Raw genomic sequence first — 50,975 nt, 5'->3', positions numbered from 1 at the left:
TTTGTTTTGTGGACTCATCTTTTTCACCTGCGGCTGGCTCCCCAGTTGGAATATTCAAAAATCCTTCCTTAGTACACATCTACAGTGTGACCCATTTTTAATGGAAACACCCCCCTAAAATTTGAAGTTGTGAATCGATTTTAATAATTTTTTTTTGAAATGTCAAATACTCAAAAGGTCTACCTTGGGACAAAATTTGAAATGTTTATTAAAGTTTCAGAGCATACTACGATATTTTTTCTTAGTCGAAAATCGGGATTTTTTATTAGTGATTTTTTTTATTGAAAAAATCACTACGCCACTGGATTCAGAGTGTCTCTAAACAAGTATGACCAACATTTCATGAAAAAATATTCATTATTAACAAAGTTATGACAACTCAAAAATTCGAAAACTCACACAGCTAACAGTCACAAAAAACACCCTATATCGACAGATATAGCCATGAGAATATTTTTTAATGATTTCAACAATAAATTGCCGCCAGATGAAAAAAAAACAAATAGCGTAAATATTTTTAATGAAAATAACGGAATTACATTCAAGTTTTCACGCAAATTAACTAAAACTAAGACCTAATATTTCAATTTAAATCTTAGTTGTCATGGAAATGATATTACAGTTCGACACTTGTGAAAGATTTAAGTATACTATTGTCAACAATATTCACCTTACAGTTCTTCGAATTATTTTGTGTCATGGCTGCAAGATTGAGCGTAAGAGAGAAAATTGAAATTGTACGCCTTTCGGGAGATGACGTTCGGGAGATGACGTTAGAAATGCTAGAGAGGTTTGTAGAGTATTCAATGAGAGACATCCAGATCGTCCTCGTATTAGCTGCGGTACGGTAAATAAAATATTCAATGAAACTGGTGCAGTATCAAAAAATATGTTAAAACGTAATCCTGTACAAAGACGAAACAGGAATGACAGGAATGATCAAATCATTTTATCTTATTTCGAAAATAATCCTAATGCCAGTATAAGGAATGTCACTTTAGATTTGATTATTCCACGAGAAACTATTCGGAGATGTCTCAAGGCGACGAATATTAAACCTTTCAAGCCAAAATTTGTACACACACTTCAAGAAGGCGACGAAGCAAGACGCCTGGAATATAGTTTATGGGCCCAGGGGGAATATTTAAACAATAGAAATTTCCTAAAAAATATTTTATATACCGACGAAGCCACTTTCACTACAAATGGAGTAGTGTCATCACAGAATTGTCACTATTGGGCAGCGGATAATCCTAACTGGGTAATAAACTGTAAAAGCCAGTATTCCCAAAAAATCAACGTCTGGTGTGGGATATTGACCGAACGAATTATTGGTCCTTTCTTTTTTGAGGAAACATTAATGCGCAGAGGTTTCTAGAATTTTCAAACACAGAGTTTTGGGATGCTATTCACGAGCTGCCAATCAATGAACGATCAAATTTAATTGTCCAGTTAGATGGGTGTTCAGTTCATTATGATAGAGCTGTGAGGCAATGCCTTAACGAACATTTTCCAAACCGATGGATAGGCCGTAGTAGTCCGTTTAAAGAGTGGCCACCCAGATCTCCAGACCTCACAGTTTTGGAATTTTATCTCTGGGGACTTCTCACACAAAAGGTTCACAAAAACCGCTCAAGAGATAGAAATGAACTTGGTGCAAGAATTCGACAGGTATGTGCAGATATTAGCCCTCAAGAACTAAGGAACGTAATCAGAAACATTCGTAAGCGCTACGACACATGTATCGAAATACGTGGTGGATTAGTAGAGGCTACTAGAATATGAGTTAGAATTAATTGTTGCACTGAATCGAAACATTTCAATAATTAGTTATTAGTTACGTTTATTAAAATTTTTTGCTTCATTGTTAGTTGAATTGTGTGAATGTAATTCCGTTATTTTCATTAAAAATATTTACGCTATTTGTTTTTTTTTTTTCATTTGGCGGCCCTTTATTGTTGAAATCATAAAAAAATGATATATTGTGACTGTTAGCTGTGTGAGTTTTCGAATTTTTGAGTTGTCATAACTTTGTTAATGATGAATATTTTCTCATGAAATTTTGGTCACACCTGTTTAGAGGCACTCTGAATCCAGTGGTGTAGTGATTTTTTCAATAAAAAAATCGCTAATAAATAAACCCGATTTTCGACTAAGAAAAAATATCGTAGTATGCCCTGAAACTTTAATGAACATTTCAAATTTTGTCCCAAGGTAGACCTTTTAGTACTTGACATTTGAAAAAAAAATTATTGAAATCGATTTGCAACTCCAAATTTTAGGGGGGTGTTTCCATTAAAAATGGGTCACACTGTAGGACCTAAGAAGCACTTATATACCGAATTTTAGCCTCCTAGGACTCACCTCCTAGTCCTAGGACTCACCTCCTAGTCCTAAGTGACTGTAGCTTCGTCAGAAAAAAAATTCCTAGTCTTCTAGTTTTCTTTGGATAAGAAAACAAAGTTCTAGCCGTCCGTCGTTGAAAATACATTTGAGAAACTTTGCATTGTTATTGTAGATAATAAGATCAATAATGATTTTTTCTTGTAATTGCACATTTCATCGTAGTTTTTGGTTTCCATCAACTTTTCCCATTAACAATTTTCGGCAATAATAAAAAAACTCTGTATGGTGCGGACTTGAGCAGACACGCTGTATATATTATGTTTTTCTTGAGGTTCATGAAACCGAAAACATTTTCGGATAAAATGATGACTATCACGACAACAACAAAAGAGGCCGGGAAAGTTCAAATTCCATAAATCGAAAAGAAATCCTTCTTTTCATCTTCATAACTTACTTCCGATTTAATGCATAAAATATATAGCTGAACTTGCTCTCAACTACATTTTTTTTTAAATCACTAAATTTTTTCATTTACTATATTGTGAATTATAAATCCACTTTCGTGTTTGTTAAATGCGCTATTATATTTTTCTTGTTTTGACTTATTTCTCAGTATTATGTATGTATACAAGTACACATTAATACATTACCTACATTCATAAGTTAAAAAAATATTCATGGCAAGTCATACCATATATATCACAGCTCTTCGATTTTCCAATCCTATTGAACCATATTTTCATTTCACAATCAATAGGTAAGTAGGTATCACATATTTTTTTTAAACCGATGACACCGAATGATATAAAATTGAAGAATAAATTATTAATTCGTGAGATCCTATAAAAAACAATCGTTTGAAAATTACCGTTTTCATTCAATTGAAATACATAATACTTTTTTTATCACTCACTCATTATTATATGGAATTTTCATATATTTCTATTCGAAACTGTCCGATTTTGTTGAGTCAACATTTCAACATATTCATTATACTGTTTTTAAATTCCAAAAATACAGTTTTGTGGTAATTATTACTGAGGTGCAATAAATAATTTAAAAATTCGTCAAAAAATAAGTAAGTCCATAAAAAAGTCAGGACCGGAGTGGCCCTTTCTGCATCCATTCTCATACCTCTGAAAAATATAAATTGAAAATAAAAATTTACTTTTTTGTATCACTTTGGAATGAAATATTTCCCAACAGTACAATAGCGTAAAAAGACATGAAAATTCTGTCATTGAGAAATCAAACATTTCGAAATATTCAAATAGATAGCTGAAAAATCAGATTAACCATATCCGTACTCACTGTTGGACGACAATTAATAATGAACTGAAAAGAATGTCACATTATTCTCAATCCATTATCAATAATATATATTGGGTTAACAGATTGTGGGTGAATTCATCACCCTCTCTGTCTTAGTCCTTTGTATCGTAGGCGTGTCAGGATGTAAACAAGTCCTAATGCCTCGTCATAACATAAGAAAAGGATATAAGGATAATGAATTGATCCTTGAAGTCATTATACCTCGTCAAAACATAAGCTATGGATATAAGGATAATGAATTGATCCTTGAAGTCGTTATGCGTCGTCATAACATGAGCAAAGGAAATAAGGATAATGAACTGATCCTTGAAGCTACCTGATACTACCTTTGCTAAGTGTGAAGTATAAGGACTCAAAAAGATGATCATTTGCGAGTTAAATAAGGTTTTTATTTCTGAATAATGCCTTTAATGACCTTTCAACAATGGGATTTTTGTATAATTCAATGTTCATATGAAAGTAGTCTTGATTTTTTTTTCGTGTAATTCAAAGTTTATATGAGAGTACCTAGTTGCTTCAAAAGGGCTTTTTCATTCAATTTGTGCCTGAAAGTTATTTCTTAGCACGATCAACAAATCTTTGTGAAAAGTTTCTTTTGGAATCAATTGCTTTTTCTTACCAATTACCATATTTTTGTATATTTGGAAGGCTTCAACGTCTTGAGCGATCATCAATATGGCTTGCAGAGACAAAGATAAATAGGCCACATATATTTGGAATAAGGCAATCGAGAAACATAGAGAATCAAGAGCTGTTGGGCTTGATATTTCTAAGGCCTCTGACCGTGTGAGGTCAAAGGCCTGAGGGTTTGCTGGCCAAACTTCAATGCTATGGCTCTCTAGCTTCCTAAAAGAACGTTTTCTGCAAGTGGCCGTCAATGGATGTGTAGTAGTAGTATTAAGATTTATTTTCTTTTTGACAAATTCACAATTTGTATAAGAATAGTCATACAAATAATAAACTCACAGTTGTTACATTAACTGTTAACTGTTAGAGTATTCATCGTAAAACTCAGCTAGTGAGTAAAAGCACTTTTCTAATAGAATACCTATTCACCAGAGTTTTTTTGAATTTGACTGTGTAGACTGTCTTGTGTTTTATATCACAGGGAAGTTTATTAAAAAGTTTCAGGCCTAGGTGTGAAGGAGCTTTAGATGTCACTTTGTATTTACAAACAGGCTCCTAGTGTTCATTTGTTTGCCTAGTTTTTTGTGAGTGTATATCTCTGATTTTCATGAAAGTATTCTTGTTATTGAATATGTACAAACATGATTCCAAAATAAGTAGACATGGCAGCTAATTCTTTGAAAATTGGTCTGCATGATACATTTTTTTTCTTTCCAGCATCTTGAATACATCATTGAACATTGTTGAGTTGCCCCACAAACATATATCATATCTCATAGTGGAAGCTGCCAAGCTGTGATAACACATTAATATTTGAGTACTTTTTAGTACTGGTTTTAGAGACCTGAACATATATCCAAGAGGGAGTTCCGTGGTGGCCGTGGTAGTGGACGGACGTGCTGATAACGTCCGTCCACAAAGAAGGTACGCGGATGCCATGTGCTATCGTGGGGCTCCGTTTTGTGTTGTGTTGTATCAAAATTGAAATGTGGAGTGTCTAGAAAAGTGATGAATAAGTGGCCCCCTTTATTCACGCCGGTATCCAGCCCAGGGTGGTTCGGATAACCACGTAAAGGTTATGTGAAAAATTATCCCAAGTAGGAGGCGACTTCAAAAAATCAAATTGCTCTTATGTTAAACAAAACTAGTGTTTTTTATTATATAAGGTTAGAAAAAAAATGGGTGGCAGCATTGCTTTGTGCAAGACCACTGCGCCCCTCGACGAAGCTCCTGTTAACCAACAGGAGGAGCATTGGTCGTATGCGCCTGAAGATAGGAAGCAACGACCATCTGAAATAGAGAGAGAGAGATATATATCTAAGAGAATTCATTTTGGTTATGATGCTTTGACAGTGACTCCTCCAGTCGAGGTTCTCAACTATAATTATTCCAAGGAACTTCGTCTTTTCACTGTTTTTGACAAGAGAGTCATCAACTTGTATCTCAATTCGCGAGCAAATTTTTTGCCGATGATGGAAACGAATTAATTGTGTTTTCTCATGATTGAAGAACAGATCATTGGACCCACACCAACCTGATATGTCTTCCACAACATTGGCACATTTTGAGGTGTGAAAATAATCGTTCTTTTCAGAAATCAACAAGGATGTGTCATCAGCGTAAGTAACAAAAAATGCTTCATCAGTTACTTTATCGATTTCATTGATATATAATATAAATAAAACTGGAACCAACACCCCTGTGCTACGCCAGTGAGGCAGTTCAATGGATCCGAATTGATATTATTTATTTTACCGTTCCCTTCAAATCGAATGCTCACATATTGTTGCCTAATTTTCATGAATGTCGAAATCCAGTCATAAGCTTTGCTTCGAACTCCATAGTTGTAAATCTTTTGTAGTAGTTTTTCATGATCGACACAATCTCTGGAATACTTTCACCATCAACGCTGGTGTTCCCCAGGGATCCATATTGTCTCCAATCCTCTTTTTATTGTATATCAACGACTTATTGGGAATAACCAATAATCCAATACACGGGGTGTAACTAAATGAGTGTAAAACATTCAAGGAGATGATTCCTCATCGACAAAAAGATAGCATCTTTCATATAAAGAAATTACATTGGAGCATCCCTTGTTAAGATACAGCCCCTTAAAGGGGGTACATAAAATTTGTATAAAAAATTTTTTCACAAGCACTAAGAAAGTTACAATATTGAAATTAACCTGACGTTTTGTACTACCAAAAAGACACCAGAAATTTATTTGGTTTACCCTATGGTTGTAAGGGGTGGAAAACGCAACCCCTTAAATTTATTTCCAATGTAACTTTTCGTATTATTATTTGTTTACCATTTGAAAATCTATTTCCGATAGCCTGTTTTATTCTAAACAAAAAATGTCTCTTGGGTTTTTTGCCCAAAATAAACCAGTTCGCAGCAAAAAATTATTTTTCGTACAACTACAGAGAAAAAGTTTCTCGATTTCTATTCATCCTCAATTAATTTTCGAAAATATTTTGGCCCTTATTTTTTCGTCCGCAACTGGAAATTGTTGAAAAAAATATCAGATTCTAATATTGCCATAGAATTAGCAAATAATTTTCAACAATATTTCACTAAAACAAATTCCACTCACACTTTTTTCGAATATGCATCATAGGTATTCTAGAGTAACAGTGATTATTTTTCATATATTAAACTCGTGACTTCGTGTTTTCAGATAATATAATAACAACTTTTGCTTCAGAAATGGGAAAATCATTTTCTTTTTTTTTCTTTGCCTTGATTCAACTTTTGAAAATATCAATTCTTCATATAATTCTCCATTCCATCATTGACAAAAATAACAGGTACTATACTATCTAATTACCATACATTTAGAAATTTATGAATGAAATTTCGGGTTTTTCAAAAATACTATTTCATTCATAAAAGTTTGTAGTAACTCTTTTCCCTCATTTAAAAGTTAATTACTCTGCCAATAGATAATCCCTTTCAACCTCTGAAGTTAATACCTCATCGAAAATAATTTATATACCTGGAAACTGTAATAATTTCTTTTCTTCAACAAAACCCGATTATATACACAATTCAGTGAAGTAATATCTTCAAAAATAGTTGAAAATTGGATTGATTGATGTACCAATATGGACAGATTTTGCATTTTATTCTGCAGATGCTGAAATTTTGGATGATAATGCTGCCGAAAATCACTTTGACAGAAAGATTATCCCTCATACCGGGTGTTTCTGAACTTATCCCCAAAATATTTATAATTCACTTTAACCCGTTTAGACAAACACGTTGGGGGATTTTATATTTACCCACTGACGATAAATGATTCACTTTCATGTTTCATAATTTTATTAATACAAGTTGATTAAAAAAATTCTTTTTCATACTAAGTATATCAGTATAGAATTTCTGTGTTTTCAATATTCATATTTGGACGTAGTTGTTTAGGAAAGTTTGTATCTGCTTCTTTCTCATGGAAGAAGCAGAAATATGAATAGGTCCTTTCCCCAAGATTATTCTTTGAAATATTACATCAATTTATTTCTCACTCTGTTTAATATTCCTTCTGTTCAGAACTATTATGAAATGAAGAGAGACATACACTAAGAAAAAGAAATTCAACCCTTCAATATCTCAGCTGAATAATGAAACAAAATTTCCGACAGTACAAATTACATGATAATTCCAGGAACCATATTTCCTGTAAGAAGTATAATTTGATGAAGAAAGCTGATAATTCAGTCGCTTAGCCCTTAATATCCTTAAGAAGGAAACCAAGACGTTAAACCTACCTAATGTAAATTCTGGAATGATTCTAAACATGAGGACCGGACTCTAGAAATTACTAGAATGTCAAAGTATGAAAACTCATCGAAATAAGTATTTGAACTACGATGCTATTGCAAAAAATCATCAGCACTAACCGTACCGTTACAAAAGGTTCCCAACTGAACAGATCTGAACCCTATCAACATTTTGGCAGAATAAAACACCAGGATGGAAATTGAGAAACTGTTGGAGGAACGAAAAGAGTTCTGCCGTCATCATATGCCTCTTGAATGATCCAAGTGATTTCTTGAAACAGTATTCTTTGTCCAACAGTTGAATCAAAGATTGGTTGCACTCAACTTGTAGCAAATCTCAAACTTATTCTGGGTCGATTTTGAGATTTCTTCTTTCTGGAATACGACACAGAAAGATGACTACCGATTAGATCGTCACTGTGTTGAGGACAATGTACCAAGTAGAAATTGAAATTCTGGTAACACAACACATGTAATTGACTACGTCAAGAAGCTAAAACATATTTCATTGACTCTAAGCCACAACTTCCAACGGAATACAGTATAAAGTCGAATAGATCCAATCACTTTGGACCTACCCTTCCCTACCTCACTATATTTCTAGCCCTATTCCACAAAATATAAGAGCCATCTACCCAAAAAGGTAGAATTAGTCTTTTGATGATCCAGGAAAACTAGTGTCTTTGTTTTCGGTGCATTATTCAATTTTCAGTGGAACTTCCATAAATCGTATTCAAATTTAATCCCTTTTTGTCAAAAAATAATTCCATTAAGAATATGTGAAGTACCAACGGGGCTTATTTGATATTTCTGGGGGATTTTTTCTTCCAGTTCATGTAAGGAAACTACGGTGAAAACAATAGCAATAATAAGGCCGTGGACTTTTGAGTTTGGAGTGTCTACATGGCATAATGGTACTGGATATAGCCTGTAAAGTCGTCAGGAGTTCGGATTCCCTTTTCTGCATAGTCCGTGACCATGAGAGAGCAGGAATTGGAGCATTTTTCCTTAGGGCAGCTGCCCGAGCAGCTAATTATATTTCTCGTTCACACAAAAGGGTTTTTAAAAACTTTTTATTTGAACAGAGTAACAACTAATAACTATGAAATATAAGTACTGGCTATTACAAATCAATTGAACCTATTTATACATAAATTATTGCCGACTTTGCAGATATCAGCAAAATAATTGATGTCGTCTTCGGGTCATCGAACAATATCCTGCTGATGTAAGAGGTTATCGAACTGTAACTTCTCCATCCCCTGGGGAAGTCTTGTAAGGGACGAACAAGACTGAAGATGATGCTTCGTGTTCGGGAACTGGTGGATCATCATTGGATGGTTCTTTCTTCGTTTGCCTTTTCAATCTGTAAATTACGTATAGAATGAAGATGGTGATTGAAATGTAAATGGGAGTCATCCAGAAATGGCTATTATCAGATTCTCTGGTTTCTTCTGGGATGAGTTGTAACCTCTCTTCTTCTAGGGTCAGATGTTGTAGTTTATCCAGGGGAATCTTATCTAATTTCAATGGTTTGAATTTCAGCGAGGAATTGATGTGAGCTGTCTTGATATTTGGTAAAGTGAGGGGTTCGTCTAATATGACACTTTTGGAGTTTATGAAGGCTTCGTTGTTGGTTTTGAATTCACAACCTGGTGGAAGTTTTATCAGATGCACTCCTTCTAGAACCATAACTTTCGTACTGGAACAATGTGTAGATATCTTCGTGGATGGGTTGAAGATCGTAGTAGTGGATGAAGTCGTGGGTACTAGTCTTGATCTTTGCTTGTCCCATCTTGAGGGGAGGTAGTCCCGGATTTGTCTTGAGGTTCTGGATTTCGATCTCCTGTCCTCTCGTCGGATGAAGGCTGTACAGGGGCGAAGAATTTAGTTATCTTATTAGGCAAATGTCTTATATTTTTCTTATGGACGTTTGCATTTTCTGTCTCGACAGTTACTGTTTGGTCTTTTTGGATGGATTTTGGAAAGAAGGGTGGTAGCAGTTTGTTTCTTTTCACTGTTTTTCTTGTGTACACCTTGGTGCAGGGTTTGTAGGTAATAGGAGTTTCTCTTTTCTTGTTTCTCTTCTCTATGATATCTGTTTTCTGTTTCTGTAAATCTTCGTTGATTTTCCTATATATTTCCTTCGTTTTTTCCCTGTGTTGTTGGACGTAGTTGTTAATCAAGGCTCGTCTTATGTCGATGTCGAATGGGTCTTGACTATTGAGATGTCCGTTCAGAATATCCATAGGTTTCTGTCTTGTTGCCGAATGGATAGAGTTGTTGTATCCTAGGATGGCATAGAGCATCTGTTCTTTGATGTCTCTTTTCTTATGCGTATCTCTCAATATTCTCAAGTGCTCGATCAATGTGGAATGGAATCTTTCGACTATCCCGTTTGACTGAGGGTTTTCTGGAGTGGTATAGTGAATGTTGACTTTATGTGTGTCAACAAATTCTTGGATCAGTCCATTTTTGAATTCCGTTCCATTATCAGTGACGATCATATGTGGTATTCCATGATGGTTGATGAATACTAAGAGAGCATTGAGAGTGTTGATAGCATTACATCCCTCTATTGGATATGCCTGGCCATATTTTGAAAATGCATCCACAATCGTCAGGAATTTTTGTCCACTAGCCTGAAAGGTATCCATGTGTATTATTTCAAGAGGCTTCGTTGGGGTAGGTGTCAGCATGAACTTTGGCTTCTCTGGTCTTCGATCATACTTGTTGATTTGACAAGTTTCGCATAAGTTGATAGCTTCTTCGATATCCTTTTTTATATTGGGCCAATAATACAATCTTTTGATCCGAGTTTCCGTTTCGGTGATTCCTCTATGGTTTGTTTTTCCTTCATGATGCTGCTTGATTATTTCTTTTTGTCTAGCTGAGCAACTGACATCTTCCAAAAGGCGGTTGCATTTTATGAGATCGAAAGAGGAATTCTTGAATGTCTCTCTCAAGATTCTGCACATGCTGGGGTAGAGTTCTTCATCTTCGAACATCAAAGCGTATTTCTTTCCCGGGCTGATATATTCTTTGAAAAAGTTAAAAACATTTTCGTCCATATTGTCGTTTCCCAATTGAGCATGGTATCTTCTTTTATTCGGGAATATTTCTTTTATCACCGTTCTTGCTGGGTTATAGCTTACTTGTTTGAAGATGACTTGGTTATTGAAGACATTGAGAGGTTTCTCTGATATTGGTATTTCTAATATTGGACTTTCTCTGGCTGTATGGTTGGTGATGCCACTAGTATCTTCGTCTGGGGTAATTTCCGGGTTCAGGTTCACGCATTCCTTGTCTCCTTCGGTTGTGGGTTCATTCTGAATTTCTTGTTCTTGCGGTATGGGGTCCTTATCTTCAGGAAAATGTTGATGAAAGCAATCTTTAAACAGATCGTTGATGATGTCATCTGCAGACTCAGGAACTTCTGATGGAGGATGGTTGAATAGAGATGCCTTGTCGTCGTCGTAGTTTGCTTCATGGAGCTCCTTTGTATGTATCTCTATTCTGGAGAGCGCATCGGCGTTGGTATTGCTTGTGCCTTTTTTGTAGACCACTTCGTAGTCATACTCTTCTAGCTTCAGGCGCCATCGGACCAGTTTTGAGTTTGGATCCTTCAAGGAGAAGAGCCACTGGAGGGGACGGTGATCTGACAGAATTTTGAATTTTCTGCCGAAAAGATATGGTCGGAAATATTTGGTGGCCCAAACTATTGCTAGCATTTCCTTTTCGATGGTAGAGTACTTCATTTCAGTTTCGTTCAGGGTCCTGGATGCATAAGCTATTGGCTTGTCTTTTCCTATGGGTCCTTGGGACAGAACGGCTCCTATGGCGAAATTGCTGGCATCTGTGGTCAGATTAAAGGGCTTTGTGAAGTCCGGATACTGTAGTAGTGGTTCATTGGTAAGCAGGTTTTTACAAGTTTGAACACATTTTAAGAATTCTGGCGTATGCTCTATATGGGCATCTTTCTTGAGACAGGAGGTTAACGGTTTGGTAGTCTTGGCGAAGTCCTTGATGAACTTCCTGTAGTACCCTAGAAGTCCTAGGAATCCTCTGATTTCTTTGACAGTTCGAGGTACAGGATAATCCATGATTGCTTTGACTTTTGCTGGGTTTGGTTTTATCCCATTTGGAGTGACAATGTGTCCTAAAAAGCTGACTTCTTTTTTCAGGAATTCGCACTTGTCTACTTGTATTTTGAAACCAGTTTCTCGTAGACGTTGGAAAACTTTTGTGAGGTTGACCATATGCTCCTGCAGAGATGTAGAGAAGATGATTATGTCATCCATATAAACCAAGCAGATAGTCCCTTGTAGACCCTTTAGGACATTGTCCATAACCCTTTGAAAGGTCGCTGGAGCATTTTTCAGTCCAAACGGCATACGTAGGTACTCGTAGTGTCCGTTTTCGACATTGAATGCGGTCTTAGGGATGTCCTCCTCTGCCATCTCTATTTGGTGAAATCCGCTTGCCAAATCCAGGGTAGTGAAATATTGACACCTTCCCAGTTTGTCGAGGATGTCAGAAATGTTCGGAATAGGGTAGCGGTCGTCGATTGTCTTCTCGTTGACTTTGCGGAAATCCACAACGATACGCCATTTTGCTTTTCCAGAGGCGTCCAGTTTTTTTGGAACGACCCAAATTGGTGAGGACCAGGGAGATTGGCTAGGTCTGATGATTCCTTGGTCCAATAACGAAGTTATTTGCTTCTTGACTTCTTCCTTGTGTACATACGGATATCGGTATGATTTTGTGTAGACTGGGATTTCGTCTCTGGTTTTTATATGGTGTTTGACCTGATTGGTGAATGTGAGTGAGGAATCTGGATGGTGAAAAATATCAGCATATCTTCTGCATAATTTTCTGATATGCATCTCCTCTTCTGGATTCAGGTGGTCTGTTCTGATTAGATCATCCATGTTGTTGATTGGGTCTCTGTTTCCTGATGGGATTATGTCAGCAGAATAGATATGATGCTCTTGAAGATTTATTGGGCTGCTGCATACTGGTTCGGCTAGAACGATTTGGAGTTTATCTGGACTGAAGTTGACAATTTCCGTCCAGGCTAGATGATCACGGGCATCAGTGAGAGCTTCACGGATGTAAGCGCCTTGCAGTTTCTGTCTTGGTATCATGATAGTTCCATTCTTCTCCTTCACCGGTAGTCGTACTTGGGTCACGCTGTCTGGCTCCAATTGAATAGAGTAGAACTGGGTCTTATTGGTTTCGTAGTACTGGATTGGAAGAGAGGAGTATTCGGTTAAAAGGGAGGATTCAGGAAAATTCAGTTCAGCTTTGAGAAATTTCAGGTTGTCGAGTCCAATGAGGCCATCAAAAGTTTTGTGGAATTTGAAGAGGTAGAATTTCAGAATGCCGTTTGAGTTAAACTCAGGAAATATGGGGATTTCTGCACTGTAATCTTGAGAATAGTTTTGGAAAATGGAAGTGACGACGAAGGGATCTTTTTTGATGCAATCCTTGTAATATTGGAAAGCTAATTCAGGATTGAGAAAGGATTTTGTTGATCCGGTGTCAATGAGGAGTTTGAGGGGAGGATTTGCAATGGTTATATAAGGAAGTTCTCTCTTATCGTCAAATGTATGCAGTTCCACTATGTTTCTTGGTTTTGTCCTGGATCCAATGGAAAATTTACATCTGGTTCCTGTTGGTCTTCTTGAACCTGGAATTCTTCAGTTGGTTCTTGATTGGGATGAAAGTAGGTTTCTTCAATGTAATAGGGGTTCGCTTCATATGCAAAGTCTTCGTCATGTTGCTCAATGTTGAACATGGGAGCTGGATTGAAATTTGGTCTTGCCTGAGGTTGGGTTCTCATGCTCCTCGTTGGTGCTCCATAAGTATTTCTGGTACTGATGCTCATTGGTGTTGGTTCTTGTCCGTTCTGCCTGTTTGGTTGATTCTGTCCAAAACGTGGTGGTTGGACTGAAGGCCACATCTGTCTCTGTTGAGTATTTGGCTGCCAATGTGGTCTGAAGGTCGGTTGTTGAAATTGTGGTTGGAGTCCCATTGCCTGATGAGGTTGTTGTTGTCCGGGTCGTTGAAAGTGTTGCATGGGTTGGTACATCCGCTGTGGTATTGATTGTTGGGCATATTGGTGATTTGCAGTTTTTTGCTGGGTCTGGAGTGGTTTCTTGGGGACTTGTGGGGGTCCAAATGTCCTTTGTAGATAACGAATATTGTTTTCTTCTTGGATGTACTGCATTGCTGTTGCCAAGTCTATTGGTTTCATTGCTCTTATGGTGGATCCCATGGGCTCTCGTAGTCCGGCTAGGAATGTTGTTAGAGCTTGTTGTTGGAAAAAGCTTTTCTTGCTGATCTTTATCGTTTCATCGGCGGTGTGTAATTCGATATAGTTTGATATTGTGTTTAAAAGCCCCATGACTTTTTCGTAGAAACGTTGTGGTGTTTCGTTCTGGTCTTGTCGCAGGTTTACCAAATCTCTTGTTAAGGAATTTTCATTCCGTTGGTCGGCGAAGTTTTGGATTAGAGTTCCTTTGATGCTGTTCCAGTCACTACATCCATAAACTGAGATGACGTCTTTGGCTCTGCCTCGTAGCTTGTTGAGTAGTCCTTGTATCAATATATGGTTCTGAAAACAACCGGGGTCTTCAGTATTCCAATATTCGTTCAGAATCATTGTTGATACGTTGATGAACTGGTATAATTCATTTGGGCTTCCATCGTATTCGGGTACAATCCAAAAATTCTTCAGGTCGAATGGTTTTGCCATGTTGATGGGATTTAAAGGTTGGTCAATTGTTTGAGGAATAATGGATGGGCGAGAATTGATACTTGAAGGTGAATTTGGTAAAACTAAGGTAGGGGGACGTAAAATAGTATTTGCAATTGATGAAGTTGAGTTCATTTATGCTTACAGGATGACGATGATGGCTCGTTGCATATTCTGTCACCAAAAACTTATTACTATGTAGATATTCCTTGACGGACGATAGTGAAGAGGTATTCTTGTCTACGGCCGGAATTCTTCCTGGAGTACTTGCTTCTCGGTGGAACTTGGTTCGGGAGAATAGTGGATAAACGTTTGAGAACGACGAGGATCTTCTAAGGACTCTTCCACTATCCTAGCGACTGCGCCAATTATATTTCTCGTTCACACAAAAGGGTTTTTAAAAACTTTTTATTTGAACAGAGTAACAACTAATAACTATGAAATATAAGTACTGGCTATTACAAATCAATTGAACCTATTTATACATAAATTATTGCCGACTTTGCAGATATCAGCAAAATAATTGATGTCGTCTTCGGGTCATCGAACAATATCCTGCTGATGTAAGAGGTTATCGAACTGTAACTAGCTGATGAACTCGGTATAGTTTTCGACACTGAACGAGGTGACCACAACTCTGTCACCGAGTTGGAACCTGTTCAGCAAAAAGCTCATATGAAAGCCGCAGAGATCACCTCAGTTCTACGGAAACAAAACTGTAAGCCAATGCCAAGGTCTCCAATAACATTGGAGACCTTGGCATTGGCAAGATCAGAAAAGGTTTGGTAAAGAGATTCATAGTTATGAAAGTTTTAGAGCAAGTTCACTAATCCAAAATTGTGGCAATGTTCATAAGTTGTTTGGACTTGCCAATTATTGAAATATAAACTAAAATGACAATACGAATTGATAACTGTATTGCGATTATTCTATTCCATATGACCTTAATGAAATGGAAAGTTCATTTAAGTAATAATCAGAAGCACATGGTTCTTTTATTTTCTAGAAGGAAAATCATTAATTTCATCGTTTGCTTGAAGGTGGTTGACAATGTTTCTTGGTGAGTTTCGTGTTGAAAAACTGTGGAGTAGTTGAGAAATTGAGGTGATAATCCATGACACAAGATTGACAAAAGGCTTTCAGTTTTGAGTACAACATATCAAGTAAAAAGGTACAGAAAATGTTCGAAATTTTATATGGCAGCTAAATATTGTTAGATATAGAAACTACTTGGGTAGTAAATGGTATTCTTTCAACCACATAGTATCCATTTCAGCAATATTTGTGCAAGGTGTTTAGAATGTTGACGTAGTTGTTTTGATTTTTCAATAAAATAAACAGGAACGAGGGTAATATTATTGTACAGCAGATAGACTTTATTTTCTTTTGATGAGTTCACAAAAAGATCGTAACCAACAAGGTCCATTGGAGAATTTGAAATTTGAATACGTCTCTGGAATTTTTGTCATTACCTGTAATTTATACCTGACAAAGTAATCCGTGGAACATTTTCCAGTTGAATCAAATGTACCTTATAACAAGAAACTGAGAATGGTATACCTTCGATGAGTAGACTTGATAAGATTTCAGCATCGAAGATTTCTTGCCTTCGAAGAAATAAGATCAATTTGGAACACTTTATTATTTGGCACATATCTTTTACCTAGATTTTGACTCATGATTTTTCCCAATTTCGGAAATGTTTTTCATATTTATAAATTGAAAAAATACAGTTGATTAATGATTCACCTGGATGCTGTTTATCATATCACATATCAAGTCTCACGCTTTTTGACATTTTGTTTTACAAGAAAGCATACTTTCTTTTGTCGTATAAGGATATCAGCTTCCTGGATAGGAAACTCCTGAATTCTATGATCATAAAGGAATATGTAGAGTCATAGAGACGGGTGAGTTGAAAAAGGTAACAATATAATTGAAATGAATCAGTGGGTGGGTCGAATAATACATGACACATCAATAAAAATAACAACCGCAAAAATGAGAAATACAGAGAATTCATAGAAAAAAAACAAAAATAGGAAAACTATTTCGAACTAAGCTGAATAAGTAAGAGAGGTTTTGACTTTCTACTCCTACATCATTATACAGAAAAATGTGGAAATCTCCCAAAAGAAGGAAGAAAACAAATAATTCCAGAGTAAACTATTTGAAAAGATCATAAATGTAGTTGTTTCAAGAGAGTTTTCTTTCAGATTGGTCTGGAAGTTACTTCTTTGCATGATCTCTCCTGAAAATATATCCCTTTCAATTCAAGCTAAATGTTTATTGGCATTTCAATTGTTATAATTATGATCTTCAGTGTGGTGCTGCAGGTTTTTCCGGGTTTTCCCGCAGCTGAAACAGCAAATGCGCCACTGGAATCAATGAAGTGCCCCGGAGCGCCAAATAATTTTTGTTGTTGTTTTACAATTTCATGATTTGTATTTTGATAAAATGTTGGGTTTTAGTGTATCATCTACATCAATGAAAATTGAAATTATGTACCATTGAAAAAAAATATGGCCTTATTTAAATTGAAGGGGTTATATTTTTAGGAGAGATTAATTTTTGGGAAAGAAAGTTTTTGGGTCTCTACTACTCCATTTTGATACAAAAAAAATGATGAGGGAATCTTCCAAAGAAATAGAGTTACTTATTTTCAAATTTGATTACTTCCTTTCTTTGGAAGATTCCTTCATCCTTTTTTTTTGTATCAAGATGGAGTAGTAGAAAGCCAAAAACTTTCTTTCCCAAAAGACCTTATTTACATTTTCATTTGACTGATTTTCACACCAAGAAAGCCAGTTTACAAAGTTTGGCGGAGTTGGTAAAGCATAGTGACAAGTTTTGAAGACTGACGTGACCATTTCAAACATAAAATAATTGCTATAATGTTAATAATAATAATTTATTCTCCATTCAACAATTATAAAATAATATATGAAATTTACGAAAACGTTACTACAATAGGTTGGTGGATGTATTCATTAATACGTAGTAGAAAATCATGATGATAAATTAGAGTTTAAAAACATGGGAAATTTCAATTCTCATTTAACGTAACAATAACTAGTAGCTGAACAAATATACATGAATGATAAATTGATCGAATATGTAAAAATTCCCCTGAAGAATAATTTTTGAAATAAATTATTTTGAAATTAAATCGTTCTACATTCTTTATTCCTTCAGGTAATGAATTACAGAATCGCAGAGCCATGGCTTCACAGATATCGAAATGTATTACTGAGTGAAATAATTTTTTTCAAAGACAAAACACAAGCAGTACAGGAAAATCCTCAATTGAATCGCTGGAGATCAAATTCATTTGGAAAAACGTTCTCAGAAAGTTTATTTCACATAAAAGCAGTTCTCCAAATGGAAGAATTCTGAAACATGAAGTACGAGGTATACTGAGTTGAACCTCAAAACAATGAGCAGCCACAGTCCGTCGCCTATTTCTGATATGTACCGCTCTTGGTGGAATCAAATGTGCCAAGTCACTCCAATCAGATGGATGGATCTTTTCAGGATGGAATTTAGCAACTTCAGGATATGTTTGGGGACGAAACTCCATACATGAGAACAATACTCCAAAGAAGTTCTGATCTGAGCTTTATACAACAGAAAAAGTTGCTGAGGTGTGTATAGTTTTCTGGTTTTAAACAGTGTTCCAAGCTTTTGAGAAGCAGCCTTTGCAGTTCCAGTGACATGATTGTGCCAAGACATATTGATGTCCATCTCAACCCCCAACAAACTTATCGAAGCAAAAAGCAGGATTGTTTGTCCTGACATTATTATATTCAGTTCGGAGACATTTATCTTTTTGGAGAAAACCGATGCCTGGGTTTTCGTCGCTTGAACCTTGTTACTTCCACCCCATTCGAAATTACCTCTAGATCCTCATCAATATATGCAACCTCCTGCTGCTCATGAAGATGAGCATCCGCAATCGATGTCCAGGAATCCAAATGGAATGACCAGACAAGCGTGAAATCGTCAGCGAAGCAATATATTTGATCCTTAGTTTTCCAATAAGTCGTTGATATGCAATAAAAGAGGGTTGGAGACAATGTGGATCCCTGGAGAACACCGGCGTTGATGGTGTTCCCTAGAGTTTGCTATATAAGTTGGTATAAAATTGTGTGGGACTTTAAATAGAACTATGGACCACGTATCTTACTTTATATACCCCTACCAATGGCCCCTTTCAGAAAAACAACGCTTTTGATGGTTCATAATGGTCCAGAACATTTCACATAATTCGCTGAATTGAACAGCAATATGTTTCGAGTTAATTGAATGACAATAATTTGAATATTGAAAACGAAGTTAAAAATTTTCCACTAACATAAACAACGAGTAAATATCAATAAATATATTTCCAATAATATAATTAACTACAACATATTACATAGGTTTTTTAATTCAGCAGAATAGGGTGATCATCATATTCGAACATATCAGAATACAATAAATATCAACAGATCTGTAGATTCAGTAAAGTAAAATATATTAATTGAACTTTTGCGTCACTTGGTGACCATAAAAGCGGGCAGAGACATTCAAAGAATGCTCTGTAATGTCACAGTCCGATTTGCAATTTCACTATGTCGTCATAGTCAGCTTCCACAGCACCGTTTCTCGTTCTATGAGTTTCATTCACCAAAGAAGGATGTCGAATTTAGCTGCACCAGTTGAAAAAGAATGTATGAACTGCCCCGAAGATCAGAGAAATCCATCACGAAAGGTCAGAGCACAAAACATCTCACCGGCTTTATTACACTTTAATGAAATCTGCCCACAGTTTACAAATTGGCGAGGCACGTTTACAGCAACTTGGGCTTCATTAATACCTCCTGCATCCAGTGAGAGCACCTGAAGCTGCGGGAGATAGCTGCAAGGGAGGGGGGAATTTAGGACAGAAACTAGCCCACCTTTCTTCAGGAACAGCGGAGTTGGAGAGGCTGAAAAGGGGAACACCCCCCGCTAGTACATACTGGGAATACAAGTTGTGGAAATTTGGAACTGTGTGAGCCCAGGGGCATCCCCCAGATGGAAGGAACATTGGTGCAAATGACAAAGAGGGCCAAGAGTGGCAATTAGCCATCGAGTGTAAGTTCACTGCCGGGATTTGCTGTCCATGGTCTATCAGGCGATGATCGCCAGGGTTAACGTAGGAGGCCGTTTCTCTTTCCGCTGCCTTCTCGCATTTTCTCCATTTGGCGCGGCGGTTCTGAAACCAAACCTAAAAACAAAAAAAGGAGACGATTACCACGGTGTTCCGAAAATAAGGTGTCATAATAGTTATAAATGTATCTGAAGCTTAACGAAGAATTTTTTTCGAAAGCAGTGAGTGATAACATTGAGTGTATTGCCCATCAAAATACAAGATTATAACAAAAAACAAAATATAAGAGAGTGTTTTTAAAAATAAAAACACTTTGTATTTGATTGCAAATTGCTTTTGGTTCAGACCGTGAATTTGCATTCGCGTCTGCTCTTCCACCAATGCCGAAAATGTATAAAAGTAAATAAATGAGGGTTTGAAGAGAAGATACGGAGAAAGAAAAGAAAAAAAGGAAAGAAAAGAAGAGGTAATATAAAGATATAGATATGTGAATAGCTAAAAGCTGTTTCAGGATTCTCGCCGCGGACCTAGTTATTCTGAATGCTGAACAAATTCTGTTTAAACCTACTTTTAAAAACAATGGGAAAACAATTGTTTTCCCATTTATGGAGATAATTTATTGTGGAGGAGATATTATAGAAAAAAAAATCGTTTGAATATTTCCTTTTTATGTACAGGAATGTTTAGCACTGTCTTTTTACGCAAATTCAGGTTATGGATATCTGTTCTATAAGACAAATATGAGTAGGGAGGATTCCTATATTTGAATATTTTAAAGAATATGCATGCTGCATGAAGACGTCTACAATTAAACATATTCAACCACTTCAAATCTGCTAATTTGTGTGAAATTCTGGACCTTTATCTGATACCAAATATTAACCTGATACGAGAGTTTTGAACTTTTTGTATGCGACACCTGTCGTTGAAATGAGATAAAACTTGTGAATCACATAGCATTTTCTTAACATCTACATCCAGATATTGTCTATGAGGATATATGAGTTTCAATGATGAATAAGCAATTTTAAGTTTGTAGGTTACATGTTCATGAAATCTTAGTTTATGATCTAAAATCAACCCCAAATCTTTTGAATACGGTCTGAATTGTATCTCAGAGTTTCCCATTTTCAAGCTGTAGGTTTTTAATTCTTCTCTGATGCTATCACTTCCAAAAATAATAGCTACTGATTTGTTTGCGTTGATTTTCAACATGGTCAGTGGACACTTTTATAATCGTAGTTAAATCAAAATTATCGGTTACTGCTTGACCTATATCTGAAGATTTGAAAGATAAATATAATTAAGAGTCATCTGCATAAAGGTGATATTTACAAGACTTCATCTTATTGATGAATCATTGCGTTATTAGTAGCAATGGTGATCTACAATGTATGTAGGTTTGTATAAGGTTGTTTCAAAAGTTCTGCTCGTTTCGTAGATTTTAGCTTCGAAGAGGGGCCCTGAAGTGGTTGACCTGCAGTAACTCAGATAGGAATTTGAGAACCTTGGTTGAAAGTGACCCAGCATAGTTCCCAGAGAGTTGAGCATCAATGTTCAAACCTAAAAATTTTACACATGAAGTTTGTTGCATTGGCTTGCCATTTATTTTGACCAGAACACTGCGATATTTCTCATTCAGTGGAAAGACGATTGTATTAGTTATTGAGCTGTTGAGATTGAGACCATTTTGAGAACAATAGTTTTGCATATCATCAACTGCTTGATTGGCCTGACACGACAATCCCTCATACTCCGAGGACTTCAGAGTGAACGAAGAATTGTCGGCAAATTGCACTGTACAATGTTGACGATTACTGTTGTTGAGGTCATGTACGAATAAAAGAAGGAGCGTAGGTCCTAGAACGCTACCCTGGGGAACACCGGTGGGAACGACACAGGTTCTAGAGTGGAAGGTCCCAGCCCTACAGTTCAACCCTCACAGTTTGCATTCTGCAATCCAGATAGGATCTCAACCAATTCAGAGATGAGCCGCGAATTCCCAGACAAAACAGCTTGCTCAAAAATGAACCGCGATCAACAGTGTCGAAAGCTTGTGACAGTATAACACTTATCGTTTTTTCACCTCTATCGAGATTAGAACTTTTTCTGGATCTAATAGTCACGTTTAGGACTGTGTTTGAACACCAATCAGCCACCCAGGTACTTGTCAAAGGCAAAAACCCACCAATAAAGGCCTTGGTCACTGTATAGTGGTCAGCAGCTGCTGTGATTCACTATAACTTTCTGCAACCGGATCAATCCATCACAACAGAGTTTCACTGTGAAAAAATCAACGAAATATACAACGAAAATACGTCAGCAGTAGTTGACACTCGTCAACATCTTTTCAAGCACTTCGATAACTTTCTCACTGGTAGAACAGTCGCCGGTTTTAGGAATAATATGTTCACTTTGGATGCTATCAAATCATTAACTCGTGCTATAAAAACCAGTTTTGAAAGAAACGAAAAATTTTTGGGAATCTTCAAGACCTAAGTGCGGCTTCTGATTGTGTTGATCATGACATACTACTGAGGAAAACTACGGAAGAGTACTACTGAGGAGTACTACGGAAGAGTACTACGGAGGAGTACTACGGAATGAGAGGAGTGGCACTCAAACTAATCACTTGTCCCACTTGTCCAATCAATTTCAGGTACTTTGTATTGAAAATCAGAGAAGCACTCCTCAGACAATGAGTAGAGGAGTTCCTCAGGGATCAATATTGGGCCCTCTTCTCTTTATTATCTATATTAACGATTTGCCAAATATGTTCATATCAAATATCGGGACAATTATGTATGCTGATGACACCACAAATGGCATCAGTATCAATAAAGGAGAGTGTCCGGCTATAATCCCTGGGCAAGTTATGGAACAAGCAAAAACCTGGTTCTTGACAAACAAGCTCATACTCAATGAAAAAAACCAAAAGTCTCATTTTCGAATCCAGATTATCTTACAATGTAGAAAACGACCTAGACATGCTGCACAGTAAATTTCAGGGTGTAGATATAGATGTCAGGCTATTATGGAACATACATATATATACAATTTGCAATAGACTGAATAGTGTAGTATTTGCTATAAGAGAAGTTAAACAACTTATTATCCAATCCGCTGCAATAACTACTTATTATGCCCTGTTCGAATCCATTATTAGATATGGCTTGTCTGTCTGGAGCTCGGAAGCTCAGTTTCATTTAAATTTTATATTCGTCATTCAGAAGATGTATGATCTATTATAAGAGCTAATTTTGAAGACTCCTGCAAACCAATCTTTTAAACGTTGAGAATAATGACACTTTACTCTCTGACAATTTTTGTAAAGTTACTATATGTCAAACCAAACATTAATAGTTACTCTGTTGTGTCTGATATACACGGTCACAATACTAGAAATGAAGATAGTTTGATTATACCTCAAACCCGGTTACAAAGAATGGACGATACTATTGATATTAAAATGTACAATGCCCTGTCTCTCAAAGTACGTTCTCTGAACTTTACTAAATTCAAAAAACATTTAGAGACATTACTTAGAGAAAATCCCTATTAATGACTTTTTCCATTCATTCCCTGGACCATAGAGCAAAGACGCCTTGCGCGATTGTATGTATGTACTGTATTATTATTTATATTACACAGCATATGTTAATTTTGTGGTATTTTGTGACATGTTCTAAAGCTGTAGCTTTGTTATGAACTTAACAAAAAAAAATGAATTTGAATTTGCATCAAGACCAGACAAAAACGGCCTTCGTCGACTTGATCGAATTCCGGCAGATGCATTTCCAGTGGCGTCAGTGACAAAATGATATCTCACAACATAGTTATTTCTTATACAAAAATTCACAATTTATGTGACACATTAGAAAACATTCTCAATACTCCTACGAGTATATCAATTTCAGAGATTTGCAAATTTGCAAAGACGTTGAGAGGGTGTAAAACTACCCTCAAATGATGAAAATCGAACAAAAGTCCTTTCAGAATTCTGCCAGCTTGAAATTCACAGGGTACGTTGAAAGACATCTAACGAACATTTGGAATTGATATCATACATTTTCAGAGGGATGGAAGGGGTGTAATCCACCCCCCAAATAATGAAACTCTCGTCATAAAGATAGTGTCTTCTTGAAATTCCCGAGCTGTGTTGGAACATTTCGCATGAATTGAACTTTGAATTGCTCCCAAATCCACCGTATTCGCTAGATTTGGCTCCCAGCGACTACTGGATGTTCGCAGACCTCAGAAAAATTGTTAACCGGTAAGAAATTTCGCTCAAATAAATATTACTGAGGACTATTTTGAGGCAAACGATAAGTTGTTCTTCAAAAGTGGTATTGAACTATCAAAGCGAATTCTATGCCCGACTTTTTTCAGCCCATGTGCTATTTATGATTGAATTTCCAAGCGTACGCCACTGTAGGTAATCAAAGACCCGAATGCTCATAAAATCTTTTGTTTAGCCTGTGTGCGATACAAAAATATGGTGGACCTTGTGAAGAATGGATATTTCACAATAATAGTTTCAAAATCATGATGACTCTTTTCAATTTCCTTTGGAGGAAATTCAATTTTACTGAACGCACCTGAACTCTGGCTTCAGTGAGGTTCAGCGCCTCAGCCAATTCGTCTCTAGTGAAAACGTCTGGATACTGAATGGTTTTGAAAGTTTCCTCTAACACATATAGCTGATGAGTCGTGTAAGTTGTTCGACATCGTCTAGTTTTTCTAGGACGGTTGCTGCTTGCTTCGTCCAGACTTTCTTCTGCCAATTCTTCCTCGCTCAAATCGCATTCCAGTGGTTCTGTGTCTAGAAAAAAGAGCTATCGTGAATATTGAAATCTTGCCAAAAAATTCTATTGCGTTTCATCTCTCCTTCATTTTGTGACAACATGAAAGTTTACGTTAAAGTATGTGGAAAAAAATAAGGTAAATGTACATATGTTCACGAAAAGTTGGGAGTGTTTTGCCTGTTCGGAGATTCTCTGCTACTGAAAAACATGGATCAAAGAAGTTGCATCAAATTTTGTTTAAAAAATGGAATTAGGTGCTCAAAAAGATTTGAAAGTTGACAGTGACATACAGTGATTGTAATCTGAGACAGAAAAATGTTTATAAATGGAACACGCTTTTTACAGAAGATTGAGATGTGAATGACAACAACAACGAAAGTGGAGAAAATGTTTATGGAGAATTGTCGAATCACTATTAAGTAGATAAGTTGCTGAGGATGTTGGCATACATGCTGCAACTTTGTGTCATAAAGTAATTGCTGGTAAAGTGCCGTTATGACATCGAAACTGAAGTACAATCATCCCAAGGAAGAGCCCAGGGCAGCCAAAACCAAAAAAACGTCACGCTCGATTCAATGTCAAGGTTTTGCTCACTGTTTTCCTTGATTACCGTGGCGTAGTGCATCCGGGGTTATTGCCATATGGTCGTACGGTCAATAAGGAGTATTACCTTGAAGATATGCACCACTTGCGTGAATTTTTGGCCAAAAACAACACCGTAGTTATGCTTCAGCCACAATAATCACCAGATTTGGCCCTCGTCGACTTTTTCTGTTCCCAAGATTGAGAATGATTGCTGTAATACATATCTCAGGTGGACTACTGTTGAATGGGACAATTTAGAAATCAACGAATAAAGACATATTTTTTGAGAAAATTCAAAATTCACCAAATTTTTTCAACAGACCTAGTATACGTTCACTTTTTGAAATGAAATGAAAAAATCCCACCTCAAAATGTTTAGGTACCACATCTAAACTGGCTCGACATGGAAAATAGATGTATTTTGTATCTCTGCTTCTCGTATCTTTCTGAGAAAGTTAGATAGACAGAATTACATAATAGGGAACTTGTCTTTCGAAAAACAGTCTTCCAACAAAAGTGAAAATATAACATTCCCTATAAGATTGGAAGAATTTCTAGTCAACAGAAAAAATAAAAATCTTTTTGAATCCGTTTGTTTAGTATAGTGTAATGCAACAAATTTTTAAAAATTAAAACAATAAAATGAAAATCAAAACGAGACTAGAAAAAATTTGGATATATAACTCATATAAAAAAAAAATAAAAAAGAAAAAGTTAAAAAAAAAAATTGAAATGAAAAGAATTGTTAAAAAAATGAAAGAAATAGTAAGAAAAAAAATAAAAAGCAGAACAACTTATAAGGATTTGCAAAATATTAACCTTCAGAAATAATGAAAAGTGTATTTTGAATCTTGAAAAAATTAAAATAGTTATATCAACGCCATTTGAACTCACCACATATACACAAAACATAACCCAGCATAATTCAAGCTAATTTTTTCATGCAATATAGCTAAAATATATGATGAAGTGCCAAATGAAATTAAATTATAATTTCTAGCCTTCAATAAACAATTGAAACATATTCTTCTGACGAAAACCTTTTAGTTCAAATGATGGAATATTCTCATAGTAATCCATATACACAAAATTTGAGATATTTTCAATGATTTCCAACATTACCATTAACTTGTCGTGTTTAATAATTTTGCCCATCATTGAAAAATGTTCAGTAGTAATCAATGTTATTGAATAAAGTGATCTGGTGTAATTTTCAATTTGTGTTTTATTTCGATCTCCCTCCGTCAGAAATTCACAGGAAAGAATAATAACCACTTACGACAAAAGTGGTAAAAAACATAGAAAGTTTCATTTCTCCTTTCTTCAGAAATAATAATATACACGAAAATCAATTAATATATAAATAAATATTTCGAAAAACAACAAAAAATTCTTTATTTTATAGTTGAAATGCTGAAACGAGAACCAGAAATCTTGTATTTTCAGTGAAATCATTCAGAAAATATTTTCCCAAACAGGAAATTTCATTGAAAATCACTATTTGTTTTATAAATTTTATTCTCAAGGCCAAGCTCATTTTTAAAACATCAGAAACAGTTTTGTAACTCAATCCACCATTGTATAGACCAAATAATTCTGAATTCACAAACATTTATTGAGAAAATATACAAAAGAAATAATGACTTAAGAGTAAAAATTAGTTTTGAAAACGTGTTTCACGCCAAAATTCAGGATGCGCCTTTCGCTAAGGAATCTCTTCGTCAAACTTTCAGTCAGAAAGCTATAGATATCATATTGTGGAGTTGTTCATAGCTAATACACAATCCATGCTTTCGTTTCTACAGCTTTCAAAAACCATTTGAAATCCGTGAATAAATGAATATAAAATGAATATGAAAATGTGTGTCTGTTCAAGGTTTTGCATTCAGAAAGTGACATTAGAAAACAAATATTATGGAAATGATATAAGTTGCGTTTGATTCAATGAGAAGTATTTTTTGTATATCAGAAAACACAACTTTGTATGAACGGTTTATGAAGTTTGGGAAAGAAAGGTTTTGCTTTTTTTATACAAAAAAATATGGGAATCTTGCGAAGAAAGAAAGGAGTCAATCAATTTCAAAAAAGTATTTTAACTACAATTTCTACTACTTTCACATACTTGAGTGAAACAATTTTGCTCAAAGGTATATAGTTTCTTCTTTACTATAATAATAATAATGTGAAAGTGTTTCAAGAAATTGATTCTTTCAATGTTTATTATTAGTTTTGATCAGTGAATAAACGAGGTATTCAATATTGGAAGAAAAAGTTTAAATCAATGAATGAAATTATAACTTTAACTTTCGGCATGGTCAGTAAATAACTATAAACTAGACTATGATATGTTTCTTCTCACTAACCTTCCTGGGGTTTAGAAGAATGGGATGTATAACCATTTCCTAATATTTGATCGATGCTGTACACAGCCCTAGGCCTGACTTCTCTTGCCATAACATTTAATTCAGACATCGTAACACTTGTACAACTGAACTTGTCACTGATACAAGAAAAACTATAGTATACGATGACCTATCAACGTGAACTCACAGCTTTATTCACTCGCGTAGAATATTTTGAGGCCTCCCCTTGTTCCTGGTCCAATCAAATGACTGGACACCGCGACTGCGCAATATTTAGCCCTTTTCGGAAAATCGTGTTACCTGGAATCATATTCAAATTCTGATCCCTGGTAGGAGTTAATGAAGTAGATGTACCCCTTTTAATATTTAATATCAATATTATTATCAGGTGTTATTGATCAACGATGAAAATTGTCACGTGACTGCCACAATTATTTATTGCAACAAAATATTGATGATTAGAATTGGAATAATAATTGAATCTTCATCGATAATAATGACGTGGATAATGTAACGTTGATTGATATTTTTTTCAATAAATATGAAAGGATATTTTCAAACTGGTATATATTTGAGTTTTATTTATTGAATATCACCCAGTATATGCCTTGCTTAATAATGAACCTGAATGAACAAAAATTTGGTCGTGTTACGCGGATGAATCATTCAAACTGCTTTTTGCGATATTGTCGTTATTTTCAATTATATGTTTTGTACAGTTATGGTAAAAAGCCCCTTTGAAGTGCTAAGAGATTAGAACCACGTTTTTTAACCGTGTCACTTCTTATGATCCAATTCTTTTCAACATTGCTCCATCTGTTTAAAAAATCTGTTCAAAATCTGTTTTTCCGTTAATCAGCTGTCGTCCCCATACGAACGACAACTCTCAGAAATTGAGGAACTTGTGCGAGCTAAGGACTAACGAGGTCTTACCTTTCAACGTGTGACTCCTGATTCTGATTCATTGTTGCTTTCAAACCTGTTTTGTAGTATCTCATCGGTATATTTACTAAAACAGTTGCCCAATTTAGCTATTCTAATTACAAAACCAATAATCATGAAGTTATTAGTGACTGCTTGATGTTTATGGTTTATATTTCATTTTTACCTGCCATACTTGAGTCCCTCCTCCTCAATACACGATCCAAAACCTTAAAATTAACATACTGATGGAAGTTATGAACCGGCACCCAACGTGGGGCCAACATTTTTTGTTACTAATATTGCATTGTTCATACCTCTCATTTTCTCAGTTTGTAAATGTTGATTAATCGATTCTGTTTTCTATTGTTGATAATTTGAATGCAAAATTTCATATCACATAATTATAATAATAATAATAATAATATTTTATTGGTTCTTCTGGATCATAACTCAATGATATAGAACAAGTCAGTGTAATATGATATAAATAAACTTATAAAAAAGAAAAAATTATGTACATATAGGATATGAACAGTTATGTAAAATTATATATTAAAACTTATAACTAGGTAAAATTATAATATATTAACAACCCTAGATGACAATCTCAATTCTTCAGTTATATTGATAAGTCATTTATAAACTCTTCAATGGAGTAGTAGGCTTTATCAATCAGAAAGTTTTTTAGGAACGGTTTAAATTTTCTTAGTGACATTTTTCTAACATGATTTGGCAATTTGTTAAATAGCCTGACACCCATGAAAATTGGACTTGATTCTGATCTAGCCAGTCTATGATTTGGTATTTCTAACAATGTTGAATTTCTTGTACCGTAATTATTTTTGTTTAAGAAGGTAAAAGGTCGCTGCTCCGATTTTACAAAAATTAACAGCTGGTACATATAAATGCATGGGAGAGTTAATATTCTTAAAACTTTGAATAGATCTCTGCAGCTAGTACGTCTATTTACACTCTGAATGTTTCTGACAGCTCTCTTCTGTAAAATAAATACCCTTTGTGCCTCACGTGATAGTCCCCAAGCTACTATACTATATTAGATTGTTGAGTGTAATTGGGCATGATAGTACATGAGTACCACCGACTTATCTATAATTTTACTGAGTTGATAGATACAGTAACACATAGGCGTTATTTTTTTACATATTTCATTAATATGTTGATTCCATTTACAATCTTCAGTGAGAGTAAGTCCTAGAAATTTTATTGAATTCACCTGTTTCATTAAACCGTGCTGTGATTTTAACAGTAAACTGTGATCATGACCATTTGGGGCATAACTAAATCTTAGGAAGGATGATTTTTTATCATTGCAGATTAATTCATTGCTAGAAAACCAGTCCTGGGCTTTTAAAATTTCCCTGTGAGCCAAGTCTACTGTGGATGTAACATTCTTACCACTAGCCAGTAGTGTTGTGTCATCCGCATTAATTACAAAATTTCCTTCAAAGTCATTGACATAAATTATATAAAGTAGAGGTCCCAAAATAGAGCCTTGTGGTACTCCAATAGTATACTTTAAACGTTTAGATTGATACTGATCTATTTCAACGTTTTGTGTTCGATTTTGGAGATAACTTTCAAACCATCTACGTGAGTTTCCCCTAAAACTATACTTTTCCAATTTGTCTAGTAGAATTCTGTGGTGTACAAGATCAAATGCCTTACTTAGATCTAAGAAAATACCCAGAGTTCGATTACCCATATCTAGACTATTACATAGCTCTTTTAGTAGTTTTATTATAGCTTGTGCTGTTGAACGTCCCTTTCTAAAACCAAATTGATTTTCATTGAATAGCTTATGAAGATCAAAGAATGAAACGACTGAATTTGACACCCATTTTTCATAAACGTTTGCAAAAGCACTGGGGACAGTAATGGGCCTGTAATTTTCAACTTGAGTTTTATTTCCATTTTTATGTATAGGTTTTATTTTTTTAAATTTTTAAGCTATCTGGGTAAATACCTTCTTCCAACGAGCAGTTGATGGCAAAAGTTAGTGGGCCTGCAATAAATGACGAACACTTTTTTAAAAGATTAGGACTTATTTCATCATTACCAGTAGATTGAGAGGATTTTAGGTTTTTGATGATATCATTAATTTCTGGTTCTGTTGTTGTTTTAAATGAAAAAGTATAAGGATTGAAGTATCTAAGTGAGGGTTCTTCTGATGATTCTTCAACATTGCTGGCCAGTAGTGTGGGTATGGTATTAAAATATTCTCCCTGGATTATGAAAATTTCACAGTAGGATTTGTCACTTCATATGAAATATAATGGGATTTTTTTGTTCTACGTTGAAATGTTATTTTTTCCAAATTTCTTCACTGATGAAGATTTCCTGGCGTCTGATACTTCAAGAGATCCTGAAGCTCCAGAGGAAGCTCATGCAGCGCAAGAAAAAAACAAAACATCTCCAGTTCCAGTTGCTCGTGTTGAAGAAAACGATGTTTTTTCTGTTAACCACCTGTCGTACCACTACCAACGACAACCTTCAAAAGTCGAAACTTGTGCCAGCTAAGGACTAACGAGGTCTTACCTTTTAACGTGTGATTCCTAACACGGGTTGGACGATAACAAGTGAAAATGTATCGACTTGAACCACTGACTCCCACATCGGGCGATTGAAAGAGTGAACAAAGCACCCACGCCAGACTGCCCGGCTATCGATCAACGATGATGATACTAATGAAACCCAGACTGTATTATCCACGAAAGTTATGCCAATTTCTGAGGTATCAACGTGTGAGAAAAAGCCTTCAAGACAAAAGCAATACTCTGAGATTCTCACTTCAACACATGTTAGGGAAGTGTTTGTGGAAAAAGAAAGGCGACGTACCAATAAAACCACGAAATTACCAAATCCATCTGCATCAGCTAAGAAACGGCCAAAGCTGAAAGCGATACCAAAAAGAAGCTCTTAAGCGAAAGTTATGTTCAGACACTTCATCTTCTGTTATGACAATAATGTATGTGATGATGATGAACTGGATAATGCTGATCCGAAAGAGTTCTGCTCAATTTGTTATGAATTTGGTAAAGACATGGTGATGTGGTACAGGCGCACAATGTGTGGAAAATGGGTGCATCAGGACTGTAGTGGTTGCGATTTCTATCAGGAATAAAATGACGTTTAATGATCAATAACATGTTAATCATGATAGAGCGCCATTACCCCCGACTTCGACTATAGGTATAGATACCTGTAGTGATTTTTTTGTGAACGGATTATCCTTTCAGTTTTTCCTTTGTATTAATCAAAGTACATGAAATAAATATCATTATGCTTATATTAGATTTTTTAAATTTAATTTGCGACAGAAAATTTGTAGATTATCGTTAAGTGAGCGCCATTCCCCCACTTTCCCCTACACACCAAAAAGTGCATGTCATAACTGCTTCGAATATTGAAAAAAAATGTTGGCACAAATGTATTATATCTGAGAGGGATTACGAAGAGGACAAGATATAAATTAATTATAATAAATAACTATTTATTGAGTAAAAAGAAAATTCTCTGTATTTTTTCAATAGAGTAGTATAACGAGTTGAAGAATTATCTGGCATTCAACATAGTGATAGGGTGTTTATTAAATATGCTCCATATGCTATTAAATATGCTACAAGAACTGTTGAAAACGACTACCTTCCGCTCGGATAAGAATCCAATCGACTCTAGAACTCTTTCAAAGACACCAGGATCGTTTCTGATCACTTTACGCTCAGCAAATTGAATGTCTGCAGAAGTTTGTAGTAATCGGAATGTTGTTGATAGGTAGCAATGGAATTGTTAGATTTTTTATTACTTGGTAGGTCCAGTGCAGAACAACTACCAAAATTGCTTTTCGCCTCGTATCTTCGAAACAAAGCGTCCTATTAAAAATCATCAGAGAACAAATATCCTAAGAGTAGTCCAAGGAATAGTCCCTTAATTTTTTGCCGCATGTTTAATGAATACTCTGTAAATCTAAATGTATTATTTATCGATAGAATATCATTTCGTGAACTAATTTGAAAATAAAGGATTCTAACAATGATTTGATGCAATAATGAAATAATGATAAAAAAAACTCTCAAAACAGGCTTTTATTTGAGTGCCCTAAAAAGATCAAAATGAAATTTTAAATCACATTTACCATATTAATTCATGACTTCATAGAATTGACATAATGAAAGCTGCCTATCATGAATGAATGCGTATACAGAATTTCGTGTCACTCCTATTTACCGCTGAGGATCTCTCGTACGGAGCCGATCCTGGCAGCGCATCAGGTCACGTTTATGATTAACATGCATTGTCATCGGTTCTGGACCAGAATGCAAAATTTCAGGTCAATCGGATACCGGGAAGTGGGTAAAATTAAATTGCAAGATTTGTTAACATACATACAAGTCAAGTTAAATAAAAGCTTTTAAAAAAAGCCTAAAATGTACTTGTCGTTTGAATTATTTGTATGAACTCAAATTAATAATCCACCCAGTGAAATATACTATTCGAATTACTGTCTGCTAAAGTATAATTCTTTATCTTTACTACATTACACTGTATAAAGATCCTCGCGAGCCTATACAAAACTAATATTTTTGCAAATAGTAATAGTACTAATTTCCATTTTTCAAAAACGGGGTATTTTGAAAGTAGACAACATTAAAGAAATACAAAATCGCTAAGCGAATATACGTAGTCCGCAAAACTTGAACACTCACCTTATTTTATCAACAGCCCTCGTACAGTGCTGAGATGATAGAATGAACAAAATCTAAAACATTGGATTATAAAATTGCATCATTACTTTCTATCTGAAAATCGTAACTGTATTTCCTTAAGTAAATACGTGTGAAAATCATTCCAAAAATTTTGAAATGACAACTTCCATATAATGTCGCAAACATCTCAATGAACTTTGTGAAGTTTTGGATGATTTTTGGGCTTATAAAGAATTTTAATGTCAGTCTGGTCCCAAAGTAGATTTTCTTTCAAAATCAGTTATATGGTCAGAATAGATTTTCCAACTCTCAACAACACAAAATACTTATAACAAACTAACCAGACCATTTTTGTTGTGATTTTGCGGAAACTCACCGAGTCTATTCGCAACACAGGTACGTACTCGACTGAATTAATCCTACCCGAAGAACCCTTAAGGTAATTTCACTTTCGGCATGTTGGTACAATTGGCCTGATACGGCACTGACATAGGTAAAAGATACAAGATCTTTGAAAATTAATTAGCTCTTCTGATGATAATTGATAAAAATTAATCCTATTCATGAAAATTACATTGAATTATTATCATGTATTGCTGTATATCAGAGTAGTACAAGATGAAGGTATTATATACTGTGTGTTACACTTGAGATGAAGACACCCCTGTATTTTAGTCATTCTTCAAAGTAGACATTTGATTTTCAGTTCAAAAATTGCTTAGAAATCGCTTTTGACCCTGCATGCCAAATTTTAACGCAGAATTCGAATTTCATATCTATTATGTATCGTTTCAAGTATCGGCCAGTTCAATTCAATTATTATGGCTGTGAATTCCACTAGCGTCAATCATCTTCAAAAAAACATTATGGCTGTGTTGATCATTCCATTTTAATTCGAAAGCTTTCCAATTATGGAATCAGAGGAAATGCCTTGAATTTCTTGAAATCGTATTTGAGTAACAGGAAGCAAAAAGTACAACTTAGTCAACAAATTATTTTTTCTCAGGCTTCACTGAAATAGAAAAAGGCGTACGACAAAGAAGTGTGCTTGGGCCTCTGCAAACCCAAGGGCAAACCTTTTTTGAGTGTTGTGTCCACAAATTGTTTAATTTTTGATTTATATCATGTACACTCGATGATAAAATCTCTCTCTCTCTCTCTCTCTCTCTCTATATATATATATATATATATATATATATATATATATATATATATATATATATATATATATATATATAATCAAGAAAGGTTAATGCAGTCAAGCTGCTGGAAAATAATTCCATAAAAATCAAAATATGAATAGATGAGTACTCTCTGATCATTCCCATATTGATTTCAATTTAAGAGCCACCGGTAGACAGCTGTTTCAGCCTATTGGGCAACGTCAGTACCGGGCAGGCGGTCCTCGATTGAAGACAAAATGTGAAAAACCAGAAAAGTACTTGATAAAAATAGCTGCGTCAACGCAAGCGAAACAGGTGGTTCCACTTATGTTTCGCCAATTCAGTGTTAACAGTTTCCTGTCTGTGGTTTTTCGAGAATACTTGCCACTTATATCTTCTCACTATTTAATTTTATGAATACTCTGGCAATGCATTTGAAACATTGTTCATTTTTGATGAGAATGTTTACAAACTGCGATGAAGAATATTTTGTTCGATGTCTAGACACATTACAGTATTATTCATCGTTTGTATATCTGTATTATTATTATTATCTACATTAATTTTAGTTTATACTCTAACATTCTACATTTTTCATTATATATCATAGATCTTACATATTTACATACACTTAATAAAATTCTTCCTTTTTATATCTAACATTTTATATGTTATAGTTAATTTTTTGCACAAAGTTATATTCTTCTCCGCGAAAAACTTATCGCAGAAGTTCCTTATTCACTTCCACCATGTACTCATTATTGTATTCGAAATATTGTAGTGAATAAAGTTACTATTATTATTATACTATTGGATCATTGATAACATTTCAATTTGTGAAATTGAAGCTTTTCTGCTCTCTTCTAGTGTTCAGCTGTATTAGCTCTGATTCTTTTGAAAGAGGTATGAAAAATGAGAAATAAAACTTTTTTTTATCACTTGTGTTTGTAACTAACTTTATTGCAGTTTCGTCCTTTGAGGATATTTTCTAAGGAATATAAATAGTATTCGTTTAAAAATGTTCTTATAGCCGAAACTGCAGTAACGTTCATCACAAATAAAAGTGGTAAAAAAACATAAAAAGTTTTTTTCTTTATAAAGCTGTGTAGATCGTGCAAAAGAGTAACTTTGAGACACAGACATGAAAGAAAAATATTTTCGAAACAAATACTTTTATATGAACGCTGAATTATACAAAACATTCGTTTCTCTGGTCAGTTTGTATTCCAGTCATTCGTCATGAAATTAAATCAGATATCACATTTTTTGTTGTAAAGATGGAAAAGTAGAAAATATAAACCTTTCTTTTCAAAAATTATTCACTCCTTAAAATATACCCCTTTCAATATAATCCATTGTATATTTCAATTCGGAAATGAAAGATTGATTTCTTAATTTTCTTACCTACAATAATTTCCTTTCATTAACCACAATCAATCCATTCAATATTTACGATAGGAAACTTCCGGTGCCTTTGTATACCTTCAGTGAATTATGAATGAAAGTTTCAGGTTTTTCCAATACTATTTCATTCATAAAAGTGTCTGTCCTTCCTCATTTAAAAGTTAATTACACTGCCACCAGATAATCTCTTATTAACTTTTGAAGTTAATATCTTATTGGAAATGGTTTATCTCTGACAGTCTGGAAGTTGTAGTCTTTTCTAATTGTATATATTTCATTATTGAATGAATTATCATCAAAAATAGTTAGAGAATGGTGGCTTTTTTGACATTTGCATAATTTTATTTATTCAAGTAGCGGCTTTCAATCATTTCATAATGGTGTCAGACTTCTTCTTTGGCAGAAGTAGTATACAGTGTGTAAAAGCCAAATGGAATAAATTCATTATTTTGGTTACGGTACATATTTTAATAAAATTTCGAAACAGCTCGAATTTAAATTATAATTTGACCTTCAACGGAAAAATGCTACCCTTACCTTCATCCCCCGTCGAATGACAGGTACAATCCCCAAATTTATAAATGGGAAGTATAGGCTTGTGAAAGATCTCTTCATCCTCTACTCAAAAATGTTATCGCTATCAAGTTTGTTACAACAATTAGGATAAAATGAATTAAAATCATGTCGTTACCGAAATTCGATAAAATACACTCAAACTTATTCCAATATACTCAAAACTTATTTCATGTTGAGATAATAAGAATGTAAGCAGCAATGTTCTTCTTAGATTGTATTCTTAAAAAAACTGTAAATAATTTCCGTGGCAACGTTAGTTTAAAACGCCTTGTCAACTTGTTTTATATGTTACAATATTAGTTGTCAGTATTTTAATTTAAGTTTGAAGTTCGTTAACTTCAAGTCTGACAAATGGTTAGATTAACAGAAAAGCATAAAATAACAGTTTTACAAATTATTGGTTACGGAGATAAAACCCGAACACAACAAGCAGTAGCTGACCTATTTCATCAGAAATCTCCTAATTTACCGCCCATATCTCAAGGAACAATAAACAAAATAGAGAAGCAGTTTCGCGAGCTTGATCATGTGGGGCAGATAAAAAAAGCGGCTGGCAATGCAATGAGTGATGAACTCAAATTAGATGTGATGCTTGAGTTTGAGGAAAACCTACATACATCGAGTAGACAGGCATCCACTACATTCAATGTTAGCCATACATCGATAGTAAACATAGTAAAAGAAAATAAAATGCATTCCTATAAAATGATACCTATTCAGGCGCTCATGAAAGATAGAAGAACTTATTTTTGTGAGCAAATGATGGACATGTTGGATAACAATATCATCCAATTAGAAAACGTTATGTTTTCTGCTGAATGTTGTTTGTCTCTTGACGGTCATGCTAATCGGCAAAATTGTCGCTACTGGTCAACGGAAAATCCTCACTGGAACTGTAGGAATTGTAGGAAATCATATCATTGGTCCCTTTTTCATTGGGGGCCACTTGAATGGCGATAATTATTTGGCGTTACTTCAAAATGATGTCATTCCTAGTTTAGCAAATTTATATCCTGATCCAGGAAACCCTCAACCCAGTGAATATAATTTCAGCAGAATAGAGCACCACCACATTACCAAATTAATGTCCGGCAATATCTCGATACATTTCCCAATCGGTGGATAGGGACGCGAGGATCGATTGAATGGCCAGCGCGATCACCTGATCTTTCATCATTAGATTTCTTTTCATAGGGATATGTGAAGAGCAATTTGTACAAAACTGAACCTTTAGGTTTCATTCAAAAGAACGAATAATGCTTGCGATTAGGTCGATCACGCGAGATATGTTGAATAATGTTAGAAGACAGTTATATTTGAGACTAGTACTATGTTGCTGTATCGCTGCTGTTCCAGTGTTTTGACAGAATCAGAATCAACAAACTTAGGCGTGCGTAGCGTTATAGAACAGTGCTTTCAAAAAATTATTCTACAACGCCACCTAGTGGCGAGTTACAGAAAAATTGATACCCTTCTTTATGAAAAATTACTTATACATGTCAAGTTTCATCACGAGCGGCTGAGCGATGTAGAAGTTTATCACTTACCAACCAACCAAGACACATCCATTTATATATATATATATATATATATATATATATATATATATATATATATATATATATATATATGAGTGTCGTTTAAATTGTGTCAAAGTTGCGTGTTTTAGAGATCTATCCAATATTGTTAAAAAATTGAATGTAGCTCTTTTGGTTCTGGAGATATACAGGAAAAACAAAAAAATCCTAAATTATTTTTTTGTCTATGTCTTCTTTATTCGCAGACATATTGGAAATCTGTCGAAATTTTGCTATGGCACTTGATGTGGGCTATCAGAATATGACCATGAATCTTTTATATAGGGTATTATTTGACTTGGGCCACCCCCATCTTTGAATTTTGAAATACGGACCTGTATTTTTTGTTGTAGTTTTCGGATCGTAGACGTTCACTTCATACTGAGAAATCAAATTGAATTTTATATTTGGGCGAATTGTAATGAAAATTGAAATGAAGTAATTTATGTGCACAAAAAAATTATTGGCACAATAAATGTTCGAATTGGAGTCCTTCCATTTCGAGACAAATAATGAGCCAATAAGATGGCCTGCAAGATCACCAGATCTTATTATTTTGGACTATTGTCTATAGGGGAAATTGAAAAATAGGATTTACGCTGGCAGAGAGACAAAAAATGTGGAAGACTCAAATTTGAGGATTTTGAATGATTTCGCAACAATGCAGCAAATGAGTGTATTAAGGACAGTAAATAATATTGAAAACCGAGTTCAAAAATGTCTCGAAATGGATGAACTCCAATTCGAACATTTATTGCGCCATTAATTTATTTGAGTATATAAATTACTTCATTTCAATTTTCATTGCATTTATAGTGTTCGTTTCGGATGTTATTATCACTATTATTTCTTTTTCTGCCTATTAAAACACATTTAATATGTTTTTTATGTAGATATGTTTCAGATAATCATAAAAGGTTTTCTTATTCGAAGTTCATTGTAGAAAACGCTCAGAGCAATGGAAAAAATATGGATAGGTACCTAAAAAGTAAAAAAAAACTTTCGAAAAACCCTACAGTACATAGGGATACGTGAAAATTGCTATTGTGTTTTTATTCAAATCAGTCAACCAATTTTCAGGTCCGTAATTTAATTTCCCAGTATTAAGTAGTGAAGTGAACGTCGACGAAACAAAAAATACAACAAAAATACAGGTCCGTATTTAAAACTTCGAAGATGGGGGTGGCCCAAGTCAGATGACACCCTGTATAAAAGATTCATGGACATATTCTGATAGCACACATCAAGTGCCACTAGCAAAATGTGGACAGATTTTCAATATTTCTCCGAATAAAGAAGATATAGGTGCAAAAATTATTTGGGATTTTTTAGTTTTTCCTGTATATCTCCAGAAAGAAAAGAGCTACATATGTACATGTATGTAATACCGGAAGTAACTTTGGACTCATCTCCATAATATTCGAAATCACAATTCAGATATTCGTTATACGGATTCCAATCATTCTTTATAAACAATCATATTTTTCAAAAAACACTTTCTGAGGGAGATTTCTGACTAAGAACAAATATCAGATATTTATAGTATATTTCCACAATAGTAGGCACTGCCGTGATTAATGGGTACAATATACAATGATTGTGGATAAAAATTATTACTTAACTCTTCCATTATTCAAAGTGTAAAAACCAATAACTAACAGTACAATCGTTACTGCTACTACTTTTCCCATTACTGAAACAGACAAAGGAAGAAGAAAACCTATTCGGTGTAAACTGGATCCTAGTTCAGGGCCCGCGGGGGGCGGAACACACCCCCATCTAGCCCAGGAGACACTCGCGAGACCATTTATTGGTTTTTACGAGATAAACATGGACGAAATTAAATCCCCGGGCACACACACTCCACAGAAAAACATTTCGATATTTAATTCCAAGTTAATCTCGGCCCGATTTATCCCGACTCGTTTTCACGCGCACAAAGAGAATTTGTTTAACCGGACTCCAATAAACGAAAAAAACCCAATTAACTTCGGGGTTAATAGACTTTTTTGTGCACATAACTATTATGTTGACATATGGGGTGTATTGGGGATTGGATCTGCCCTGGGATGTACGTTAATATTATATATTATATATGAGGTGTCAATTTGAAAACTTACCACGAACTATATTTAGGCCCCTATAGAAAACCTGAGAATATGAAGAAGACATTTTGTAGGCTACATTTCAATTGAATGACATCATATCTCTTGAATACTTTCACAGTGTTAGGAATCACACGTTAAAAGGTAAGACCTCGTTAGTCCTTAGCTCGCACAAGTTTTTCAACTTCTGAGAGTTGTCGTTCGTATGGGGGCGGCAGCTGATAAACGGAAAAACAGATTTTAAACAGACAGATTTTAAACAGATCAACGCTGGTGTTCCCTAGGGATCCATATTGTCTCCAACCCTCTTTCGAAATAGAATGTAAGTTGTGCGGATTGCAGATACAATTAGCGATCAAAAACAAATAGAATGTGGAGTCCCACAAGGTACGGTACTGGGTCCTTTGTTCTTCAATTTATATCTAAATGAATTATTCAATTTGGACAGCGTTGGGAAAATAATTGGATACGCAGACGATACTGCGATATTCTATGAGGCAGACACTTGGCTTGATTTGAAAAAGAACGTAGAAACAGATTTCCACTTGCTCAAAAAATGGTTTGACCAAAAGCTCCTGACAGTGAATCTGGAAAAAACTAAGTTTTTTCCTTTTAGCTGCAATCTGTCCAATGATTTTCCATTTGAAACTCTTGATGTCGGCGAACAAGGAAAAACAATAAAAATAGATTCCCTGAGAGAAATCAAATACTTGGGCGTCTACATACATAGAAACTCAAGATGGGACTCTCATATGAAATATACAATGAAAAAACTGCAAACAATGCTTCACAACTTCCGTTCCTTGAAAAATTACTCACCTCACAAAGAACTTAATCAATTATATAGTTCCCTAGTAGAGAGCCATTTGAGATATGGTATAACAGCATGGGGATCAGCTCTGCGTGTACACAATTATATTACAATTGTACAAACGTGAAGTATCATTTCAGCAAAAACAAAGCATCATCACGAAACCTCGACTATAACAAACGACATCGTGACCAACTTACATATCCTACTGTTAAAGGGTCAATTTCACAAAGAGCATATTCTATCATGGCAACTAAATTATATAACACCGTACCTCACAAAATAAAAAAGTCTTATTTCAAACCAATATTCAAAAAACAAATAAGATAACACATTCTCGAAAAAGATAGACACTTTTTGAAATCTGTTAGAGTGAAATAAGTTAGTCTTAGTCAAATTTATTTCAAAGTTGCATCATACTGTATTGTATGTAGCATAATTTCATCCATATTTCCTAAGATTTTATCTATTTGTACAATAATATTTTATTCTTATAGAACGTGTAATATTTGTCTAAGGTTTTATCTATTTTTCTTACTTTTTGTTTGTCTAGTATTTAATCAGCCTATTTTACCTCAAGCTGAAATATAATTTGCTCAACTACAACACCAAATTCACAAAATTCAATAGAATGTTTTGAAGTTTCTACTCCATGAAGGCCATACATATTTTTATACAAATATTTATGTACTTACATATTCTTTATAACTTCTTGCGAAACAAGAGCTCTGCTCTTATCGCCAAACCACGTTGTTCACATATTTTGTTTTAATTGTACTCTAATCTGTATACATTGTGAATCAATTTTTTTTTCCACCGTAGTGTGCGCTGGTCAGGCCCTATCCCCCAAAGCCCTGATACATTCGGGAGGGCGTGCCAGCATTATCAACCAATGACCACTCCCCACACCGTGGGGTAAGTGATCATTGGGTCCAAGAATCATGTACCCTTAGCAAGCGCAGTGAGCCAAGAATGACAGCCTTCTGCATCTATGCGGCTAAGATTTCTGCCTTAGTGCGGCAAGCCGGTATGATTTTAAGATTCGAGAGTAGAGAGGACATAATTCCACCAAGGACTCCAATAACCATCTTGACAGAGTGATCTGGATAGAGTTCGGAGTTCGAAGAGAAAATCTCGATATTTTATCCGTTTTTCCTCCTCTTTTCTGACGATATTCGTCTCACCAGGAGCTGAAAACTCCACGACAAATATCGTTTTGGTCTCGTGGTCGAGAAGGACTACATCAGGCTTATTAGCTTGCATGAGCCTGAGGGTGGGGAACGAATAGTTCCAATAAATTCGGCACTTCTCGTTCCCCACAACGGATTCAATATCCCCCGGAGCGTAGGGCAACACCGGTGTCTCGTCAATACCGTAAGCGTGCCGTAGATGGTAATATAGCACTTTTAGGACCGCGTTATATCGATGGATATAGGCCGAGACCGCATATGCTGGACATGCTAATAGCAAGTGCATTAGGGCCTCGGGCACCTCGCGGCAGGCCCTGCACCTTGTGTCAGGAACCTCTATACCCATCACGCGACTGCGGTAGACTAAGGTGTTGAAGACACCATTCACCATGATGAACCCCTCAGTTTCCGACTTCAGCCCACTCGACCTGAGGAAAGCGAAAGTCAGGCGCTTTGATAAGCCAAGGTCTCCAATGTTATTGAAGAAGACCTCATGCATTGGCTTATCCATGTGTCTCCGCAGAAGTAAGGTGATCTCTGCGGCTTTTATCTGAGCTTTTTGCAGAACGGGTTCAAACTCGGTGACAGAGTTGTAGTCACCTCGTTCAGAGTCGAAAACTATACCGAGTTCATCAGCTGCTCGGGCAGCTGCCCTAAAGAGAAATGCTCCAATTCCTGCTCTCTCATGGTCACGGACCATGCAGAGAAGGGGTTCCGAACTCCTGACGACTTTACAGGCTGTATCCAGTACCATTTTGTCATGTAGACACTCCAAACTTAAAAGTCAACGGCCTCCCTGTTGTCGGGGGAAGTACAACCGTGGAACGGACGATTTGGGATGCAAACTCCTATAGAGATGCATCATTTTTCATGTCTTTACGTCGAGTTGATACAGCTCCTCCCGAGTCCACTACTCCAAACGAGTAGAGTAAGATTGGAACGGCAAGCATATTTGTTGCAGCAACTTTGTTCTTCCCCGACAGTTCCGATGACCAGATCTGTCGAAGTTTGTGCTGATACTGCCGCGGAGAGAGTTTTTCACTGCAGTTACCTCTTGTGAGTGACGTTGTTCCACCCCGAGGTAAGTATACGTCTCTCCGGCATCCAGATGGTGTAGGATGCTTCCATCTACGAGCTGCATATATAATATAATAATATTATTGTTATTATTATTATTATATCAACGACTAATTGGAAAAAAAACAAGAATCCGATATATTGCTTTGCTGACGACAGCACACTTGTCTCGCCATTCCATTTGGATTTCAGGACATCGGCTACGGAGTCACATCCTCACCCGCAGCAAGAGGTTGCATATCTCAATGAGGATCTAAAAGTGATTTCAAATTGGGATGAAAGTAACCAGGTTCAATTCAAAGCCACAAAAACCCAGACATAAGTTTTCTCCAGGAAGATAAATGTCTCAGAACTGGATGCTTCGATAAGTTTGTTGGGGGACACCAAAATGCCTTGGCACAATCATAAAGCAGTTCGTAGTTGACAGTTGGAACCTTAGACGGTGTCTTAATGAGGGCGATCTTCCATGATAACTTGCTTACTATATTATTGTTTGCTTGCCCATCAAGTACAGTTGATTCCAACAATGCATTAGTTGCTCAGTCTAAACTCACTGATGAGCTCTATGGCAGATCGAAACAGCGACTGTATGGTGTCAGAACAGCTTTGTTTTTGAGCTATGTCTTCAACCTTAGAAAATAATGACGAAACATGAATCTGCTTTTGAGGAAATGAGCTGCTGATGATATCTGCCTATGAATAGATTTAGACCTTTCCTATTTGGACGCTCAAATGAAGTTCCTGGAAGATTTTGAAAGTTATTCGAGAAATTTACTAGAATGAAACATACCAGCAAAAGCCTATAGTAAAGTTTATTGCTTCACCAAGTGGGGAAGGCTAATTTGATGACAGTTCTTGCACAACTTTCATAAATTTGGATATTAATTACGACTGATATATTTCCTAACCAAACTCCGTACGGAAAAATCGGACAGCCAATTAGAAATATTTTAATTTTCAGGAAAGGGACCCCTATATGCGAAGGTGATGAACATTCCTGTACGTCTTCTCTGGAATAAGCTTATTAATCAAAACGAATTTCGTTGCTGGATTTATGGGACGGAAAACGTTATATCAACCCCCTATCCCTTGCAATTACCGCTTCGAAGAACATTTTTGATATAAAAAATTAATTTCTAGAAAGACGAACAGGAATTCAACACCTTTGCAGATAGAGGTCACTTGTTTGAAGATGGACTTTCTTTGTTTTTTCCATTCCTACTTTCTGTACGGCGTTTGGTTGAAGAAGATCCCATTCGTGATTGGTACCCAAATTCACGAAAGACGTACAAGAACTTTTGGTCAGTTACATCCCAAGTTGGATTATTGTTCATACTTTACTCTTCTAAGATTTTCACCACCAACATCTGCCAGCATAAGGCTGAAACTGAAATGGGGATTTTTTGACCAATTGCTCGAAGGGCTGAAACTATATTGACCGGCAGGCAACTCAATCTAATATATAAAAATGGATGTTTGTTGGTAAGTGATAAACGTCTACATCACTCAACCGATCGTGATGAAACTTGACATGTATGTGTAATTTTTCATAGAGAAGGTTTTTAGGCTATCAATGTTTCTGTAACTCGCCACTAGATGGTGCTGTAGAACAATTTTTTGAAAGCAATGTTCTATAACGCTGCGCATGCCTAAGTTACTTGATTCTGATTCTGTCAAACATTTTGGAACAGGAGCGATACAGCAACATAGTACTAGTATAACATAAGGGTACGATTTCGAAATGATCTCCCACATATGGCTGATGTATTCATTTGAATTTATTCATGACATTCTAACAATCTGAAAGGACAAACAGAAACTATGTTATTTCAACCAACCTCTCCTGACACATTCATTGACCATGAACCGAAATCGTTCTCTACCTCTTGGCAACACACCCGCCAACAAACTTTCTACAGTGAGAAGTTCGGACGAATCACCATCTTCAGGTTTTTCGCTGTGAACAAATAAAACGAACAACAGTGCATGACCTATTTCATAATCACATTCCAGTTCTATTTCTTTCTCAAACTGTTCGAAAGTGAATTGGCTGGTATCGCATTTGTGCTTTACCAGCACTTGCAGTAAATTTTCGTAATAGTACTTTATGAAGTAATCCAGGTTCTGTTCGAGAGTAGGTCGCGCAACGCTGGTCCAGAGAAAGAAAAACAGATCGGCTGCTGGAGAGGCGTAGTTGAAACACTGGAAGTCGACTATTTTGTTTGAGATGGCTTTGCCGTTCTCGAACTTCTGCATGATATTGTTGGTCCACAAGTCGCAGTGGCTTAATGTTGCGAAAGGTTCTCTGGCTATTGATCTTGGAACTGTTCCCCAGATATTTATTTTAGAACCATATCGGGCTGTGTCTTCATTTTCCATTAGGATTGTTTTCACGAGCTCTTCCCATTGTTCGTTTCCTTCATTCATAACTATGAAGTCGTGGCAATAAGGTTTCACTGTTTTCTCGAAAGCTTCAGGTTCTTTGAGTTTGAATGCCATAAAAACCCCATGGAATCCGGCTAGATCTTTGAGGATGAGCTTTGTAGTTTCAAAGTCAAAACCGTCTATTCTCTTGATATTTTTGTAACCTAAAACAAACATCTTCATCATTATCTAGGTAGCAACTCAACATGAATCGAAGAATAGGGCCAAGGTGGTTTATCCGGTTTGATGAGAATATATTTACTTAAATAATAATAAATTTTTTTTATTAATTTTTTTTTATTTATCCTCAAAAGATCATTCACATAATGTCCCTTATAAACAAAAGTATTGAATAAAATTAGCAACATGTTGAACATTTGCACAAAATGTAACCAAACGAATCAGGAAAACCCATTGATGACTCTGAGGTTGCGCATAGGTTTCCTAGTCATTTGGTTACACAAAGTATAGAAGTAAACATTTCGGCTTTATAACTACAACTTATATAAAAAATATAAATAAATATGAATAACATTGTAAATATAAGAATATATATAAATGTAAATAGAAATGTAAATATAAAAATATAAATAAAATAATAAGTGACAAACATATACAACAGAATAATAAAAATACGCAGATGAAATAAATCAAGTAGAGCTAATAATATTAATGTATAACATGGAATACGAGTAAATAATGGAGTGAGTAAATGAAAACAACTAAAAAACAGATAAAATAAGATAAGATGAGAACATACAATATCAAAATTATACGGGTAACATGAAATATATTAAATAACATGAATTGAATGATATAAATAAAATAATTCATATAGAATAGTTGATTTGAATATGAAGTAAAACTATCTTGATCATCATATATTATAAACTCTTGGGTTTGATTATAATTCTAACCTGTGTTGAATGTCCAGGAATATTATTCAATAATATACAATGCCTACTCAAACTTCCACTAGTGAGTGCAACGTAAGTCTGTCTGTCACATGTAAGTATTTTTTTATGATTTCTTTAAATACATTTATGGACTGTATATGATATATATAAGTTTTGTATATATCGGGCAATGAATTGAATATTTTGCAGGTGAGATAAGAAAAGGACCTTTGTCCTATCGATTTCTTGCAAAAGTTCGTTTGCACTATATCTTTGGATTTGTTCCTCGTCTCGTGAGTATGTTCCGTTTGCTGTGGAATTCGCTTATTTTTAAAAGTATAAATGATTAGGCTGTATACATGTATCTGACGCGGATCCAGTATTCGTGTTTCTTTAAACATATCATTTGGGGGTATTTCATAGGTTCATTATATATTGTTTTCAATATTCTTTTTTGAAGAACTTCTAGTTTTTTCAGGTGTGTGGCTGCTACAGATCCCCAGGAAAGAATACCATACCTTAATCGTGATTCCACCAGTGCACAGTATAGTATTTTGAGGTGAGTGGTTCCTAATATATTTCTAAAATATTTGAATTTATATAATAGTGGTCTTGAAGTTTTTGTGATCTCATTAATATGAGTGTCCCATGAATGAAATTAATTAATACCACTGGTAGTTAGACAAAAGTGTTTTTATTCATTTCATTTGAGTGATCATGAATTACCTTGAAGTAAACAAGTCATCAATCACACATATTAGAATATATTTAGCTCATACAAGACAGGCTAGATCCGCAAACGCTTCGTTTTACGAGATATGGGGACTATTTGCTCTGAATGCAAATGAAATTATATGTTTGTGTATGTAATGCATATGAAGAACATAAAGTTCTCAATCGGATGTCAACAAATTCGTAATAAGTATCTCCTAACACACACCAAATTTCTTTTGCATATCTCGACCTTTTTTAGAGTAATACAGAACTATTCTGACAGCATAATGTCATATTTTTTTCGTGCAGAAACACTGCCTTTAGTTTGCCGCACTTATTCACTAACACCCTGTATACTCAAATATTTCATGGCGTTTGGACTGGCATCCAAGTTATTATTCCTTCCATTGAACAAATATTACGTGATATTTGTATTTGGAAGTGATGAAATCAATTCATTTTTTGTTTCAATTGTATTAAAATTCAGATTTGATCTATAAAGATAAAATGAAGTGTTAGATTATGCTCAAGAACTTGTTGATCTGTGTCAGATTTAAACAGAGAAATATATTTATCATAAACGGTACAGTTTCATCAAAACATGGACTAGTTGGACTAGTAACTATGGAAGAACTGTTCGAAAGGTAATTCTATGGAACATAAATGTTCCTGATGTTTTCTGTAAAATGCAAATATTGGAAAAAAAATTCATGAGACTTCTGAAATGATGTAATTTGTTTAACGTGAGTCATGAATCAACAGAATATTTATGATTGTCAATCTTACTGACAAGTTGGTAAATAATCATTCAAATCGTGTGAAATGGCCACCACGTTCACCTAACTTGACCCCTCTGGACTTTTCCTTCTGGAGCTTTATCAAAGATAATGTATTCGGCTCAAGTTTTGGCGAATGAAAGAAACAATAACGAAGGCTTGGATGGCTATAACTCCAAAAATGCTAGAAAACTATCAAGAATATACTATTGCAAGAGCGAATATGTATATTTGATGAGATGTCGTGAACGAGGTAGATAGTAAGGAGCATTTTGACAATGATTTTTCATTTGTATTTTCATTTGTATTTTGTAAGGTTAATTAAACACAAACCTGGGTTCAGTTGCATCACTGGCTGCCTGCAGCCGATGTTTTTAATTGATAATACTTTATTACCTTTTAGACAAAAATTACATTGTATGGCAATTGTCAAGTTTATATAACTACATTTACCACATGGTACTGTGTTACATGCCAACATTCAGATACTAAGATGAAATAAATAAAATGCAGAAAGGCAACGGAAATGCGTGCTGTCTTTCGAGGTAGTTCTATTATCGAAGTCAAACAACAACAAATAAGTAACAACAACAGAACATCAACATAATAGAAATGGAAACCTTGAAGAACATAGTACCAGTTAAAGCGGTGAAAACTATTCGAAAATTTCTGAAAGGCTGTAAAAGCAATTATTTATCAAAAAACGTTTCAAATTCGACTTGAATATTTTTATTCTTTCGCAATTTTTTATGTCATCTGGCAAGTTGTTGAAAATTTTTAAACCAAGTATACTTGGGGAATTCTTTCCAACCTCATATTTGGCAAATGGAATATGAAACAAGGAACATTGTCTTGTTGTCCTAGAGTGATAATTAAAATTCATAAGGAAGTAATTTTTGTTTTCAAATATATTATTATATATACACAACTCAAAGACGAACAGTGAGGGTAAGGTTAAAATTTTATATTTTATGAAGAGTTTTTTACATTTTTGTCTTGAAGAGACTCCTGCTATACATCTGATAATTTTTTTCTGCGCTTTACACACTTTGTCAGCTAGCGCAGATGTTCCCCAGAAACAAAGACCGTATCTCAGTTTTGATTCAGCTAAAGCGTGATATAATTGTATTAGTTGGTGTTTATTCATTACAGTTTTAAGATTTTTCAGTTTGTAACTTTCTGAATTCAGATGAGAGATAATATGTTCACAATGCTTATTGAAATTTAAATGTTCATCCACATAAAGGCCTAAAAATTTTGTGTCTTGTTTTCTCGAAATATTTGTATCATTTGAGCGCAGTGATAAATCTAGATTACATTTTTTCGTCTGTTATAAAAACGAATGAAATTGGTCTTTTCCACGTTAAGCTGCAAGTAATTATCAACGAACCATTCATTTATGTTATTCATAAGAATATTGCATTGTTTGTTAAGAATTGTTTCTTCTCTATTGGAAACAACTATAGATGTATCAGCTGCATACAAAATGTACGAGGCTCCATCATAACTATTTGCGCAGTAAGCGCTTCTCGCCACAGGCTCAGCCTCAATTGACCCATTCCTATTCCGAGATTTACACCAGCCGTGAGCAATCCTAACATGGGTATTAACGCAACCTCCTTAACGTACAGGTCCAGAGGGGTCAGACCAGAAATTAATTCTATTGGCGCAGTTGGTGTCGTTCTCATGGCTTACGAGCGGAGCTCCATACCTGAGAATAATACTCCAAAGAAAGTCCGATCTGAGCTTTAAAAAGCATCAAACTTTGCTGAGGTTTGTGAATTTTTCTGGTTCGGAGCATTGAATTGAACCTGGTTAAAGTCTATCCAAATCCAAGATAGAGTGAAACAAAACAAAACCGAAGCGTGATGTTCACGTGATCGCCCAGTGTCAGATGGAAAGGGCAGCGTTCATTGGTGAATTCGCCTTCTTGCTACGAGTTCGGTACCAGCACAGGGTTGTAATCAGTCGTTTGCGTGTTTGTGTGGTGTGCGTTATAGTATATTGTTAAAACAATTTTCCAAGATGTTCAGTACAGACACTGCTGATGACACTGTGAGCTATCCTCTGAGTCCAGCCAGGAAACGATCCAAAAAAAGACATTTGAGTGTTGAGATGAAAGAATTGATTATAAATGTGTTCAAGAAAGAGATGGAAGAAATTGAGACATCGACTGTTGACGAAGTCGTATCGAAAGTTTCCGATAAAATTGGAGTGTGTTGCGCTTCGATTTACAATGTTTTACGGGAATATAAACAAAATCATACATTTTCCAAACCGAATACAAATCAGAAACGTCAAACCATTATAAAATTAATAGATGATGATGATAAACATGCAATCAGGAGGAAAGTGCATGAGTACTTTTTCAGAAATGAAATACCCACGATAGACAAAGTACTCACAGAAATAAATGAAGGTGTTTTATTGCCAAGTTTTAAGCGGTCAACATTCCATGAAGTATTGAAACTTTTGAATTTTGTATGGAAAAAATAAGGGCGCAATAGTTTATTATTGAATAGAGAGAAAATTGTGTTATGGAGGAGAGAGTATTTGACCAAAATTAAATATTATAGGGAACAACAGAGAACAATTTATTATATGGATGAAACCTGGGTTAATGCTGGTCATACTACCCCTAAATTATGGGTCGATGTAACTGTGACCTCATCTAGGAGGGCCTTTCTAGATGGACTATCCACAGGATTAACAAATCCATCAGGTAAACTTATATTTATATTAAGACCTGCCTCAATCGCAATATATGAAAAGTAACCCGAGTATTTGTTTTATTTACTTACATACCTCTTCATAATTTCAGGTAAAGGAAAACGGCTTATTATTTGTCACATCGGCAATGAGAATGGGTTTGTTGCTGAA

The 50,975-nt window shown here is 35.2% G+C and overlaps 1 protein-coding gene and 1 non-coding gene across 2 annotated transcripts in view; both read right to left on the bottom strand.

The window, feature by feature from the left end:
• Positions 1 to 19,213: 19,213 nt before the first annotated feature.
• LOC111513583 (uncharacterized) lies at positions 19,214 to 38,070 on the bottom strand. Its single transcript, XR_012468360.1, has 3 exons — positions 35,950 to 38,070; positions 24,580 to 24,803; positions 19,214 to 20,098 (listed from the first exon to the last, which is right to left on the bottom strand). It is a non-coding gene; the product is annotated as an uncharacterized protein (transcript).
• Positions 38,071 to 45,041: 6,971 nt separating this feature from the next.
• Positions 45,042 to 50,975, bottom strand: part of LOC111503102 (uncharacterized) — a 19,995-nt gene continuing 14,061 nt past the window's right edge. The window contains exon 4 of the mRNA XM_074186349.1: positions 45,042 to 45,873. Within this exon, the coding sequence (XP_074042450.1) occupies positions 45,110 to 45,873 (764 nt within the window). The 3' untranslated portion in view covers positions 45,042 to 45,109. The remainder of the gene's footprint in view (positions 45,874 to 50,975) is intronic.

This window comes from Leptinotarsa decemlineata, unplaced genomic scaffold (assembly GCF_025532065.1).
Source record: "Leptinotarsa decemlineata unplaced genomic scaffold, Ldec_3_MD MMD2_tig00078422_RagTag_RagTag, whole genome shotgun sequence".
Taxonomy (NCBI): domain Eukaryota; kingdom Metazoa; phylum Arthropoda; class Insecta; order Coleoptera; family Chrysomelidae; genus Leptinotarsa; species Leptinotarsa decemlineata.
Note: the sequence above shows the minus strand (reverse complement) of the source record. Positions and strands in the feature narration are given on the sequence as shown.